The sequence below is a fragment of the Carya illinoinensis genome, chromosome 15 (assembly GCF_018687715.1).
Source record: "Carya illinoinensis cultivar Pawnee chromosome 15, C.illinoinensisPawnee_v1, whole genome shotgun sequence".
NCBI classification, from domain to species: Eukaryota; Viridiplantae; Streptophyta; class Magnoliopsida; order Fagales; family Juglandaceae; genus Carya; species Carya illinoinensis.
Genome location: NC_056766.1, coordinates 12,192,800 through 12,264,888, shown reverse-complemented (window position 1 = coordinate 12,264,888; position 72,089 = coordinate 12,192,800). Strand labels below are relative to the sequence as shown.

At 38.3% G+C, this 72,089-nt stretch overlaps 4 protein-coding genes across 4 annotated transcripts in view; 3 read left to right on the top strand and 1 right to left on the bottom strand.

Annotated features, from left to right (window-relative positions):
* The window catches only part of LOC122296201 (glutamate receptor 2.8-like), a 7,111-nt gene extending 2,603 nt beyond the window's left edge, over positions 1 to 4,508 (bottom strand). Inside the window, exons 1-3 of the mRNA XM_043105691.1 lie at positions 4,198 to 4,508; positions 458 to 1,794; positions 1 to 75 (exon numbers count right to left, since the gene is read on the bottom strand). The exon at positions 1 to 75 is cut by the window's left edge and continues 235 nt beyond it. Coding sequence (XP_042961625.1) covers positions 1 to 75; positions 458 to 1,794; positions 4,198 to 4,465 — 1,680 coding nt within the window. The 5' untranslated portion in view covers positions 4,466 to 4,508. The remainder of the gene's footprint in view (positions 76 to 457; positions 1,795 to 4,197) is intronic.
* A 26,743-nt stretch (positions 4,509 to 31,251) lies between these two features.
* LOC122296673 lies at positions 31,252 to 31,860 on the top strand. The gene has a single exon (XM_043106477.1). The coding sequence runs from the start codon at positions 31,252 to 31,254 to the stop codon at positions 31,858 to 31,860; it is 609 nt and encodes a 202-aa protein (XP_042962411.1).
* A 2,724-nt stretch (positions 31,861 to 34,584) lies between these two features.
* LOC122296672 lies at positions 34,585 to 36,586 on the top strand. The gene is made up of 2 exons (XM_043106476.1): positions 34,585 to 34,935; positions 35,486 to 36,586. The coding sequence occupies exons 1-2, from the start codon at positions 34,585 to 34,587 to the stop codon at positions 36,584 to 36,586; spliced, it is 1,452 nt and encodes a 483-aa protein (XP_042962410.1).
* A 465-nt stretch (positions 36,587 to 37,051) lies between these two features.
* On the top strand, positions 37,052 to 37,588 carry LOC122296671. The gene is made up of 2 exons (XM_043106475.1): positions 37,052 to 37,279; positions 37,394 to 37,588. The coding sequence occupies exons 1-2, from the start codon at positions 37,052 to 37,054 to the stop codon at positions 37,586 to 37,588; spliced, it is 423 nt and encodes a 140-aa protein (XP_042962409.1).
* Positions 37,589 to 72,089: the final 34,501 nt, after the last annotated feature.

The following is a 72,089-nucleotide window of genomic DNA, read 5'->3' as shown; positions in this document are numbered from 1 at the left end:
GTATGGTAGTGTAAAGTCCACATATCTGGACCTGTTTTCTATAATTGTCGTATCTCCTACCACAGCATCGAACTTCTGCCAAAATCAGTCATTTCCATTAAAAATGCCAATTTCTATGTCTAGATTGTAAGTGGAATTAAATAATGCATATATATATATACCATAGGGTTTGAATGCATGTAGAGTCAGTCTCAATTTGAATGAATGCTTGCAAGGTTGAATGTTTTGTAAGTTATGAAAAATAATAGAGAAATGATATTTGCAGTTTTAAGGTGTGCAACTCTTACTCACTCTATTCGAAAAAAGTAAGTAAATATGAGACCGACCACCCATATGAAAAAAGTTATTTTTTAATGGTGAGCCCACTTCTTTTTCAAAAGAGTGTATATGACTTGCACACCCTAACTATATCTAGTATTACACTAAATAAGAAAAATGCATGAATATTTTTACCGACCCCTTGATATACTTGATAGACCAAATCATTATAAGTACCGGCGCTTTCACCATCCTGCTTTGCAAAGGGAATGAACTCATATCTAACAGCATACGGTAATGATTTCATCACAGCATCGAAGACATCTATAGAATATCCTTTGACCTGTGTTGTGTTAGTGCCATGATGTGGGACTTGAACAAATTCACCAAAACCACCCTTCACTGGAACTCCTATTCGCAGCTTCTTCCCATTTGTTGGAATCTCCCAACCTTTAGGTACAATTTCTACATCACCTGGCCATGTAATAAGTCTTAGGTTGTTCTTGGAAGTAGAATATACATTTTTGTTCACTGAATTCATGAGTTCCCTTCTAAGTCCATTTTCTGGGGTCCAAAATGCAACCACTCTTTCAATATCATCAATCACATTAGTTATCTGAAAAGTTGATGATTTTATTTGTCCGTTAAGAAGACTGAATGCACCAGAAAGGCCTCTAAATCTAACACCCAATAATGCTTTGAGGAGTTTTGGACCATTTTTTGAGACCCCAATAGTTTCAAGATCAATTAAGTTGCTAGAAGCATTCGGTTGTTCAGAAACAAAATTTTCACCCCCAACCTTCTCAACTGCTGTGGCTAGTGCTGAAGCAGCATCATAAGCCCATAGGCCGAAGACATTCAAGTCAACATTGGTAATTTTGGGATTTTCTTGTTGGAATGTCCTTTTCCATCTAATTGTAAAATTTTTACGCTCTTTTGTCTTTGGGATGTAAGTCTTTACACCCAATACTCCTTGCATTGAGTCAACTACTGAAGGTTCTATCGAGCTAAAGGAATTGGCTATCCCACTGGTAACGATCCAAACATAACCTTCCCTCATCATTCCAATCTCTTTTGCCTTAGTAAAAAGCCGAGAACTGAGATCTGTTGTCATATGCACAATGAAGACTCTAGTTTGCATTGTCATTAACTTGTAAAGTTCTTTACTAATTGCATCATCCGTGGCCAATGGAGCAATGATACTCCGATAGGGAACACGAGCATCAACATCTTGCAAGGCATCAATCAAGAAGGGTATGATACCTTCCCCATACTCATTGTCTATGTAGATGGGCACGACTTGTTTCCATCCAAAGGCTTTAACAACTGCACTTAATGCTTTCACTTGAGCTGAGTCATTTTGAGCGACTCGAAAAAAGTATTCACTCCTAAGTGAAGTAAGAGAAGGGCTTGTTGCTGAAAATGAGATAGTTGGCACCTGAGCTTTCTCCCCGAGATTGATGACAAAGTTTGCCTGCATTGAGTTTTGTGGCCCTATGATGGCTTGCACCTCTGTATTTTTTATCAAGTATAGAGCTGTGATTCAAAAACAAAAGGAAAAATTATTTTTTAATGGAATTCAAGGTAAATTTCGAAACCCTCAAATACATATTTCTATTGCAATATATATATATAATTTTGGAAGAATATTTAAATCTTTACTCTCCTGAAGTCATTTCATGACTAATTTTCACAAGTGACATGTTTATATGCCATCCTTTCCAACTAACAAAAAAGTCTAAACTCAAGAACTCTAGCTCTATGGTGTAATTGGTTCGGTTCGATTTAATTTAAGCAAATTTTATAACCGAATCGGTGTATACCGATTTTGAAAATGTAAGAACTGATATGAATTAATTTATTACTGAAATTAAAACTTTCAATTTTTCTAATTTTGATCCAGTCCAGCTAGTCCATTTTCTGGTTTACTGTTTACACATGTGGCACTATATAAGTTTAATATTATAATTTTTTCAATACTAAACTTAATTGGTAGAATTTAGTATTTATTATTAACAATAATATACAAATTCAGTAATATTCAATTATGCTAGTATAGTATAAGTAGTGTCTAATTTATTAGTAAGATTAATAAACTTGAATAATAAGATTATACTAATATAATTAAAGTCTAATTATAGATCTACTACCGTCGATCTCTTCTCATGCTGCCAAGTGTTTGGTTTTGTTTCTTTGATTTGTTGGTTGGCTTGATTTGTGGATGCTTTGTTTGATCTGGGTTGTCTGGTTTGTTTGACTTGGAGGATGGGCATTCTAGTCAACTCTTATTTGTAGTATGAATATTTTAGCTCAGTTTAATCTGTAGCAAGGGTATGAAGGGGCATTTTAGTCAACCGATGTTTGTTGTAGAGGTATTTTAATCCAACTCTAGATATGTAGCAAGGTAGGTAATCTTTTTAGATTCAAAAATAATATCGTCTCATCTTATCATTACAATTTTTTCAAACTCACATACAAAATATAATAAACATTTTCAACTTTTTTAATTTCCAAAACAATAATAATATTAAAAAATAATAATCTAACAATATTTTATTCAATAGCTTTCAACTTTTATCTAAAACTATATTATCTCATTTCACTATCCAAGCAAGCCCTACTGACTTCGTTTGGTTTAGTTTGGGAGATGACTCATTTATCTTATATAATCATTATAACATTTTCAAACTTCAACATAATATATAATTCAAACTTTTCAAATCTTAAAAAAAAATATTAAAATATTATATTCTAATAATATTTTATTCAACTTTCAAATTTTATTCCATCTTATATGTGTAACCAAATGAGACTAGCCAATGCCATACAGAGCAGGGGTATTTTAGTACAGAGAACTTATTTTTGTATGTTTTTTAATTAATTTTTAACTTTGCTTTTTACACACAATGATCATGATATTGTTTGACAAAGGCAAGTCATGTGGTAAGGGTGCTAATACTTATAATTATGTGTTAAAAGTGCATCTAAATAACATACGATGTTTCTTTATTTATCTAATTTTAAAGCGTGACATGGATGATATGCGAAATCTGTTAATTAATTTATCCGTGCATGAAATTAGAACATTCACTAAAGTGGTAGCCAGAGCATAGATATGTAGAGATTCTCTAACACCTTGAGCTATATGTTTTCAAATTAAGATAGAGAGTGAGGTGATCCTAATTTCTCATCAATTTAAAACTTAGGCATGGTTTGTTTTTATAAACTATACCATCTCATTGTACCTTATCTCATCCTTACAATTTTTCCAAACTCTCAAATAAAATACAAAAAATAATTCAACTTTTTCAAATCCTAAAATAAAAATAATATTTTAATAATATTTTATTCAACTTTCGACTTTCATCTCATCTGTGTAACCAAATGAGATCTTAATTAATGAACCACATGAGTGTGCAGTACTTGATCTTCCAAGTTCCAATTAATTTCCTTAAATTGCTGGGAATTCTTAAATATCATAATATCAATTAAAACCATCTACTGCTATGATATTATTGATTTTGATGATATATACATATAAATATATATATATATATATATATATATATATGTATATATAATATTTAAATCGCCAACGTTCTGAATTCCCATTATAGAATACACTCAAATAGAATAATTAAAGCAATCATTTGATGTTTCTCTATATATTGTGTGTCTTTCTTTATTGCAATCACATTCACACTCATATTGTCATTAGTCCATTGTTAAACCCGCAAAGGACCAGGGGTTACACATCACCTGGCAGCTTGGAAGGAAAACACTGGAGATAATGAAAGAATATAAGAACACGCATATATATATATATATATATATAAGAAGCTGCTGATTTATATCATCATCTAGTACTAATGCAATCCTTAAATCAGACAAGATAAGTGTGTGTATGTGTGCGTGTTAGAGAGAGAGAGAGAGAGGAACCTGCGACAGCCGCTTCAACAACATCATGTTTGGAGTCCCTGGTGTGAAGAACCAGCCTGGTTTTGTAGTGACTGTTGGAGGCATAGAAATCCGCAAGAGCCATGTTGATGCAACTCCGTCCCATCCTCCCCTTCCATGTATCCAAGTCCAGAATGACACCCACATTAACTGGGATGAATGTCTTGTTTTGTGCCTTTCCCATGAAAATCCTTCCAGAAGTCACAATGAAAAAGAAAAGAGACAAAGCAACTCTGGTAGCCACCCTCATGGTTGATTAGGTTTGGAATCAAGCTTTTAAGATTCATTTGTCAAGCAGAAGAATCTTATTTATAGGGATATCTTATTCAATTGACTAGAAAGTTGAACACGTAAGATCACAAGAAGATGAAAGCGACCAACTAATTAATTAATTGTGGCCGTTCAAATTGGCGTAACAAGAAAGTCATCTTGGGGCTGGATTAATGAAAGAAAATTGATACTTAATTAAATATTATTTCCATAATATATGTGTTTTGCTGCATATGCATATTTCAATATATGGCAAGTATAGGACTCGTTTGGACAGTAGGGTCCATTAAGAAATGGGTCTAACACATTAAATATTTAATTGAACGAGTGAAGTATAGAGTTCGAGTTCAAACTCAGAATAGAAATTCTTATATGTATTTTGTGAAATTATCATTTATTTTAAAATTTTAAATTTAAAAAAAAAATGATAATTTCACAATTAGTATTCAAAATAAGTCAAAAAACAAAAGGTATTCTATACAACATATAATTGAAACAAATTTAAAAACAACAAATTATCCAAACGGAAGAGCTAAAGAACAAAATATTTGGAGGGTGTCCTTGGATCATCCTATTTATCTGATTAATATTATATTATTAGTCTGATATTAATATTATATTATTAATCCATGGTCCTCATCATCATTTAAGTATATGTAATATTCCACGAAGATGGGAGGACCTGGTCATACACAAAAGATTCTATTTGTATGATATACAGTCGTTTACTTGACTCGACTAAAGATGCTATTTGTCTGATATATAGGCGCTGTTGTGTGGTTTTCAGAACGAACACGTTACACATGGCGATTAGGTCTACGATTCCTAGGTCTACGATTTCTAGAAAATGCCTTTCAATTCAACTACAATTTATTTGTGTGGTTTTTCCTTCCCTGCAGAACCAACACGTTACGCCTGGCGATTAGGTCTACGATTCCTAGGTCCACGATTTCTAGAAAATGCCTTTCAATTCAACTACAATTTATTTACAATTTATTAATAAAGTAATATTTTTACAAAATTTTATCATTTTAAAAAATTATTACTTTTTAGAAGGTTATAGAAAAATTGTAAATAAGAGTTATTTTATTATTTTCCTTCTAAAAATCCTAGACCTAAAAAGGGAGATCATCCTTCGTGCGGTTAGAGTACGTTTGGATAGTAAGATAATTTTAAATGATTTGTAAAAAGTAGTAAAAATATAATAAAATATAATGATAAAATATTAAATAATAATGAATATTAGTAATAAAAAGTAATAAAAATAGATATAAAAAAATGATGATGAAATATTAAATAATAATGAAGTGATCTCAAACAAAACTCTTACTTGGGAGCAGATTAAGAGAAATTCTATTTGCAGTCATTAAGTGGGGACTGTATGTGTAGGCCGGCCCTTTATTAAAGGAAAAAAATCATTTTAAGAGAAATATTTTAATAATTTTAAAAAATTTTAAAGATAAAATTACCTATACCTGTTTTGCAGAGCCCATTTGAGGATTGTATGTAGCATTGCTCGTAGATTAAAGCCTAAACCAAAAAGTTCAAATATGTAGCATTGTGTGGTAAGAAAGTTATGAGAAGATCTGAAACTACCTTATTATCCAAACAAAACATACACTAGAGATAATTTTATGGCACACATAAGTTGATGAGAAGAGAGATATTATTTATATTTAGGTCTTAATTCTCACTTTCACATATGATCTAAACTCTCATTTAAAAAATAAATCTAACACATAAAATATTTAATTAAATAAGTAAAATATAGAATTAGGATTCGAACTAATTCGAGAAACAAACCTTGCAGCAATCACAATTACATCATGGAAATAATTAGCTAACAATAATTATAGTATTAGTCTGATATTAATATTATATTATTAATCCATGGTCCTCATAATCATTTGAGCATATCTAAATTCCACGAAGATGGGAGGACCTGGTCATACACAAAAGATTCTATTTGTCTGATATACAGTCGTTTAGTTTGACTAGACTAAAGATGTTATTTGTCTGGTATGTAGCTCATGTTGTGTGTTTTTTCATTCTCTGCAGAACGAACACGTTACGCTTGGCGATTAGGTCTATGATTACTAGGTCTACGATTTCTTGAAGTGCCTTACAATTCAACTACAATTTATTTACAATTTATTAATAAAATAATATTTTTTAAAAATTTTATCATTTTAAAAAATTATTACTTTTAGAAGGTTATAGAAAAATTGTAAATAAGAGTTATGTTATCATTTTCCTTCTAAAAATCCTAGACCTAAAGAGCGAGATCATCCTTCGTGTGGTTAGACTACGTTTAGATAATAAGATAATTTTAGATATTAATTTATAAAAAGTAATAAAAATGTGATAAAAAAATGATAAAATATTAAATAGTAGTAAATATTAGTAATAAAAAGTAGTGAAAAATAGATATAAAAAATAATGATGAAATATTAAATAATAGTGGAGTGATCTCAAACAAAACTCTTACTTGGGAGTAGATTAAGAGAAATTCTATTTACAGTTTCTAAGTAGATACTGCATGTGTAGGTCCTTTATTAAAGAAAAAATATAATTCTAAGAGAGATATTTTAGTAATTTTAAAAGATTTTAAAGATAAAATTATCTATGCCTGTTTTGTAGAGCCCATTTGAGAACTGTATATAGCATTGCTCGTAGATTAAAGCCTAAACCGAAAAGTTCAAATATTTACCAATAATATTTTTTTTTATTTTTGGTTTAAGGCCTACTAATAATTATATGATATAATAGGGCTTAATTTTCCTTTGATGTTTCTTAATTATCAAATAAACCATCTTAAAATCGCAGCAAATAGCATGAAAATTGTGGTTAAAAGCCTTTTGTCACCGTTTCGTATTGCAGGTGAACAGCGGGAAACAACACATCTCAAATGTGGGAAATTCCGCGGCAAAAAGTTTCGCAGTAAAAGATCTTATATTCAATACATAATGCATTAATTTGGAGAAAAAAAAGTTGTTTTGACAAAAGATCTAGACTATCACAATCAAAATAACACATTTTCTATTTTAATTTTAGTTACCGGAAAGATCTCTGAGGAAAGTCTTGGTCATTTCTCGTAAATACTTGGCCCTTGGGTCTTATTCAGTCACGACAATCTCTCAGCATACTCAATCGGAGAAGCATCCCTTTTAAGGACTGTACCTCCAAGCTTTATTGATAAATCTTTGCTTTTAACAGAAGGATATTGTGGTTACATGACTTTGTGAAGAAAACTTATTAAAGCTTTATTATCAATAAATTACAAACCAATAAACTTTAAGACTAAAAACCTTCAAGAACTATATACATTAAAAAATATGTACCAACCAATCCTCTAAAATAAGTAGGAACCTTTAAGATTGAACGCCAAACTTTATTAGCACCATACATCCTCAACTTCACCAAGTAATCTGCCGAGAATTACCTTCACGGTAAATATGCTTCACAATAAAATCACCATAATGTATAATATCTATGAGTTCATCCCAAAAATCTTTTAAGTACCACATACCACATCGTTGCCGCTGTATCTAATTAACACAAACTAAAGAATCGAATTTCACATCAACATGTCTTATACCCAACTCACAACAATAATCCAAACCGATTAGCATGGCTTGTAATTCCACTCTATTATTTGAACCAATACCTAGATGACTTGAAAAAGCTAGACACATATCACCATTAGAATCCCGAACCACTCCCAAACCACTCCGCTTGTGCCCAAATTTCCAGGATTCCCAATACTTTGCTACGATCAATGTTTAACTTGAACCTGCTAGTCGAAGGTTTTTTCCATCTAATTATCTGCACATTCTGCTTTTTAATTGGAATAATGGATACATTTAACTCTTTCAACCAAGTTTCATCAGCAAAAGAAAATCTCTTACAAATAGCCGTCATAGTCTATAATTTCTCCAAGTATAGTCGAATCAACTAGCAAATTTCATCTATTGAAAGCATTTTACCTTCCATCGTTGCTTCACAACTACGATACCACAATCTCTAAGAAATTATACACGAAAGTATTCCCAAAATACTACCCATTTGAGTGAATCTAGAAGCTCTCCTAAACCACAATGAAACCGTGTCCCTCCAATTTTGATTAGGATCATAAGGAAGACCCAAAATAACTGAAATTTTTTTCGAAACAATCAACACAATATCACCTTCCACTAAAACATGATTCAAATCTTCCACACTCCCTCTAGCACAGCAATCACATTTAGAAAGAATAGGAATACCCACCCTTCTCAACCTCTCATCTACATTTAACCATTTATTCACTGCTTTCCACATAAAAATAGAGATCTTCTCAGGCAAAGAAGCATGCCAAACCCAAGAAGACCAACCCACTTCTGCAGCATGAGCACAAATACTATTCCATGCACTCTTAGTAGAAAACTAACCATCATTATTTTTTGTCCATATTAATATATCCAATCCAGTTTTCTGAGAAGCTAGAAAATTACAAATTTCATCTGCCCTCTCAACACCAACCAACCTCTCTAATACTTCCATATCCTAGCCATTTTTTAGTTTTAATTCACACAACCTCAATTTCGAATCTTCTGCCACCTGATTCTCATTCGTAGCATGTCCACCCTCCATCCAATTATCAAACCAAAAAAACAAATTCCCATCCCTAACTTTCCATTTAGAATTTTGTAACACAATAGGAATAGAATTAATAACCATTCGCCAAAACCGTGTAGCCTTTCTCGGATCAATAAGAGATACGTGTTTATCCCCAATATATTTTTGTAACACACGTCCTTGTGATGGGACCTTTAGAAAATGAACTTAAGAATGATGCTGGGAATTACCGTTTGTCTAAAACTTTTTCCTTTCATGCCTAGATACAAAAGACTCAATATTTATAAAATAAAATATGTTTATTAATTTAAAGAGAGTTGCAGCGAAAAACATTAAATTTTATAATTGAAAGCCTTTCGTACAAAACATTGTACCTAGGCTTCCATTCTTTTCCCTTGGGCCATGTCTATCCTAACTTGTACTGCTCATCTTGTCCTTGAGAGGGTACACATAAAAACTAAAATGAGTAGAAGACTTGTAAGCACTACTTCATACAGTTAAAATGTAATAACATAAGTTTTCAGTCATGCATTCATCATTCCATACATACTATACATAAGACATTCGTTCATTTAAAACATTTTGATGCAAGGTCTTTCTTGAAAAGGATTCTCTTTTGTAAAATATTTCTTTTCTTTCATAAAACATTTTCCCATGTCTCGTACCTTCATGTCTCAAAGAGTCTGAGCATACATGCATTCTTTCTTAACATATATACATTCTTTCTTATCACTTTTCTTTGGTCGTTACACACTGTTGTGCTACATGTGCTAGGGTTAGTGGTCTTCTTTTGGACTTGGACTCCACTCGTGGCCAGGGTTGGGAACACCTTTTTAGTTAGGGGGTAGCACTGAGTGCACTACCAATACTACTTACTGGGCATTGCAATCTACTTAGTCCTTTGATACCCATTCAGTCCTTTCATTCATTCATTAAGTTCATTAAGTTCTTTCAGTACTTTTCGTTTATTCTTTTCAATTCATTCAGTTCATAAACGTCATTTAAAAGCATAGGCTTAAATCTCGACATTTAAAAGCAATCTTTCAAATCATGTCATAAGCATCATTTAAAGCATCAATCCATTAAATCATTAAACATCATCTTTCAAGGCATCATTTAAAACATTAGTTCATGGCATCATTTAAAACATCAATTCATATGGCCATTTTAAAACACTTTCTTCGAGTCATTTAAAGTATCACTTAAAGCATAAGGCATGAGCCTCACATTTCCTTTCATGAAATATATACAATACTTACTGCGTATACCATCCATTCACATGTATACACTTGATACTTTGGGGTGCATAAAAAGAGGCTGCCAAGAAGGGCCATTACATACATATAGCTGAAGACTTATACTTTGTATACTTTCTTAAAACATCATTCATGTCATTTCGTAAAGGAAAAGTATTTTATTTTTATTTTCATATCTTCTAAAAAACTCTAGAAGACTATGAACATAATACTTACCTGCACTCCATGCCATACTCAATTCATGCAGTCCATTCATGTACGTGTCAGATGGTAAGCTACATGCATACACAACCTCAACGTCATTCCCCATCTAGTGCATCAACAACTAAACTAGAAGCGTAGACTATATTTCAATTAGACATACTCTCCTTCTATCCCATCTTTTATATCTTCCTTATCACGTTTCCTCTTTGTAAGACCCACTTGGGTCATATTTTTTAAATTCAGTGTTCTACTTCGAGGTTTTATCCTTTAAAGTGAACCTCCATGATTCACTTTAGGGTTAAGACACTAAGACCTTTGTCTTACTCCCCTATTAACTACATTTTGATGCATGACTCAAACCGACTAAGTCATGCATCCCAATCATAGATGGTTCACCCACTACTTCCTTCATGCATCCTACCCCATACTAAATCCTCATTCCCATCCATACATGCCACATGACTTTAACCCAACTCTAAGACTTAAACATCATGTAACCATACTTAAGACATATTACCTATCATATATGATAAATCAATCCACCACATGTGTCTCACTAGATGCACCTGTGCCTTACCCCTTATCACCTAAGATCAACTTATAATCTGTTGAACACCCACTTTTTTAAACAAACTCTATACTCCGATACCAACTTCTACTCAAACCCGGTTAGTAGGACTTTCCTATTTCCTGGCTCTTTACAAGTTCATCCTAACACTTACATGGCAAAACCCCATTCAAACTACACCTCAGTTTCGTCATGTAGCTTGAGGCTAATCCCAAGCACAACCGTGACACCAGTCACTACGGTAGGGTCACATCACAATTACTTCGGGACACTATTCCACAGTTCCTGACGCTACCCAACATGCTCTACATTCCTCAACTACGCCATCCAAACCTTCATGACATGCCATTCGGTGCATCACGACACCACATGGAGTACACTCCATGTGATGTCCCTTCCATCCACACCACATCATACACGACGAACGCCACACAGTACATCGCTACACAACATGGAGTATGCACCACATGTACTCCATTCACGACACTACGCCACATCACTACTACAGTACACACTTCACACCCACACTTCATAGCATACTACACAATTACGCCTAACACTTCACTGCACAGTGAACTCCACAATCAACCAGCTAACAATTAACATAAACAATAAGGGAGAGAGGGTTATACCATCATCGGGGATTAAGCTATGTATTACTCACTACGCGTCACGGTAGATGACATCGAAAAAGTCGTATGTGGCAACTAAACTGCGTACGATTGTGGTTAGCCACGTATAGTGGTTGTCTACTATGTAAAGTGATGGTTTAGGCTTAAGGATGGGCTAGGGGTGGTCTTAGGAGGTTCATGGTGGCCTCATGGTGGCTGGGGTGGCAGAGCACGGTGGCATCTAGCCGTGGGTCATGGAAGACCTGTGAGAGAGTGGGGGAGAGTGTGAGGGGTAGGGACCTTGGTTAGGCATGGGGATGGCTAGGGAAGGTTGCTAGTGAGAGGAGGTGGCTGTTAGTGGTGGTGCAGTGGCGTGGGTGGCCGTGTACAGCTACGCACGGTGGAAAACTAGTACATTGCTTGTGTGCATGCGTGGGGTGATCCGAGGAAGAGGAAGAGGGTTGGGGGAAGGGAAGTTATGGAGGTGATCGTCGGTGAGAAGAGAGGGCGATGGTGGTGCTCAGTGGGGCTATGGGCTGACAACGGTGGTGCATAGTGGAGAGAATGTTCACCCATTTAGAGAAATAAAAAGGGGGAGAGAGAGAGGGAGAGAGAGAGCTGCCGTGTGGAGGCTCATCGGTGGTGGGAAGGTGCTTGCCGACATGAGGGAGAGACACCGGTGGTGGCAGTGAAGCTGGTGGCCGACGGTGGTTGGGCTAGAAAGAAGAAAAGATTTGGTGGAGGGGGATGCCTTCCGTGCGTGTGCTGAAGGAGAGGGAGGAGAGAGAGGGAAAGGAAAAAGTGAAGGAAAAATGTGAAGGGCTTGGATATTTAATCCAAACTCTTCATCCTAGGGATCTCCAAAACGATCTAATGGTGGGTTTTAAATACCGATTTGAAAATACGTAAACATTAATTTAACTGAAAACATAAAGAGGAGTTAAGATAAAATATTACTTTAGCTAAACTTTAATTTATAAAATATAATCTTGATCCTTAATTAAATGATGAAGTTTTGCTACTTATTTTTAAGAGAATAAAACCATTTAAATAAATTTAGAGTTTTTAACATAATTTAAATTTCATAATATCTTTAAATGACTAAAATCATTTAAATAAAATGATTTTCCACAATTATAACATTTTTAGAACTCTTAAAAAATATTATAATTGTCTTACTTAAAATCAAGTTTAGTCCATTACCATTAGAAATATCCCCTATAAATATTTTCAGGACATTTAAAATATTCAAAGACTTAAAAACATTGGGCTCACTTTAGAAATCCATTAATATTTTTTAAAAAATACGCCATTGACGTTTGACATGCAAAATGAGTGTGATGACCCGCTTTCACGTGTTTTTTTCACTGAATGGTTGTTTTTAATTTAACTAATATATTGCTTTAATTATTTTAAATTATTGCGTTTTAAATTTGTTTTTTTTTTATTTGTTGGATGTTGTGTTTCATTTATTTATTTGTTTTATGGTTTTTAATCTCATTCTCGGCGGATTTGTTTTGTTGTCCAGAGTGAGGATTAGACCTCATTTCTTCCTACATCTCTTTTTTTTCCTTTTTCCTTTTTCCCTTTTTCTCTTTTCTTTTTCTTCTTTCTTTTTCTTTTTCTTTTTTTTTCTTTCTTTTCTTTTTCTTCTTTCTTCCTCTCTCCCGTGCGTCGACTCTCTCTCTCTCTCTCTCTCTCCCACGCCGGAAGCCATCCCAGCCCCAACCCACCGCCGTCCGGCCATCGTGGGCGACACCACCCCCACTGGTCGAACCCCCTCCCTCTGGCGCACCACCCCACCGAATCCCAGCCCCATCCGGCCAGCCGTTTGGCCGAAAAACGCCCAACAAAGTCCCACGGATTTTGCCCCGATCCGCCGCATCGCTCCACCTCCGGCCACCACCTCTTCACCACTTCATCATCGGTTCCTCGCCGTCCTAACCCACCCAGTTCCGGCCTCTAATAGCCACTGGAACAGCTCCCATGAGCTAGCTTTCCATTTTGGAGAATCCGGCCATCAACCACCGTTTTCGCCACCACCCACGGCCAAACTTCACTTCCACTAGCTTCATAATCATCCTTAGACCATTCCCTATCAATCCCAAGCCTTGGTTTGTCCCCGTTCAAAAGTGGGTATTTTACAACCCACGGCCACAGTGAATTTTCATTGTTACGTTGCTTTCCTTCCGCCGTTTGCAACGCCTCGTGTTTTCTAAAAATACCGTATAGCGCTATAAGTATTTTCCAAACCCTACTTTTAGATTTAAATATATTTTGCTCTTACAATAAATTATTGCTGCTGGTTGGTTGATTCCGGACTGAGTCCGAGGAGTTCGGGGGTCGGATGGATGGAGGACGGAGTTGCTTAATTTATTGATTTGTGGTTGGTTGATTGTTTTGTGCATTGAAATTGCATTTACATGGTGCATGCACGTGCATTTTATTTTATTTGAGAAATCCTGTTTTGCTGGCGTGAATGGATTTTGGGTGCGTGTGTCTCACGAGCCCAAGCCGGGATGAGTTATTATCTCGGTGGAGCTCCTCTGGTCACTCGGGAGTGGATAATACTGAGTGACGTCCCCTGAGTTGTCGCTGGGTGACGACGGGAGTAGGGCTAGAGGATGGCCTGGCCAGGTACGCGCTGGGTGCGAGTCTGGGCATCGCTCTACTCACCGACTCCGTGGAGCTTCGCTGGCGAGGGCTAGAGGATGGCCTGGCCAGGTACGCGCTGGACGCTAGTCTGGGCATCGCTCGTTTAGGTGTCACATGCGTAGTCGTTACCTACGGTGTGGCACAGAGCCAGGGTGTGCGGGTGATCCCTAGGGGAGATCATGGTGCATGCATAACCGGATTGCTTTTATGGTTTTCGGATGTGGGCCATTTTTTGGGAAAATAGCGATGTTGGTTTTCGAGGCATTGATCCATTTTCTGGGAAAATGGTGGTTTGGGCCATTATCTGTGATAATGGCGAGGCTTGGTTTTAAGGATATGTATTTATGGGCCAAATGGGTTTTTGGCGTGCGTGGTAAAAATGTGGTTTTGCGGGACATGTGCATTGGCTTTTCTTGCATCCATGTTGTTTGAGTTTTATATGTTTTTATCTAGTGGTGTTTGGAGTTTACTTACCTGCGGCACCATTTTTGGTACCGTAGATTTTGGTGCAGAGATCGAGGATGAGGAGGAGGCTGAGCCAGAGGATGCGGCTCCGCCGGGATGCTAACGTTATGTTTTGTAGTTGAAATAAAATTATATTCGTGTCTTGTAATATTTATTTATATATGTTTTGAATAGTTTTGTATTAAACAAGAAAAATTCTGGTACTTAGTTATTGACTTGCTTTTCGCTGCGTATTTCTCGTGCACATTCGTCGCTTATACACACACTTGGCACACGTCGATAGGGTGATGACCCGTGATGTCATCATCCAGACGTCTCGATTTTCCCGTGTCTGTGCATGGGGATTTGGGGGCACCACAGGTGGTATCAGAGTGGTTTGGCTCTGGGTAAAACCACATGTCCCGTAGGTAGTACCAGAATGCTTTTAAAGTTGTGTTTTAAAATTATGTTAAGTAAAGTTATTTAAATTGTTTTATTTGTTTGAACTTGTTTGTTTGTTTTTATTTATTTAGTTATGTTTTTGCAAGTGGGTTTCTTTTGTTTTGTGTGATGTGGTGTTGGTCTTTGGTTCTGTTTTTGTTGGTTGTTGGTTTTATTTGTTTTTGTTTTCTGAAAGGGGGTCAAAGGTTGTGGTGGCAGGAAAATGGGAAGGCCAAAGAAATCTACTCAGGAGCCACGGGACAATACATCAAGAGATGACTCCATAGCCCAAGCCATACGGCAGATGACGGAGTTTATGCAGCAAAATTTTAGGCCACAACAGACAAGGCCTTGGCCACAACCAGGGGGCCTTGGCCACAACCAGGGGGTCCCTGGCCGCCACAAGGAGGGCCTTGTCCTCAACAAGAAGGATTTTGGCCGCAACTAGTAGGTCTTTGGCCATATCAGGGAGGGCCTTGGCTTTACCCGGGAGGATCTAGTAGCATGGTGCAAGCCGGATGCACCTATGAGCGCTTTCTAGCGCATAGGACCCCACACTTCACTAGAGAAGAGGATCCGCTTCAAGCTGGAAAGTGGATCAAAGACTTGGAAAGAACTTTTGAGGTGTGTGGTTGCACCGAGGCGCAACAGGTACTCTAAGCCAGCTATTTGTTGCAAGGCACCGCTTGTGATTGGTGGGATACTAAGAGGGTGATGCTAGAAGCAGAGTTGGGTTCATTCGCCACTGTAACCTGGCAACGCTTCAAGAAAGAATTTAATGACCGCTTCTTTCCCGCATCGGTAGGGAAGCAAAAGGCAAGAGAGTTCTCAAATTTGGTTCAAGGAGGCATGACAGTGGAACAGTACGCCGAAGGTTTATAGAACTTGGGCGATTTGCTCCCCACCTTATCGCCATAGAGGAGATGCGAGCTGATCGTTTTCAGGAGGGACTACACCCTGATATACGCCGTATGGTGGTCAGCCATCGGATATCCACTTTTCAGGAATTAGTGGATGTGGCCACCCTTGTGGAACGAGAAAATAATCTGAGTATGGGCTCCCCTCCGGGTCATAAGAGGCGGAGTTTTTCTGGTGAAGGAAGCAGCTCGGGTTCACCTCAGAAATTTGTTCAGCGGACTGGAACTTGACCGCAAGCATCCTCAGGTGTTCGCATGGGAGGACGTGTGCCTGTTTACGGAGTTTGTAAGAGAGCCCATGTAGGTGAGTGCCCTTCTGGTGGGGCTCGATGTTATAATTGTGGCCAGCAGGGTCACTTTGCCCGAGAATGTCCAAGAACAGCTCAAGGAAGCCGTGGAGGTAGACGCGGTGGAAGAACAAATCCAAGGCAAGCAGTGCAAGCCCGGGTTTATGCTGTCACACCCAGAGATGTGGATGATGAGGCACCAGCGACCCATGATGCTGGGGTAATTACAAGTATGGATTAATTTGATTCTATGTTGGATTTAATTTTGGTGTATTTGGTTTCTTCTTTGTTTTTTTTTTGGATTTCATGGGTTGTGTGTTTGGTTCAGGGAGAGTCCATTTGTATGAGTTTTATGCTTGCACTTTGTTTGATTCCGGTGCTTCACAGTCATTTGTATCTTCCACGTTTGCGCGGATGTGTAATTTGGTCACGGAACCTTTGCCAAAGTCATTGGTGGTGGCTTTACCCGATAGTGAAATGGTATGGTGCTCCAAGGTTGTATTGGGATGCCCGTTAAATTTTGATGGAAGGTTTTTGGATGCTGATTTGGTTGTGTTTAAACTGTTGGGTTTTGATATCATCCTCGGGGATGGATTGGCTATACCGATATTCTACGAGTATTAATTGCAGAAGTTGGGTAATTACCTTTCAGCTTTCAGATGGTGATTGTCTGGAATTTGCGGGGAGTAAGTTGAAAGAAAAGCCGATAATTATATCGGCAATTCAAGCAAGAAGAGAGATTGCATGGGGAGCGGATGCATTCTTAGTTCAGATGGTGTCCACGCCATCCGAGGAGAAGTCTTTGGTAGACATTCCAGTTGTAGAAGAATTTCCCGATGTGTTTGTGGATGACTTGCCTGGACTACCTCCTGTTCGGGAAATGGAGTTTGTTATCGACTTGGAACCTGGAGCGGCTCCTGTACATAAAGCTCCTTATCGCATGGCACCTGCTGAATTAAAGGAGTTGAAGACTCAGTTGCAAGAACTGGTAGATAAGGGATTTATTTAGCCTAGTACTTCGTCGTGGGGTGCGCCAGTGTTGTTTGTTAAAAAGAAAGATGGAACCCTCCGTATGTGCATAGATTATCGGGAATTAAACAAGGTGACCATCAAAAATAAATATCCTCTCCCGCGGATAGATGATGTATTTGATCAGCTTCAAGGAGCAGCTGTGTTCTCGAATATTGATCTGAGGTCAGGATACTACCAGCTGAGGATCAGAGATAAGGATGTGCCTAAAACTGCTTTCAGGTCGAGGTACAGGCATTATGAATTTAAGGTGATGCCGTTTGGGTTAGCTAATGCCCCTGCCGCTTTCATGGATTTGATGAATCGAGTATTTCAACCTTATCTGGATTCTTTTGTGGTAGTGTTTATTGATGATATTCTTATTTATTCCCGAGATGTTGAAGAACATGTGTATCATCTTCGTCTGGTACTTGGGAAATTGAGAGAACACCAGCTTTATGCCAAGCTTAGCAAGTGTGAATTCTGGCTGGAGGAAGTCAAATTTCTTGGGCATGTGATTTCCCGAGACGGAGTGGCTGTTGATCCTAGTAAGGTGGAAGCCATTTTGTCATGGCCGCGCCCGACTACAGTGCGCGAGATCTGGAGTTTCTTGGGGCTTGCTGGTTATTGCCGAAGATTTGTGGAGGGATTTGCTCGCCTATCCGGACCTCTCACAGCTCTGACTCGGAAGAATACAGAATTTGTGTGGTCAGATAAATGTGAGAGAAGCTTCCAAGAATTAAAGAATAGGTTGACGACGGCACCAGTGTTAGCGCTTCCAGAACCACATAAGCCATTCGTAGTCTTCAGTGATGCGTCTAAGTTTGGTTTGGGTTGTGTCCTTATGCAGGAAGGACGGGTTGTTGCCTATGCATCTCGTCAGCTAAAGGACCACGAGAAAAATTATCCGACGCACGATTTGGAATTGGCTGCGATTGTTTTTGCACTCAAGATCTGGCGGCACTTTTTGTATGGAGAAGCATGCGAGGTATACACTGATCACAAGAGCTTGAAGCATTTGTTTTCCCAGAAAAATCTTAACATGAGGCAGAGGCGATGGCTAGAGCTAATCAGTGACTACCAGTGTGAGATCAAATATCATCCGGGGAAGGCTAATATAGTTGCTGATGCTTTGAGCCGAAAATCGCACTTGGAAGATGAAGCCGAGCCATCGGAATTGAATTCGTTGCTTTGTGGGATGAGAAGGCTCCTTATTGAGAGTTCGCAGCAAGAAGAGATTTTATCTTCGGTTCTTGATATTCGGGTAACTGATTTTGAGGAGTTGAAGACTCTTCAAAGGAAGGATCCAAAGCTGTTGAATATCAGAAAAAGGGTCAGAAAATCTCGAGGGCCGTTGCATTATAGCATGGATAAAGATGGGATACTTTGGTTCCGAGATCGCAGAGTGGTCCCCAAAGATTCAGAATTCAAGGAGCGGATCATGGCAGAAGCTCATGCGGCCCCTTATTCAGTTCACCCCGGCAGTACAAAGATGTACCGAGACTTGAAGAAAAATTACTGGTGGGATGGAATGAAGAGGGATATTGCCTTATATGTTGAGAAATGTCACACATGCCGTCAAGTGAAGGCCGAGCATCAAAGACCTGCTGGTATGCTCCAACCCCTCCCTATTCCTGAGTGGAAATGGAATGACATCACGATGAACTTTGTAGTGGGTTTGCCGAGAACGCCTAGTGGGAAAAATTCTGTTTGGGTGATTGTTGACCGGTTAACGAAGAGTGCTCATTTCCTGCCTGTTAATAACACCGACTCCTTGGGTAAGTTGACACGCTTGTACGTGAAAGAAATAGTGCGGCTGCACGGCATACCAAAGAGTATAGTGTCGGATCAAGACCCAAGGTTCACATCGCAGTTCTAGAAAAGTTTGCAGGCAGCTTTGGGTACTAAGTTGAAGTTCAGTACTGCTTACCACCCACAGACAGACGGCCAATCGGAGCGCACCATTCAAACCCTTGAAGACATGTTGCGAGCGTGTGTCATGGAATTTCAGGGGAGTTGGGAAAACCATTTGCCGCTCATAGTGTTCGCATATAATAACAGCTTCCATGCGACCATTCAGATGGCTCCCTATGAAGCTCTTTACGGGAGGAAGTGTAGATCGCCCTTGTGTTGGGATGAAGTCGGGGAGAGTAAGAATATTGGACCCGAAATAATTCAAGAGATGCAAAGCCAAGTCCGGATCATCAGAGATAAAATGGCGGCAGCTCAGAGTCGCCAGAAAAGCTACGCTGATACCAGGAGGAGAGAGTTGTCTTTTGAAGTTGGTGATTAGGTTTATCTCAAAGTCTCTCCCATGAGAGGTGTTAAGCATTTTGGTAAAAAGAGGAAACTGCATCCGAGGTATGTCGGTCCTTTTCAGATTCTGGAGAAGGTAGGGTCCGTCGCCTATAGAGTTGCTTTGCCAGGGTATTTTGGGGATATTCATGATGTCTTCCACGTATCATCCCTGAAGAAGAGCTTTGGACAGCAAGAGCCACGCTTCGTCGACCCAGAGGGTATTCAGTTGCAACCGGATCTCACTTATGAGGTTGTTCCGTCGCAGATCATAGATTGGAAAGAGCAACAGTTGAGGTCCAAAACGATACCTTTGGTTAAGGTGGCATGGGGAGATCCGTTAGCTCAAGACTTCTCTTGGGAGCGAGTAGTGGACATGAGGGAGCAGTACCCATACTTGTTTGAGTAATGAAGGTACGTATCTTAATCTTGGTCACAGTTGGTTTATGTGATTTTATGTGGCTTGCTTTAAGTTGGTAGTTGATCTTACAAATTTCGAGGATGAAATTTGTTTTAAGGGGGGGAGGATGTGATGACCCGCTTTCACGTGTTTTTTTCACTGAAAGGTTGTTTTTAATTTAACTAATATATTGCTTTAATTATTTTAAATTATTGTATTTTAAATTTGTTTTTTTTATTTGTTGGATGTCGTGTTTCATTTATTTATTTGTTTTACGGTTTTTAATCTCATTCTCGGCGGATTTGTTTTGTTGTCCGGACTGAGAATTGGACCTCATTTCTTCCTACATCTCTTTTTTTTCCTTTTTCCTTTTTCCCTTTTTCTCTTTTCTTTTTCTTCTTTCTTTCTTTTTTTTTTTCTTTCTTTTCTTTTTCTTCTTTCTTCCTCTCTCCTGTGCGTCGACTCTCTCTCTCTCTCCTCTCCCACGCCGGAAGCCATCCCAACCCCGACCCACTGTCGTCCGGCCACCGTGGGCGACACCACCCCCACCGGTCGAACCCCCTCCCTCCGACGCACCACCCCACCGAATCCCAGCCCCATCCGGCCAGCCGTTTGGCCGGAAAACGCCCAACAAAGCCCTACGGATTTTGCCCCGATCCGCCGTCGTCACTCCACCTCCAGCCACCACCTCTTCACCACTTCATTACCGGTTCCTTGCCATCCTAACCCACCCATTTCCGGCCTCTAATAGCCACCGGAACAGCTCCCACGAGCTAGCTTTCCATTTTGGGAAATCCGGCCATCAACCACCGTTTTCGCCGCCACCCACGGCCAAACTTCAGTTCCACTAGCTTCATAATCATCCTTAGACCATTCCCTATCAATCCCAAGCCTTGGTTTGTCCCCATTCAAAAGTGGGTATTTTACAACCCATGGCCACAGTGAATTTTCACTGTTACGTTGCTTTCCTTCTGCCGTTTGCAACGCCACGTGTTTTTTAAAAATACCGTATAGCGCTGTAAGTATTTTCCAAACCATACTTTTAGATTTAAATATATTTTGCTCTTACAATAAATTATTTCTTCTGGTTGGTTGATTCCGGACTGAGTCCGAGGAGTTCGGGGGTCGGATGGATGGAGGACGGAGTTGCTTGATTTATTGATTTGTGGTTGGTTGATTGTTTTGTGCATTGAAATTGCATTTACATGGTGCATGCACGTGCATTTTATTTTATTTGAGAAATCCTGTTTTACTGGCGTGAATGGATTTTCGGGTGAGTGTGTCTCACGAGCCCAAGCCGGGATGGGTTATTATCTCGGTGGAGCTCCTCTGGTCACTCGAGAGTGGATAATACTGAGTGACGTCCCCTGAGTTGTCGCTGGGCGACGACGGGAGCGGGGCTAGAGGATGGCCTGGCCAGGTACGCGCTGGGCGCGAGTCTGGGCATTGCTCGTTTAGGTGTCACATGCGTAGTCGTTACCTGCGATGTGGCACAGAGCCAGGGTGTGCGGGTGATCCCTAGGGGAGATCATGGTGCATGCATAACCGGATTGTTTTTATGGTTTTCGGATGTGGGCCATTTTCTGGGAAAATGGCGATGTTGGTTTTCGAGGCATTGATCCATTTTCTGGGAAAATGGTGGTTTGGGCCATTATCTGGGATAATGGCGAGGCTTGGTTTTAAGGATATGTTTTTATGGGCCAAATGGGTTTTTGGCGTGCGTGGTAAAAATGTGGTTTTGCGGGACATGTGCATTGGCTTTTCTTGCATCCATGTTGTTTGAGTTTTATATGTTTTTATCTAGTGGTGTTTGGAGTTTACTTACCTGCGGCACCATTTTTGGTACCGTAGATTTTGGTGCAGAGATCGAGGATGAGAAGGAGGAGGCTGAGCCCGAGGATGCGGCTCCGCCGGGATGCTGATGTTATGTTTTGTAGTTGATATTAAATTATATTCGTATCTTGTAATATTTATTTATGTATGTTTTGAATAGCTTTGTATTAAACAAGAAAAATTCTGGTACTTAGTTATTGACTTGCTTTTCGCTGTGTATTTCTCGTGCACATTCGTCGCTTATACACACACTTGGCACACGTCGATAGGGTGATGATCCGTGATGTCATCATCCGGACGTCTCGATTTTCCCGTGTCCGTGCATGGGGATTTGGGGGCGCCACAATGAGACTCGTGACTATAAGAAAGAGAAGGAGCGGAATATTATAATTTTGCACAAAACAAATTACTACATAAATCATCACTAGTCAAAACTTTCCAAGCAAAATTTACGTGGAGCGAGTCTTGAACATCTTCAAATTTCTGACGACCAATGCCATTTCCTTCAATTAGTCTACACATTTTTCCCCAAGAAAGCCATTTCTTTTTTCCTTTCCCATTTTTCTCTCCCAAAAAAAAAAAAAAAAAATGAAGCAATTGACTCATAATTTTCAAAACTAATTAAGGAAGTTGAAAAATAGAAAGTAAATGAATTGGTATACTTTCCAAAACATGTTTAAGAAGAATCAATTTTCCCCCAGATAAGCATTTCATTTTCCATCCTCTAATTTGATCCCTTACATGAGAAACAAGAGGATCCAAATGTCTCATCAACAACCTACTAGACACAATTGGAGCTCCAAGATATGTAAAAGGAAATAAACCTTCTACAAAACCAATCAGCCTAAGTACTTCTCTCTTCCTTCCAGGAGAAAATTGTTTTGCAAAATACACTGCAGTTTTAAGTTGTATCCTTGTTAACATGCTGACCAATCCATTCCTCATACATTTCAAGCATTTTCATCAAACCCTTAATAGACTTCCTATTCCCATTAGAAAAAATGACAATATCATCCGTATAAAGAAATGAGAAATAAGAGGTGTACCTTGTGGATGGGAGAAGTTTCCAATCTTTCCATCCAGAAAATGCTTCCTTAATACCTGAGTTAAAACTTCTTCTATAACAATAAAGAGGTAACGTGAGAGAGGATCACCCTGTCTTAGCCCCGTACCACCTTGGAAAAGCCCAAGGGAAGTCTCATGCATCATAATAGAAAATCACATAGAGGAAATACAATTTCTGATCAACCCACATATAGAATTCAAGAAACCTTCCTTCAAAACATGCAATTATTTCATATTCTTGATAATCGAGTCTCTTATTTATTCATTAATCTCTGTCAAGCATTAACAAAATATCTCAACAAGCAAATTTTCTACATCTCTGTGAAAACTCTAAACTTGTCAAAATTTATTAAGAACAAGAACCCTCATAAAGATTATACAAGTCCATAGATGTTTTTATCATATGGATTCCTTGTAGTATCTCAAACATAGGCTGAAACAATTGTCACTTCTTAATCTCAAATTGAATCCCAAATCATGTAAATGTTGATCAATCATTCACAAGCATTAATTCCATAATTAAATACTCAACAATATGAAACAACTACTAATTAGTTCAATTAACATAACTATAGTTAGTCTACATTGTAGCCCTAGAAAATGGAGATTAGTTCATAATAAAACTGAATAAAAACATAATCAAAGAGTTTAACATCCAGAAATTGAAAGAAATTCAGAATAAATAAATAAATAAATAAAAACTCAAAAACCGGTCTCCTTCTTGATGTCCTGCTTACTTTGATTGCTCCCAAAAAAGGAATCCCCAAAAACCAAAACAAAAAAAAAAAAAGAAAAAAAAAACGAGCATCTCACTCCCTACAAAGTGATAGAATCTGGATGCTTTCCTTCATTGGAGCCATCCTCACAAGGAAAGAAAATAATTCCCAAATCCGAATTTCTAAATTATGTAGATTTTCAGCCTCAAATTGCAGGACATTTTTAGCTTGGAAAACATTGGAATTACAAAACTTTTATTTCAGAAATAATTGTAGCCTGTTGAACTAGCTTTCCAACACTTCTTGAAGCAGCTCAATATGATGTCGGATGAAAAAGATGTGGTGAGACTACTTGAAACTATGTAGAGACATTTTCAATTAGGGATTACATTAAACCCACAATGCCTTCCATTTGTTTGATCCATTCAGCTTTCATTTCTTCTAATTGGGTTGGACCAAACCCACTTGAATGGAGCTTTATTTTTTGGGCTTTTGGGTTATTTTTAGCTTCATCTACGATAAAAGCATTGAAACATCAATTAGGATTTGACTCTTTATAAACTAGCACTCAAATTAGAAAATATCATTAAGAGTCCCAATTATACTTATGTATTCGCAAATAGATGTGAAAAAGTAGCATTATAAATGCACTCTATTCCACCCGCGAACTAGTTTATTACTAGTCCCTAGCAATTCAAGCAAAGAAAGAATAACCTGCACCCAGTCCCAAGTGAAAATCATTTACACGAACTAATCTAAAATCTTCAAGAATATCAAAGAAAGCATTCACAAGAGATCAATATTGCTATCAAAGTTTGGCTATCAAAGTACACTCCTAGAACTTGTGTGTGTGTGTGTGTTTTAAGCCGTCATCCATCTTTCCATCAAACCCAAACTCATACAATGTCAAGAACATCCCAAACAAAGTTCTAACTATAGATATTGAGTGTAATACTCAATAATAAAAGTTATTGCCAAAAGAATATTTAGAGGCTAAGAAAGATTGCCACTCAAATATATGGAAAGAGTAATTGCCTATGAGCAGAAGCATGAAACAAAAGAATTGATCTCATGAGAGGATGCCAACCAATGGGAATTCAACCATTCTAACCACTAACCCACTTAAGATCAAAAGGTCTACAAGAATGTTATAATGGGGTTGAGGTCAAATTGAAAGGAAGGATAAGAGGATTGAAAATAGGATCTGAACTCTCAAGTATATACTAAGGGTCTTCACCATTGCACACTTAACATGGCTTCCAACAACTTCATGTTATTCCTTTCATACTTCTTCTCAGTTTGAAACACTTCTTTTCTTCTTCTTCTTTTTTCTTTTTTTTCTTTTGTTTTTTAAAAAAAAACTTGCAATAACACACCTTGCTTCAAAAGATTTCTCATATATATATATATATATTTTTTGAATCAGAGGTTTTTCATTCCTTTTCATTATCAACAATGTATTCCCCATACTGCATACTTGACATTTGAAGGTAAATGAGATGTTTGACTTAGGCTCAACTTCCAATGTGGTTTGGGTGAGGAAATAAATGGATTAACAAAGAAATGGCTGGGATCTTGGCTCAAAGATGCTTCTATTGGATAAAACATGGGTCAACTTGAAAGACTCAAACTGCGTCCTAAATTGACCTTCATCATTTTCTAAATATAATCAAACCAATATACCACAAACCATGTAATGGCACTCCTAGTAGTCAACCAAATTAGAAAGGTAATGAGATCATGCAACAAGATAACTTTGAAAGTAAGATAAAGAATATGATAAATTCTCTCTAGAAAATGAGAATGGCCTAAATGCTCACAAGTGTAGTAGGTTGCAACTTTTATTTGAGTGTTCTCTAATTGTATGTGTTCACCAACCATTAAACCATAGAGGCTTGGCTTACGTGGATGAAAAAGAGAAATTCTGAGGTCTTTCAGTACCTTACTAAGATAGCAAACTTGACTCAAGCAAAAATACTTGTCAAGTAGAATCTGAATTCATGCAAACAAACATGCATATGTTCATGTTCAACACCTCAAACTAAAACATGAAATTGCCCCCAATGTGCAGCAAAGAAAGCAAATACATGGTAGAAAGAAACTTCCCTGACCACTAGCGGAAACAAATCAAGCTCCCTCTCTCTCAGTATCTTCATCAACGCATTTAGGTTCTAGAGCAAGGAAGTGGAGAATCGCATCATTATCATACCCATGAAAAGAAAGAAAAAGAAAGAAAAAAATAAACTGAAATCAGAACACATAAAAAGCATGTGAGGAAAATAATAATTAGAAAACTAAACAAGTTGTAGGGAATAATGAAAATAACAAAGCAAAAGTTTAGAATGCTTGGGTTGCCTTCCAAGAAGTGCTTAGTTATAGTCAGTAGCTTGATTGTTGCTCTTCTTCTGGGTCAAATCAAGGAGATTTGCGGTCTTGTTGCTATCAACTCCACCATTCAAATAAGGCTTCAGAAATTGTCCATTTACTTTAAATGTCCTCTTCTCATCATGAGTGACTTCTACTGCTCTATGGGGAAAAACTTTAAAGATCGAGAATGAGCCTAAACATCACGATTTGAGCTTTCCTAGAAAAGGCAAAGGCTTAAATTGTAAAGTAAAACTTGTTGTCCTAGTAGAAACTCCTTCTTTGAGATGTGCTTACATGCCAACCCTTGGTTCACTCTTTATAGATTTTTGCATTCTCATATGCTTCATTATGAAACTCGTCCATCTCATTAATTTGCAAAAAACATTTTTCATTTGCCACTTGGAGATCCATGTTTAGGCACTTCATCACCCAATAGGCTTTATGCTCGAGCTCTACAGGAAGATGGCATGCTTTCCCATAGACCAACTGATAAGGAGACATTCCCAAAGGTGTTTCAAATGCTATTCAGAAATTTATAATCTATGGGCAATTGTTGGGACTTAAGGTGCTCTTGTAACTCTAGCCGTGAGAGATGATCACAACCAAAATTTCCAGTTCCCTTCTTGTCTTTAATCTCAATATCAAACTCTTGCAATAAAAGAACCCAACAGATGAGTCTTGACTTGGCTTCCTTCTTGACAATAAGGTATTTAATTGCGGAATGATAGGTATAGACAATTACCTTATTCCCAATGAGAATGACCGAAACTTTTCAAAAGCAAATACTATAGCAAGTAGCTTCTTTTTCGGTTGTGGCATAGTTGAGTTGGCCATCATTAAGGGTCTGGCTAGCATAATAAATTGTGTGAAACTGCTTATTCTTTCGCTGCCCCAATACTACTCCAATCGCATAGTTACTTGCATCACACATCAATTCAAATTGTAGATCCCAATCGAGGGCTATAACAATTGGAGACGACACAAGCTTCTCTTTAAGTAACAAGAACACCTTCTCACACTCTTCATCAAAGACAAATGGAGTTTCCTTCATGCGCAAGCTACAAAGGGGTTTGAAAATCTTGGAGAAGTCCTTGACGAATCTTCTATAAAATCATGTGTGTCCAAGAAAACTCCTAACTCCCTTTATTGTTGGTGGAGGTGGAAGCTTCTCTATTATTTCAATCTTGGCTCTATCTACGTCAATTCCCTTAGAAGTGATGTGATGACCCAAGACAATTTCCTCATTTACCATGAAGTAGCACTTCTCCCAATTAAGCACAAGGTTAGTTTCTTCACATCTCTTCAAAACTAATGCCAAATTCCCAAGGCAATCATCAAAAGAAGATCCAAATACAAAAAAATCATCCATGCAAAATTTCAATAATCCGCTTACAAAGCCCAAAGGGCATTCGCTGAAATCAAAAGTACCGTAAGGGCATGTGAAGGTGGTCTTCTCTTAATCCTCCGATGCTATGGCTATTTGATTATACCTAGAATTGTCATCTAGGAAGCAATAGTAATCATGCCCAGCTAACCTATCCAACATTTGATCAATGAATGGCAAGGGAAAGTGGTCCTTCCGAGTGGCCTTGTTCAGTTTTCATAATCCATGCAAACTCTCCACCCAGTGACGGTTCTTGTAGGGATTAACTCATTGTTAGCATTCTTCAACACTCTCATTCTTCCTTTCTTTGGTACTACTTGAACATGACTAACCCATGAGCAATCAGAAATATGGTAAGTCACTCCGGCATCTAAACACTTTAAGATTTCTTTACACACTACTTCCTTCATTGTAGGATTGAGTCTTCTCTGGTGCTCTATCATCAGCTTGAACTCTTCTTCCAACAAAATCCGATGCATACAAATAGAAGGGCTAATTCCCTTAATATCCCAAACATTATTTTTGTTTTAAAATTTAAAAATGTTGTATTATTTTTTATGTTTTGTTTATGAGTTTGGGAAAGTTGAAATAGGTTTTGTGTTTGGATAATAATTAGATGGAAAAGTTGATGATATAAAATTAAAAAGTGTTGTGTGTTAGAGTGATGTTTGAGAAGAAAATTTTGGAAGTTTTGAGAATATTTGAGACTACCTTGTTACCCAAACAAAGCATAATCTGGAGATAATTTTATGGCACACATAAGCTGAAAGGAAGAGGCATATATTATTATTTATATTTATGTTTTAACACTCACTCTTATGTGTGGGTTAGACTGTCCCTTAATTATAAGTGGTCTAACACATGAAATTTTTAATTAAATAAGTGAAGTATAGAGTCAGGATTTAAACTCTGATATGTACATTGTGAAATCACCTCTCATTCCAAAACCTTAAACTTTTAGGAAAATGATAATTTCACAAACACATGAATCATTAGAAACGATATAATAGATCACCACCTATTCAAAGTATATGGGAGACAATAAAAAGGTTATTTACTAGTTTTCTTTCTTTCCTTCTTTATTTATTTTTTTAAAAAAATAAAGAAAATAAAGAAAGAAGGGCAAGTTGTCCATGAAGCTAATAAAAAGCATTAGAAACATATATAATAGATCGACCACCTAAATACAATCGCCATGAACATTTTATATAAGTTTGTAGTAATACAATTGACATGTACCTATAGGCCACCAGCTAGTGTTCAAACAAACACAGAACAAACGTATGTCTAATAATTAATTATCTCATTCGCACTCAAGATCGATGCACCCACAGCCTTAAGGCACTGCATGCCTCAGAGCCCCTCAAGTGTTAGTACTACTTAATTATATGTTTCTCATGGTTCTTGATCCCTCTTTTGTAACTTTAATTTGTTCCCTTAAAAGAAAATGATACTGCATTTATGACGAGTTATTTGTGACGAGAATAATTATTTATGATGAAAACAAACTCATTTTGAGATAAAATAATCAATTTCGTAAGAAATAATACAAGACTACAAATGAATAGTTTTCTTATAGTGCTAGTACTCTTGAATTTTCGATTAGTAGTACTCCTTTTGCAATATAATCAATCACTCGGCCTTTTATATATAGTTAATTATCCTTTTATAATATGTGATTATAACTAAAAATATGCGACATGAAATTATAATCATAACATTTTGCTTTTAAAACATGTGGTAAATGTTTGCAAAATAAAAGCAAAATGTGGTGACCAATTGACAAATTAAGTGACAACTTAGATATATAGTTTTATGAATAAATATATAATTACATAATGATATTTTAGGAAGAGGGACGATACTCCTAAATTTTATTGATTGCCTTCACTTTTCACTACAACAAAAAAGAGATTTTGGGATGATTTTGGTTTGGGATGAAATGAAAATTGTCCCAAAAAGTTAGATTTTGGAAGGAAATTCAAAAAATGAAGGAAGAGATTTTGGAACAAAATTCATATTTCGTTCCCAAAAAGACATGGTAAATCTATTTTATATCGTTCGAACTTTATCAAAATGTGTGATTGTTTAAACGTGTTTTCATAACCGTTCAACCAATTTAATTTCGTTCGAACATCCAATAGTAACCATTCGAATGTCATTCTGGGACGAAATTAAACTGTGACAAAAAACTAACCCCTTCGAACCGTATCAAACGGTCAATTTTAAAATCATCCCTAAAGATATATATTTGGGACGAAATGGTGATTTTCGTCCCAAAATATCTTCTGGGACAGTGATGTAGGGACGCAGGACGACCTTGGGATGATTGTTTTTCGTCCCAAAAAATATTCTGGGATGAAATCCTACAATTTGGGATGCAATTTTTTGTCCTAAAAAACCATTTCTGTTGTAGTGAATTTGGAAGAGGAACCCCTTATTAAAAAAAAAAAAAAAAAGACAAAGAGAGATAATTGTGAGTTACACAAATCTCTAAATCGAACCACTTTAATTAAGAAAATTCTTTACTAACTATATATACTTGTACAATTAGTATTCAAACTAAGTAAAAGACAAAAGTTATTCTATACAACATGTACTTGAAACAAATCTAAAAACAGCAAATTATCTAAACGAGAGAGTCGTTGTCCAACCAGATTTACCAAACAAGAAAATATTGTTTTGAAAGTTGTAGAGCTAAAGAACAAGATGAATTAAATCCATGCAACAATCCTGAGATTATAATTATTTCAGAGCAGCACTACAGCTACCGAGAGAATCGCCTGATTCGTATAATCTCCTTTTTTTATTTTCTTTTTTTCATAGATGTTTGTAATCACCGTTACTAGTTTTAAACAAAATAAAAAATTCACAACATCATTTAAAAACACTTTCATAATCACTAAGTAAAAAAAATAAAAAATTTTATCGGGACACACAATCAGGATACTTTATAAAAAACAAAGCATTTTCCATTACATCATGATGATAATGAGCTAACAATAGTTTGGGGACTAGATTATCTTTTTTCTTTATTTTAATTATATTATGTAGGGATAGCATGACTTAATATCATTTTTAATTTGTTTGTTAAGGTGGGGTGTCCTTTTTTCACAACTTAACATTATATTATTAAGGAGAATGCTTGGGTGATCCCCAAAATTGCTCCCCAGTGTATTTTTTTCAAATGTTTTTAAAAATTATCACTAGTAAATTTGTGTGTATTCTTTTAACATTAAAAAAATCAAAATACACTTAGGCTCGGTTTGGTTAGCCAGTACATATGTTTTCATCTCATCTGGAATTGTACGGTATAGTGGTTTTGGCTATCCAAACACAATATTTCATCTTTTAAGTTTTAAAAATATCCATTTAAATGAACAGTAAATTAACAGTGCATAACAATATCAAACTGACAGTAAACAATGCAAAACAGTATATGAACAGTGAAAAACTGACGTGAACAGTACATTAACAATGCAAAATCTCAAGGATTCGGGTATTCTATAAATACAGTGAGCTCCACACATTTTTCAAATCCTAAAAAGTAATAACTATCTCATCTCATCTCACAATCTAAACACACATTTTTTTTTACAAACTATTTCATCTCATTTTTACTAAAATATATCATTCCATTTAATTTTGGCTGGATGTTTTTACCCTTATTGCTCTGCTAGGGTTTGTTTCACAGTCTTTGCATGGCTGCCGTGAGGAGCATTGATGGCCCCATGCTGGCGGCCAACCGATCGTTTGCAGAGCTGGTTTCTGCAGCCCCTCATCCGATTCCTGATGTGCAGCTGCCACCAAGGGCCCATAAAACCATGGATGGAGAAGTTTATTTTTTGTTTTCAGAGGAGGAGATGTTGAAGTCGGCTGAACCATTTCGGTTCTCTCTGGTGCTAAAGTTCCTTAGGCAGAGACCATCGTTGGATGCGATTAGGATGTTCATTAAAAATAGATGGGGCTTATCTGGTATGGCGGTGGTTTCAGCCATGAGAAGGCCACAGAATATGTTTGTTCGGTTAACATCGGAGGAGGATTTTAACAAGGCATTCTCGAGGGAAGCTTGTGACATAAATGGGGTGGTTTACCGTCCGTTTCATTGGATGCATGATTTTTCTGAGAAGGAGGAGCCATCGGTGGTTCCCGTTTGGATATTTCTCCCTGGGTTAGCTCTGAAATTTTATCACCCATCTATCTTGAAAAGCCTCACGTCGGCTATTGGAAAGCTTATTCGGATTGACAATTCTACAAGGTGTGCTACTAGAACAGATGGTGCAAGGGTATGTGTGATACCCCGTTTTTAAGTGTATTTTCACTGAAAGAATATTTTAATTTAATTAAAATAATAGTTCTTTTATTTTAGATTATCAGATTTTAATTGGATTTTATTTGTTATTTGAGTTTAAATTGCTGTTTAATTTATTTTAGCTTGTTTTTGGATTTAAGATTAAATAGTTAGTTTTTATTAGTTATTTATTATATTTTAGTTTTACGTTATGTTTAAGATATTTTCTTGGTTTTATTGCTTTTAAAGTTATTTTCGTTGGATCAGTTGTTGAACCCCAGAGGTGAGGATTGGACCTCATTTTTTTTCCCCGCTTTTCTTTTCTCTTTTTCCTTTCTCTTTCTTCTCTTTTTCTTTCTTTTTCTTTCTTTTTTTTTCCTTCCTTCTTCCCCGTGGATCGACCCCCCCGTGCGATTTCTCTCTCTCTCTCCTCTCCTTCACGCCGAAGCTCCTAGCTGCCCAGTACCACCGCTCACCGGTGCCATGAGCCACACCACTACCACCAATCTCTTCCCCTCCCTTCAGTGAACCACCCCATAAATTTTCACTGCCAACGAAGCCGTCGTTTAGCCGGAATACCTTCTCCAAGCCGAACGACTTTTGCTCTGATTTACCGCCGTCGCTCCACCTCCGGCCACCACCTCCTCACCACTTCATCACCGACTCCTTGCCGTCCTAAACCACCCATTTCTAGCCTCAATCCATCGCCAGAACAGTCGAGCTAACTCTCTGATTTGGATATTTTGGCCTCCTACCGCCTTTTTCGCCGCCACCCACGGCCGACCTTCACTTCCACTAGCTTCATAAACACTTCTAAGCCATTCTTTATCAATCCCAAGCCTTGGTTTGTCTCCGTTCAAAATTGGATATTTTACAACCCATGGCCACAGTGTTTTTATACTGTTACATTGCTTTCTCTTGGCCGTTTGTTGCTCGCCGATCATTCAAAAATTATCTTATAGCACTGTAAGTATTTTTCAAACTCTACTTTTAGATTTAAATGTATTTTTCTCTTACAATAAATATTTATCTGCTGGTTGGTTGATTCCAGACTGAGTCTGAGGAGTTCGGGGGTCGGATAGATTGAGGACAAAGTGCTTGGTTTTGGTTGTTTGTGATTGCTTGGTTATTTGTGCCATGAGGTGTGCGTTACATATTACATATATGTGCATTTTATTTTAATTGAGAAAATCGTGTTTTGTTGGCGTAAATGGATTTCGGGTGCGTGTGTCTCACGAGCCCAAGCCGGGATGGGTTATTATCTCGGTAGAGCTCCTCTGTCACTCGGAAGTGGATAATACTGAGTGACGTCCCCTGAGTGGTCGCAAGGCGACGACCGGATCGCAAGATACAGTAACGCTGTCGTGTCGACTCCGTGGTCCCTAAAGTGGCTGGGACTAGAGGATGGCCTGGCCACTCTGGGTGCGAGTCTGGGCATCGCTTGTTTAGGTGTTACACGCGTAGTAATTACCTGTGGTGTGGCACAGAGCCAGGGTGTGCGGATGATCCCTAGGGGAGATCATGGTGCATGCATAATTGGATTGTTTTTATGGTTTTCAGATGCGGTCCATTTTCTGGAAAAATGGTGAGGTTTGGTTTTGAGGCTTTTGATCCATTTTCTGGGAAAATGGTAGTTTGGGCCATTATCTAGGATAATGATGAGGCTTGGTTTTAAGCGATATGTTTTTGGGCCGAATGAGTTTTTGGCGTGCGTGGAAAAATATGGTTTTATGGGACATGTGCTTTGGTTTTTCTTTCATGCATATTGCTTGAGTTTTATATGTTTTTATGTAGTGGTGTTTGGATTTTACTTACCTGCGGAACCATTTTTGGTTCCGTAGATTCTGGTGCAGAGTTCGAGGAGGAGGAGGAGGCTGAGCCTGAGGATGCGGCTCCGTCGGAGTTCTGAGTTGGGTTATGCTTTGTAGTTGGGCTTTGAAATAGTATTTATGTTTTGTAATATTTTATTATGTATGTTTTGAACAGTTTTGTATTAAATTAAGAAAAATTCTGGTACTTAGTTATTAACTTTGCTATTCGCTGCGTATTTCTCGTGCACATTTGTTACTTATACACACACTTGGCACATGTCAATAGGGTGGTGACCCGTGATGTCATCATCCAGACGTCTCGATTTCTCTGTGTCCGTGCGTGGGGATTTGGGGGCATCACAGTATGCTTGGAGGTTGATGTTGCTAAATCCCCCCTGGTTTCATTCTGGATTGGTGCGCCATCTTGTCCTACAAGTCGGTTGGAGGAGATTGTATATGAGACAATGCCGACGTTTTGCTCTATATGCAGAGTACAAGGCCATAACTTGAAGACATGTAAGAAGGGTGTTTTACGGAAGGATAAAGGGAAAAAATAGGTTCAGATGGAATATCAGATTGTGCCAAAACAGTTGAAAGAGGTGGAGTCATCGGGTTTGAACGTTGCAGTGCAAGAAGTGACTGAGCAGTGTATGTTGGATGTGGTGGTGGTGGGCAGGGTTGAGCCTATACTTAATATGGAAGAACAAAAAGTGGAAGACGTACAGTGGAAGGAGGTGCAGGTTCACAGGTCTGAGGATAAGGTAACAGATGGTAATGCAGAGGCACTATGCTCTGTTTTGGAGGTGATGGTGCCAATGAATTCAGAGTTGCTGCAAATGCCATGTTCTGATTCTGTGGAGGTGGTCCCGAGAGCAGTGGTGTGCAGTGAGATGGCTCAAGATTTTCCTATGGTGTGTGCAGAGGTGGAATGAATGGGAGCAGGTATAGAAGATGCTACGGGGTATGCAGAGAATGATGCTGTTGTGCATGTACATAGTATGACAGAAGAACTGGGGCTGCTTCTAGTTGATGTGTCTCAGGAGGATCTTGTTTCCATTGTGGTAGCCCATGCAGAACAGGTACGTGATCTTCCGTTGGTTGAGCCGAGTACAGAGAAGGAGATTATAGGGGACAGTAATGTTCTTATGGCCTGTCTTTCGGATCCGGAGATGGGGGAAGGAAAAATTGTTTTGCATAATGATGTGTCCTCTGATGTGGATATAAGGGAGGCAGTAAAAAAACAGAATGAGGATGGTCATAAGAAACTACGCAGTAGTAACCGGGTAATTACCCGTGCCTCTAAATTGAATCTATGATTAGTCCAATATTGTATTGGAATGTTAGAGGGGTGAAATCTTCTAAAAGTAGGTTGAAAAAAATTATGAAAATTTATAAGCCAAAGATGTTTGTGATTGCGGAACCTTTTTTATGTGATGAACAAATGGATGAAGTTAAAAAAATGCTTGGTTTTGATTATGGGTTTTCAAATGGTGCGTGGAATGGGAAATTGTGGATGTTGTGGATGAATGATGTTAATGTAAGTATGGTTAGTTGTGGAAGTCAACAAATTTCTATTCTTGTGGCTAATGGTGGGATGAAGTGTAAAATTTCTTTTGTTTATGCTAAATGTTTATGTGAGCAATGAAGGGTGTTGTGGGATGAGCTTGCAAGGAAGAGTAATTCTAATGATCCTTGGTTGGTAACAGGGGATTTTAATATTATAGCGAACGATGGGAGAGACGTGGTGGTAGGCCTCGACCTGTGGTGGCCATGGAGGAGTTTAATTCTTGGATACATAATTGTGGTTGAATGGAATTGAAATTTTTGGGTAAGAGTTATTCATGGTGCAATGGGCATGCTGGTAATTCAAGGAGTTGGGCTCGTTTGGATCGTTCCTTGGTTGATCAACATTTTCTTGGTGCTTTTTCGGATTCAATTATGAGATATTTACCTCGTACATCATCGGATCATACTCCTATGGTCATTTCGTTAGTGAAGAGTTTTGAAGGTTATGGGCCGGCACCTTTCCATTTTCAACAAATGTGGGTGGATCATGTTGATTTTGCTCGATGTGTTCCTGAGGCTTGGGACCAAAATGATGTTGGTGGTGCTCTCATGAAAATGGTGGCAAAATTAAAAAGGGTGAGAGTTGCTCTAAAAGCATGGAATCAGGTAGTTTTTGGGTGGACGAGTGGGCACATTCAGGAGTTGGAGGCTCGTATAGAGAGGCTGGATGAACAGTTGCAAGTGAGATATGAAGAAGATGTGGAGCTAGACCTGTTGACTTCAAAGATGGAATTGGACACCTGGACTAATAGTGAAGAGATCCAGTTGGCTCAGTGTGCCAAAGTTAGCTGGTGGAAACATGGCGATAAAAATTCCAGGTATTTTCATGCTCTTCTTAATAAAAAGAAGCAAACTAGGATTATGGAGATGAGTCTGTCTAATGGTACTACGTTAAAAACACCGCAAGATATTCTTGATGGTGCTGTGAAATATTTCATGGATTTTTTGGGTCAATCTAATCGTGTAGTACTTCCAGATTTGGGGGATTTAGTGTCTAATCTGATCTCGGATGAGGATAATTTGAGGCTTTGTACTTTGCCTACAGAAGAAGAGGTGAAACAAGCTATTTTCAGTATTCCTATAGAGAGTAGTCCTGGCCCGGATGGGTTTGGTTCAGGTTTCTATCGTGCTTGTTGGAATATTGTGCGTGTGGATGTGGTGGAGGTTGTAAGGGATTTTTTTAAGGGAGTTCTTCTCCCTAGATTTTATACGGCTTCTTTTATTGTGCTTATTCCAAAAATGGCTCAGCCGACAGGATTTGATAAGTTCCGTCCTATCAGTTTATGTTCTATTTTCTACAAAATCTGCACTAAGGTTTTGGTGGCAAGGCTTGCCCCTTTATTGCCTGCTATGATCTCCTCTGAATAGTGTGCTTTTATTCAAGGTAGAAGCATTTTTGATAATATCAGTCTCACACAAGAGATGGTGCATTCTCTTAACAAAAAGGTTTTGGGTGGTAATGTTATTTTGAAGCTTGATATGGCCAAGGCTTATGATAGAGTGGAGTGGGAGTTTTTGTTACATGTGTTGGCAGGATTTGGTTTTTCTCCTTCTGTTAAGGCTCTGATTAAAAATTGTATTGCATCGCCTTGGTATTCAGTCATGATGAATGGGACGTCTCGTGGTTTTTTTAAGGAGGGCGCGGGTTGAGGCAGGGGGATCCTTTATCTCCACATCTTTTTATCATTATGGAGGAAGTTTTTTCCCATTTACTTAAGAAGAATTTTTTATGTGGTAATATTAAGAGTTTTTTATCCGAGAGGTGTGCCTCTTGTTTCTCACCTTCTTTATGCAGATGATGTAGTTATATTCACAAATGGAAGGAAAAAGTCGATGCGAGAATTGATGAAGGTTATTGAGACTTATGAGTCTTGTTCCGGGCAGCAAGTGAGTAAGGAGAAGACGGCAATATATTTTGCGAAGCAATTCTCTGTAAGGCGGAAGAGGGATTTGATGAATATCACTGGTTTTATAGAAGGTAATTTTCCTTTTACCTACCTTGGTGCACCAATTGTTACTGGAAGGCTTACAAATTTACATTTGGATGTTATTCTTAATCGGGTGAGGAATAAACTTGGGGGGTGGAAATTGAAGTGTCTGTCGGTTGGGGGCAAATTGATTTTGTTGAAGCATATTTTGTTGAGTATGCCAATTCATATTATGTCTTTCCTTCAGTTGCCAAAAGCAGTTTTGAAAATTCTAAACAGGCTGCTTAGTTCATTTTTTGGGGGTGAAAAAGATGGTAAGGGGAAAAAGAAATGGGTGGGATGGAAGTCGATGTGTAAGCCGACTGAAGAGGGGGGAATTGGGCTGCGTGATTTTGATGAGGTACAGTATTCTTTACACATGAATTTGCATGGAAAATTATGACTGGGAGTGATCTTTGGTCACAATTTTTTCGTGCTAAATATGTTGGGGATAACCATATCTCCTTAATGGATCCTAAGAAGGGTCCAAGATTTTGGGAAATGGTGGTTAAATGTATTCTAGCGGTGTTAGATAATTCAAAATGGAAAGTTTGTGATGGGAATATTTCTTTTTGGTGGGATAACTGGTTAAATGAAGGTCCTCTTGCTAATTCTTATCCAATGATTGATGAGTCCAATATGAGGTTGGCTGATGTTAGAGTTGAAAATGGTTGGGATATTGATGTGTTGGAAAGCTTAGTGGGAGCACAAAAAACAGAGGAGATTTGTAGTTTTTTGGGTGCTCACAAAGATGGTCAGGATTTACTTGTTTGGATTCATAATAAGGATGGTTGTTTTACTACTAAAAGTGCATGGCAATGTGTTTGGGTTAGTGCACCAAGAGTGACTTGGGCAAAGTGGGTTTGGCATGAAGCTCTACCAAAAAAAATCTCTGTTTTAATGTGGAAGGCTTTCCATGACAGCTTAAGTGTTGATGATAGATTGAGGAGGGTGGGTATACCCATTGCTTCCAAGTGTAACTGCTGTGACCGAGGAGGCTATGAAGATTTAAATCATGTTCTTGCTGCAGGTGATGTGGCTTTTGAGATTTGGAAGAGATTTTCTCTTATCTTGGGAATTCCTTATGATCCAAATAAACGATGGTTTGAATTGGTGTCAATGTGGTTTAGATGGGCGACTACCAAGTCCCAGGTGGGTAATCTTATGGGCCTTATTCCTTCTATTATTATTTGGAAATTGTGGCAATGCAGGTGCAAGGCATGGATGGAAGGTAAAACCATATCGACAGAAGAGATTTGGAGGTCTATTTGTGTGTGGCTAAGAAAAGTGCAAAATTCCTTAAAAAATATTACAAAGATTGGTGTTGCTGATGAGGAGAGGTTGAGGGACTTGAACATACCGGTTATACCTATTAAAAAGGTGCAGGCTAAATTGGTTTGTTGGGAAAAGCCAAAAAATGGTAGATTTAAATTGAATATAGATGGGTGCAGTCTTGGTAATCCAGGAAGTTCAGGTGCGGGGGGTATTATTCGGGATGTACATGGCAATATGGTGCTGTCCTTTTCATGCTCTCTTGGGGTGGGGTCTAATAACCATGCTGAATTGAAAGCATTGTTAATAGGGTTGAAATATTGTCGAGCTTTGGGGCTACATCAGGTCGACATTGAGTCTGATTCTTTGATTTGTGTATCTTGGATTTAGAAGAAGCATTGTGGAGTTTGGTATTTGGAAGATTTCTAGGAGGGGGCTATGAGGCTGTATGCAGGTGGGGATTTTACTATTCACCATGTTTATAGAGAAGGAAATGCACCAGCTGATTTTTTAGCTAAAATGGGAGCTCAAGGCTCTACCTTGGTTTGACGGTCTTTGTTACATGTTCCAGAATTTCTTAAAGGTTTGATTCGTTTGGATAAATTGTCTTTACCTTATGTTAGAGGGAGTTATGTTGTTTAGAAGTCTTGAGGTTGGTTTTTTGTTTATAGGTGTGTCTTTGTGGGTAGGGAGTTTTATTTTAGGCATGTACTGTTTTGGCTTTCTTGTTTGGTTTTTATGTTTTTTTGGTATTCCTCCACCGGAAGTGAGGGCTTTTGTTAATAAATTTGGGAAGGGGTCACTCTTGGACATGTGGCCCTAACTCTTCTTAAAGGAAAAAAAAAAATATATCATTCCATTTGAACTGTATAACCAAACAAGACTTAAGAGATATTTTTACAAACATATTTAAAGGGTATGCTCGCATCATCCTATATATTTATCTGATCATATTATATTATTAATCCATCCTCATCATGAACATTTGAGTATATATGTTCCTCGAAGATCGAAGGACCTGATCATACACCAAAGATGCTATTTGTCTGATATGTAGTTGTTTAATTTGACTAGACCAAAGATGCTAATTTATTTATAATTGTAGTATATTTCGATCGGCAGTCAAAGATATTGCTCATGAAGTTATTGGTTGCTCAATTGAATTCATGCATGAGATAATTAATTACATATCAAGTCGCAACAAAGAATTTCTGAGTGACCTACTCGTTCTCTTCAAATTGTTTTCAAGTCGTCATTTTCTTTGCTAGCTCTTATGTGTTTTTTCCTTCTCTACAGAACGTACAGGCTACGCTTGGCGATTAGATCTACTATCTCTCTCTCTCTTTTCTTTGTGTGTTAGATTGTAATGCCCCGCTCCTCACGGTTAATGATAGAGTCACTTCTAAAAATTCTCAAGAATCGAAATGCTACTACCGAATCTTAACTTGAAAATATTTTTTATTTTATTTTAAAAGAAGCGCAAGGTACAAAAATTCTATAAATAAAATAAATCTCTATTAAAATTTTGAGATCATAAAAGAGTAGTGCATGAGAGCATTTATTAAATTTTTTCAAAACTTGTGCCTTAAAAACATAAATTAAAATCTATATACATGATCTAGGCCACTGTCACATCTCCCTGGACTAACTCTCCTCCTGCAGCTTTATCGTCATAATTACCTTGACCTAGGGTGCTATAAAACATAAAAACAACCAAAATGAGTCGATGATTTTGTAAGAAACTTATCATAACGTAAACATACTTAACATAAGATTTTTCATAAAATATTTTATGCTGAAAACTTAAAATATGATCATTCATACGTATGCTTATGCTATGCATATGACTGATTTGTCTGAAGTAACTGGCTGATCTAATTTATCTCACTAATCTGACTTGTTTGGCTAGCCAACACACTTAACCGTGTGTGCAAGGTTGCGCACTAACTTCCCCCGTTGTAGCAAAGGGAGTCGGCTATGCAGTACTCTAACATACTACGGTGGACCACGCTTGAGTCCATGGCTTGCACACCCATCCCGAAACTACATTGGTACCTAGCATCTTAATGACCATTTGATTAACTATTATAAGCTTATCTTACACTTGATCTTATGACAGCTTATGTGTCTAATGCAACCTGATATGCATGAGATGCATATTATGTACATAACTATAATATTTATAATTAAACATGATGAATGAAGTGTTTGAAAATATCTTAATATGTGTGGCACGTAAACACTGGCTTCAAAAGAATTGGCTTTAATAATAATATATATAACTAGCTAACGTATGTTAATCCTAATTTATGATCAAGCTACTTACTTTGCAGTGTTGCTTACTAAAATTTTTGACAAAAAATAAATCATGATGTTGAACTAGGAGGTTTATGGTTTTTTCCAAATAACATGTGGTAGGGAGATCTTTATGGAGGGATTTGGGGGAGGGTGACAACCAGTTTGAGTTGGACTAGGTTAAAGAGTTTTAAAATGAAGATGACTAGTAGAGTTGCATCCCTATTGGAATAGGATGCCGATGAGTTTGAGTTGAACTTGGTCATGATCATTAAATAGGAGAGTCTGGATTTAAAAACATGATCTAGCAGTTCATTCAATATAGGGTTGGTAGTGATTGAGACTGTATAGGGAACTTCAATCAACGATGAGTTTAATTTGAAATAAATATCTAATAGCTAATATTTAAATTCTAAAAGGAGTCTAAGTCATTTAATAAAAAATAAATAATATTTAACCTAGTTGTTGAACCTAATTTAAATTTGTAATCAACCTCAATAATTTATCTCTCATGGGCTTATTCAATATGGCCTCTTAAATATAATTTAGGCCCAATAAAAATTATCAATATTCCAACCTTAGAATTGTTAGACCGGGTCCTTACATAGACGTAGGACCTAACCTTCCTCTTTGTTTCTAAGGCATACTTGTAGATGCCGTATTTTGTACACCTTTGGGATGAGCCCTCAACAATTTGGGTTTTCGATCTCATACCTGCAGATACAAAGAAAACTTTGAATTCTAGCGACCAAGGTGGCATCTGAGTGGAGCCTCTAATGCCTAAGTCAATAATGCTTCAGGTGAAGGGACTAAGGGGTAGTAGTAAGCAGAATTCAGAAAATCTGCCCCTTTCAGTGAGTGTGTACCTTTTTTACACCTGCATTAGGGGTCAGAGACCCATACCCTGACGTTGGGGTTGCGTGTTCCCAACCGTTCCTCAATCATGCTTATTTAATGCAATGTGGCACTCTGGAGAAGCATTTAATGTGGCATGGCCTCTATCCCATCCAAGGGTTGTGGGTCTAATGCATTGGGTTACCCTTGCCATTCTTGCTTGTTGCAAATGGATCATAGTCCTCCACTTCCATACAAGCCACTTGCCAAACTTCCTCTTTAAGGGGTCTGAAGGGCCTTCCCAGGCTGGGACCTGTCTGGGTTGCCTTGACATCCCTGGTTTAGGCCACCATTTGCCACTACCACATGGAGATCTCTGTCTGCAACTTTCGTGTGCACATCCTAATTAGCATGGAAGTGGTTTTGACTGAGGCTAGCTTCCCCAATGGATGTCCATGAGTCAAGGATCCGATGTGCTCTGTACAAGCGTGCCCTCCTATCTTTACCTCCTGTATACTTCTGGGATGGTGCCTCCTAGTGACCCTGCCAATGTTGTCTTCACCAGTAGATTGTTTTCTTTCCCGAACACATATCTATTTCTTTCTTCTTGTATGATTTCTTGTGAGCAAGATGCAATCTTCCTCTCTGTAAAGATTCCAATAGTTGATGAATAAAATGTTCTTAGCTTATGTTCTTACATTCTATCGTCTTTATTATTTTTATCACCTATTCACATTCTATGCAAGCCCCTTGGGGGTGATTAAGTGTTTGATCACTCGTTGGCATTGCCAACATCAGGGGCTTGGCTTTCTTTCTTCCTAATGGCTCGATGACTCCCAGCTTCATATAGGTGGGCTGGTGTGTTTTGCGATGCCCTGCTGAGTCGAGTGGCCTGCGAAGCTAGGCCTACTGAGATAATATGATGAAGGATCGAGTAGTGCGTAGGCTGAAGCTCGCCTCATTGACCCTCATGCTTTGGCAATAAGAACCAAGCGGCATTTGAAGTTGGGCTTATCTAGAAATCCCTCCAGAGGTCGAGCAACACTTAGGTTAAACTCACCTTGTTGAGTGTCACACTTTGCGAGGAGGGCCGAGCGGCACGTGAAACCAGGCTTGCCTAGATACTTTGAAGGAGGTTGAGTAGTGCATAAGCTGAAACTTGTCTCATTAGCCCTCACACTTGGCGAGAGGGGCCGAGCAGCATGTGAACCCAAGCTCGCTCAAAAATACCCACAGAGGTCAAGCAACACGTAGGCTGAACTCACCTCGTTGACCCCTTCTCTTGGTGAGAGTGGCCAAGCGACACGTGAAGTTAGCCCGCCCAAATACTTTAAAGAAGGATGAGCAGCGTGTAAGCTGAAACTCGTCTCATTGACCCTCGAGCTTGGCAAAATGGGCCGAGCACTATATGAAGCCAAGCTCGCCCAGAAATCCCAGTGGAGGTTGGGCAGCACTTAGGCAAAACTCTCCTCGTTGACCCTCGTGCTTGGCCAGAAGGGCTGAGCGACACATGAAGTTGGGCTGATCCAGATACTTTGAAGGAGGTCGAGAAGCACATAAGCTAAAACTCACCACATTGACTCTAGTGCTTGGAAAAAGCGGCCTAGCGGCATGTGGAGTCGGGCTTGCCTAGATACTTTGAAAGAGGTTAGGTAGTGCAAAGGCTAAAACTTGCCTCGTCAACCCTCGCACTTGGCAAGTGAAGCCGGGCTTGCCTAGATACTTTGAAGGAGGTCAAGTACTGTGTAGACTTAAACTCGCCTCGTTGACCCTTGTGTTTGGTGAGAGGGCCAATTACTTGGCTACACTGCAGGAGTTCAAGCCGTGGTATGGACAATTATTAACGTTCACTAACTTGGGTTGTTTAGCCAACATGTGGTGAAGCTCTGAGTAATTATCCACTGGAGGAGACAATCTCCTCAAAGTTTTGTTGGGTAGTCTTGGGACTATCCTGAACTTCGTTGAGGGAGGAGTAGAGGTGCCTAAACCACGCTCTCACCATTGATCCCCCCTGGGGAAGGTAATTAGTCTACAGCCTTTGAGCCGGATTACTTTTTGCCTTGATGGGACGGCGTAATTTGATCGGGCAACTTCAGGGCCAGTCACGCTCTCCTTAAAGGGGGAAGTAAGGCTAGGCCAGGGCCAGTCTGTTTGGGGGGTGTGCAAATAGGCATGATTAAGCAGCTATAAGCATTACACCCATCCCTTTGGTATCCCGTAAGGGAGGTAATTAGTCGACGACCTTTGAGCAGGATTACTCTTCGCCATAGTGTGATGGGGCAATTTGTTCAGGCAACCTCAGGACTAGTCTCGCTCTTCTCCATGGCAGAGGTCAGGCTAGCTCTGGGCTAATCATGCCTATTGACCCTTAAGTGGAGGTAGTCCATTCGGACAATGTGCAACTAGACCCGCTCTTGTCTGTTGGTATCACAGGGAAGGTAGGTGAGGGTTGGGCTTGTTTCCTACCCACTTTTCATCGTGGAGGGATGGGATAATGTTCTGGTCGTCTCATTTTCTAACCCGCTTTCCTCCGTGGGGGAAGTCAGGTGACCTTGACGTGGAGGTAGTCTGTTTGGACAATCCTTGACTGGACCCACTCCCATTGGTTGATGCCTATGAGGAAGGTAAATTGACAGGCAATCAGAGCTAACACGCACTTCACCACAGGAGGGAAGCTATAGGCATTACACACATCCCTTTGGCACCCTATAGGGAGGTAAGTATCAGAGGCCCAAGGGGCAGTCTGCCTTTTCACCATTATAGGGGTGGGATAATGTTCGAGCAGTCTTAGGACTGGTCCCGTTCTCCTCCATGGGGGAGGTCAGGCTAGCCAGGAGCTAATCCCGCCTATTGAACTTCACTTAAAGGTAGTTTGTTTGGAGAGTCCTTGACTAGACCCGCTCCCACCCATTTGTGCCATGAGGAAGGGTAGCTATCATCATGGGTCCTATTGGAGAAGGCGTGTCTTGGCAGGGCTTCGTGTCAGCCTTTACTTGTCACTCGACCTCTGCCAAAATTTCTAGGCAAGCCTGGCCTTTACTTGCAGCTCGGCTCCCTCTAGCCAAGCATGAGGGTCAATGATGAGAGTTTAGCCTTTACTTGCTACTCAAGCTCCGTCAAAGTATTCGAACGAGCTTGGCCTTTACTTGCCGCTCAACCCCCTCTCACCAAGTGCGAGAATTAACAAGACTGTGCTCACAATTTTCTTTCTTAAACCAGGTATCCTTATTGTCCTTGGACATACCCATATGCATTTTTTGTAAAATCTTCAAGTAAGCTGTGTATGTTGTTAACTTTATCACTAAAGTATCCTAACTCTTTTCAATGTTTCAGCCTCCAACCATGTTCAAAGTTTTGAATAGATCCCCACCCATTCCAGAAACATTATCCTCAGTAAGAAAGAATTTCCTCCGTCATTGTTTTCCTAAGAATTCTACAAAATGGCCAACAGCTCTTATGCTACTAGAGCATCCTTTCATTCAAAGTTTGAATGATCAAAATGTTTTAGCCTATCTATAGGCATTTTCTGCAATTGATCTTATAGTAAGTATGAACTACCAGTCCTTGGTTATTAGTCATATTGGCATCCAAATGTAAGCAAAACACCTCAGCATGTAAAATAAATAAACAAATTGAAAAGGAGAAAAATACATGAATAGCTTAATTAGATTTTTATATCCGTTTAGGATAAACAGCATACTATAAGAGATGGCACTAAGCTTAAAGATCTGATATCAATCCCTCAATACACAGAGCAAGAATGGGAATCTACCTTGTAGTTGGTAAAAATACTCCCAGAACTTCTTAGATTATGACTTTTGTATTAATAATTTGCTTCTGCTTGGCTACTCAATTTAGTTTCATGCAATGTAATTTGTCATTGTTGTTTTTTCTTACTGTGGAACTTGTCAGCATTTTACTTATAAAATTTCTAACTGCACTGAGGTGTTTCATCTTCTGCACTTCGTGCTTCAAATCCTACCATGTCTATCAACCATTGTAATGCCCGTCCTTATGGTAGGTCCTTTTCAAAATGATTTTGATAAAAATCAACAGGAATTACGATTCATTTTAAATTTCTTTTCCATTCATGCCAAGATACAAAAGACTTCATGTTATAAATAAAATTCGTTTTCTTAATTAAAAGATTTGAGCGAAAAACATTAAACTTTATAATTAAAGTTTCTCGTACAAGATATCTTGCCTAGGCCTTCGTGCTCTTCCCCTTGGGTTGTGCCCATCTTGACCTGTCATGCTCATCTTGTCCTTGGGAGGGCACATATAAAAACTAAAATGAGTCGATGACTCGTAAGCATTACGTCATACCGTTAAAATATGATAACATAGATTTTCAGTCATGCAGTTATCATTCCATACATAAATATCTTAGATAGCATGCATACGTCTTTCAGTTCATTTGAAAATGTTGTAAGGTGGGGTTTTTCTTTAAAAACATGCTTCATTCTTTAAAACAATTCCCCACGCATCACTACCTTCTTTTCTTAAAGAGTCTTTTCATGCATTCGTTCTTTTTATATACGTTCATGCATACATACATTCATGCATTCATCTTTTCTTACTTACGTACATTCATCCATACAGTCCATTCATACATACATGCATCTTTTCTTAATATGCATCCATTCATTCTTATCAATTTCATTGGCCATAGCAAACTGTTACACCCCGTGTGCTGGGGTTAGTGGTCTTTTGGACCTGATTCCACCCATGGCCACAGGTTGGGAATCCATTCCGTCAGGGTGCAGCACTGGGTGTACTGCCAGTACTACTTACCTGGCATTGCAATCTGCCCTGTCTAGTCCATTCATTGGTACCATTTCCATTCCAGTCCATGTGGTCATTACGTATTTTCATATATCATGCATTCAGTTCGTTCATTCCTTTTCAATCATTTCCTTTCTTTTATAGTCCATTCTTTCATTTCAATCCTTATAGTTATTATTGTTCTTCAATTCATTTCTTTCATAAAAGTCATATTAAAAGGAAATAATTTTCACAAAAGTCATTTTAGAAAAAGTCATCTTTCATGGCATCATTTAAAACATCATCTTTCATAGGGATATTTTAAAACATAGGGCCAAGGCCTCACTTTCATAGGAACATTTTAAAACACTTTATTCACGTCATTTAAAGCATAGTTTCTTTCTTTTGTACAAGTTGTTTTAAAAGAAGTTTCTTTAAGAGAAAATGGTTTTCTTTCTTTTTCATAAAAGTTGTTTTAAATATTTATTTTATTTTAAAAAAATAGTTTTCTTTCTTTTCTTAAGAGTTGTTTTAGAAATAGTCCATTATAGTTTCAGTCCTTACAGTCTTAACAGTTCTTACGTGTCTTTTAAAGCTTCATTTCATTTCTTTTCCTGAACATACATATAATACGTACTACTTATAGCATCAATTCACATGCATACACGTACATACTTTGGGCGCATCAAAAGGGGCTGCCAAGGAGGGCTGCTACGTACTTATACTTGAAAACTTATGTTTTGTTTCTTCTTCTTTCGTAAAACGTCTTCATGGAGTAAAGTTTCATTTTCCTTTAAAAAAAAAAAGCTTTCGTCTTCTTCTTCATTTATATGAAGAAAACTCTAGAAGAGTATGAACATAATACTTACCTAGATGGCAACCTACATGCATACACATAACCTTACGTCATCATCTATTTAATGCATAAGTAGCTATTCTAAAAATAGAAATATGCCTCACTTGGAACACTCTCCGTCCATCCCTGGACTCTTACATGCCATTTACTATACTAAAACCTTTGGGGTCTTATTCCTTAAAGTGATTCACCTTAGGGTTAAGACACTAAGACCTCCATCTCATTCTTCTATTTCCACAATCTAACACATGATTCCGAATGACAGAGTCATGCATCCCAACCTTAAACTACTTACCCCTTTACTACCTTTACGTATCCTAGCCCATACTACATCATCATTCCCATCCAGACAGGCTACATGAATTCAAGCCATCTCTGAGGCTAAAACGCCATGTAACCATGCTTAGGACAGATTAACCATTATATATGGTAAACTTGTCTGGTACACGTGTCTCGCTAGAGATACTTGTATCTTACCCCCCTTTTATCACCTAAGAGCAACTTATAATTCCAATGAATGCCCGCTTGTATAAACAAGTTCCATACTCCAATACCAACTTGCTCATACCCGGTCGATAGGATTCTTCCTACTTCTAGGCCCCATACAAGTTCATCCCAACACTTGATAGGAGAGGACTACATCCACAAATGCACCTCTGTTACGTCATGTAGCTCAAGACTAATCCCGAGTCACGTCACGACACCCATCACGCTTCCATTGCATGCTCCGATACTTTTCCACCATTTCCTTATACTCTTAGCCATAAGTCAACCACAAGGTAACACTTGTCACCCCGAACTACAGGCCATATCACCATTGCTTCGAGACACTGTTACACAATTCCCGTCACTTAACAAGAGGACTGCATCCACAAATGTGCCTTTGCCACATTATGAGGCTCGAGACCATTTCCCGAGTTATAGCATGATGCCGGTCATGCTTCCGCTACACTCTTTGATACCTTTTCACCACTTCACACTTACCTTCAGCCACAAGTCAGCCTCAAGGCAACACTCATCACCTTGGACTACAGCCACATCACCACTGCTTAGGGACATTGTTACATAGTTCCGGACACTACACCATACACTCCACGCTTCTCCTCTACTCCATCCAACTCTTAGTGACATGCCATCCAGTGTATCACGACATAGTACAGAGTACACTCACGTGTCCTCTCTTCCATTGACACTACAACATACATCGTTGTGATACACACCTCACGATGCATCGCTAAGCGACATGGAGTAGGCGCCACGTGTACTCCCTTCGCTATAACACTTATTATCATGATGCACACCATACGACGCATCACTATACAACACAGAGTACGCTCCACACACACTCCCTTCACTCTACATCATATATCACTACAGTGCACGTCACAAGGTGCGTCACTGTACTACACAGAGTACACTCCACGCATACTCTCTTTACACTTCACTCTATATTACAACTACGACATCCATCTCACTCCCACTTCACAGCACAGTCTACAATACTACACAATCAAGCCCAACACTTCACAACTACACTTCACTTCACCGTTACACAGTGAACTCCAAAAATACTAACTACACAATCTAAAGTCCAACCCGTCAACTACTTTAAATGTAAATAACTAGAGATAGAGGGTTATACCATCGATGGAATAACCCACGCGTCGCTCGCTGCTCGTCACGATCAAGCATCGGAGGAATCATACGTGGCAGTAACACCGCTTGCGGTGGTTGTCCACCACATAAAGTGGCGGTTTTGGCTTAAGAATAGCTAGGCGTGGTCTTGGTAAGGCTCAAGGTAGCCTCGTGGTGGTCAAAGGTGATGGAGCACGGTAGCATCACGCCATGAATAGTACATTCGAAATGGTGGGAGTTTGCTTGAGGTGGTGCAAGGCCATAGAACTCCATAGGAAGCTAGGAAGAGGTAGAGGAAGATGTGGTAGAGCTGTGGTGGCGAGGTGGTGGCTAGGCCATGGCTCACGGCAGTGGATCGGCCACAAGAAGTGAAATATAGCCTTGGAGAGTGAGGGAAAGTGAGAGCTATACACAGCTCCTTTGGACATAAAATTTGTTAGAGAAGGTTATGATGATGAGAGAAACAAGGTGGTGGTAGTGAAACACCATGAGTAGCCATGTACGGTAGTGTAACCAAAACTAAGGTTTTGGAGACTCATTGAAGAAAGGAAGAGAGGTAGAGAAAAATGAGGACATAGGGAGGAAGCCCATAATGTGGTGAAGCTGTTGGTGGTGCTTGGTGGCCGTTTTAGCCATGTGTGGTGGCTCTAGGTGGAGGAAATGGGTGTAAAACCCATTTTGAGGGTGGTGCCATGAAGGGAGGAGGAGGGCACGTGGGGGCTCGCCAGTGGGAGGGAATGATGGCTGGAGGGTGGTGGTCATTTGGTGACTAGAGATGAGACCATAGCTGCCGTGTACGGTGACGTGGAGGAAGAAGATGTGGTCTTACCCATTTCAGCTAGTGAAGCCGTGGGAGGAGAGAGAGGAGAGAGAGAGAGAGAGAGAGAGAGAGAGAGTGTGGCTTGTCGGCTGGATGGAAGTGTTGGCTGGTATGTGGGGAATGATCAACGATAGGCGGTGAGACCAAAGGTGGCCGGCAGTGGCTGGCTTGAGGTGCAACCCGTACAGTGAAGGAGAAGAACATGTGTACATCGGACATGGGAAGAGAGAGAGCAGAGAGAAGAGAGAAAAGGAAGAAAGGAAAAAGTGAAGGAAAAAGGTTAGGGGCTTGGGTATTTAATCTCAGTCTTACATTTCAGGATCCTCAAAAAGATTTGACGATGAGTTTAAACACTAATTTGAAAATGTGTAAGTATTTTATTTAAAATAAAATACTTAAATAAACCACTGAGAGGAATTTAGATAGAATATTATTTTACAAACTAAAGTTTATAAAATAATATTTCTTTATCATTATTTAAAATGATAAAGTATTGTTAATTACTCAAAGAGAAGAAAATCATTTAAATTAATTTTAAAGTTTTCAACGTAAAGTTAAACCTCTTAATATTTTAAAACAACTAAAATATTTAATTTAATTAATTATCCACAATTATAATATTTTTAGAGCTTATTAAAATATTATAATTGTGTTACTTTAAAAACAAGCTTATCTAATAATACTGGAAATATCTCCTATAGATATTTCCATAATATTTAAAATATCTGTAAGTTTTAAAATATCTATCTTACTTTGAAATCCGCTAGATAGCTTTCAGAACACGCAATCGAGGTACATCATGCAGGATAAGGCTCAGCACATAGATCAAAGCTCGGCACATAGACTGAAGTTTGACGCGTAGATCGAGACTTATAAATAAAGAAGAAGAAAGAAGGAGCGGATATTACAACCATAGACTTCACTCGTAATTCAACTAGTTACACACCTTCTTTAGATCTTTCCAGCAATGCGCCCCTTTGTTAGAAACTGTCAAGAACAAAAAATGAAATTGAGAAGAAACAAATGAAACAGAGATTTGAAGAAGTCTAATTCTCATTAATTCTTTCGACTATACAAAGGTCATATATATATGTACATTACAGAAAGCAGAAAAGTAAAAAGCTACTAAAAAATTAACTTTTTGATTATCTACACAACTACAATCATCAACTCAAAACTTTATGGACACTATGGTAGAGTCAACTTTATGTATCGTGTCTCTCATACTTCTTTGTATGCAGCCATGCATTTCCTCAGCTAATATTCTTCTTTTCTATGCCATCTCCATTCTTTTCTCTGCTGCTGCCATCTACTTCTTTTTGTGTACTGTAGCATGCTTATGAACTTTAGCAACTGCATGCATCTCTTGAGTGTTGCAGTGTATTTTAGGTATGCTTTAGTTGCTGTCCTTGTGTCCTTCTTACTTGTATTTCATTTTGTTGCATTGTATTATATAAGACTCACCCTCAAGATGGGCATAGATATTAAAAATTCACATCTTGGATAATAAAAACTGAAATGCAGAAGTTGGTAAGGCCCTAGTGAAAACATCTACCAACTGAAATTTTGAGGACACATGCTTTTTTGTGATAATACCAGCCAAGACTTCTCTCTAACAAAATGGCAATCTAGTTCTATAAGCTTGGTTCTCTCATGAAAATTTTGATTCTTTGATAATGTGGATGGCTGCCTAGTTATCACATAAGAGGAAAGCATATTGTGCATGATCAACATTAAATTCCTAACCGAGAAGCCACAAGATCTCACAACTTGTAGAAGCTAGTGCCCTATATTCTGCCTGAGCTGAAGATCTAGAAACTTTTGCATGTTGCTTAGATTTCCAGCTTATTAGTGAGTCTCCAATAAATATAAAAAAGCCTGTGACAGATATTTTTATCTCAGAATAGGTAGCCCAATCAGAATCACTATAGGCCTTTAGATGTAAAGCTGATTTGGATGACAAGAAAATTTCTTGACCTATAGATCCTTTTAGGCACTTGAGAATCCTATAATCTTAATGCAAATGAGATTGTGAGGCTCTGTCCATGAACTGGCTTAGAACACTTACAGCATAGGTGATGTCAGGTCTGGTGATGTTTAAGTAAATTAAGCTTCCAATGAGTCTTCTATAAACTATAGGATCTTAGAGGATTTCTTCTATGGTGTGGCTAATTTTTTATTCAGTTCAATAGGTGTCGAAATTGTCTTTGTTCCAACTAGACCTAAATCTTATAATATATCGAGGGGGTGTACTTCCTTTGACAAAGGTTGATTCCAAATGAGGACCTAGCAACTTCCAATCCTAGGAAATACATGAGGGGTCCAAAATCCTTAATTTTGAACTTGCTGTGAAGGTAAGATTTGAGTGAGTCAACTTCTTCTTGAGAGTTACTTCCAACTAGGATGTCATCTAGATAGACTAAGAGTGTTATAAAACCATTGGGATTGACCTTAGTGAACAAGGAGTAGTCAGATTTGGATTGATGAAATCCAATGGCAGTGAGTGAGTTTGAAAACTTTGAGAACCATTGCCTAGATGCTTGCTTAAGTCCATAGAGGGACTTATTTAATTTGCATACTAGTTTCTCCCCCTCAATGTGCTCACTCTTGATGGTAGGTTGGAGGTAATTGCATATAAATGTCTTCATCAAGGTCTTTATGTAGAAAGGCATTGCAAACATCCATTTGAGTGAGGGACCAGTTCTTAATGGCTACAATGGCAAGGAAAACTTGAACTGTGATGAGCTTTGCAACTGGATTGAAGGTCTCTTGGAAGTTAAAGTCTTCTTTTTTAGTGTAGCTTTTTGCCACAAGTTTGGCTTTGTGCCTTTCAAAGGATCCATCTAGTTTCGGCCTGGTCTTATAAACATATTTGCAACCAATTGCAGTTTTGTTGGAGGGGTAAGGTGGTGACAATCCATGTGTTGTTTTCCTCAAAAGCATGGAGTTCAGCTTTCATGGCATTTTGCCAATGCTTAAACCTGACAGCTTCATTATAGGACTAGGGTTCATGAAGTAATGAAAGTAAAACAAAAAAGGATTGGTGAGAGGGAGAGAGATGTTTGTAAGTTATGTAATCATGAAGGGGATGGATTGTGGAGGAGGGAAGGAAGAGTTGAGATGCTGCAACTTGGCAATGATATTGATGAAGATAAGCAGGTTGGTTCTTATTTATGATGGACCTTCAAAGGGGGAAAGGGTCAAGATCAAGTAAGGGGGTAGGCGAGGGAAAGGTGGAAGGGTCGGCTAGTGAGGAAGGTTCTTTAGATTGTGAGGGAGTGAGAGTTTGAGAATTTTAAGGAAAGGAAAAGATGTCATCTGGCAGTGCAGGAGGTAGGAAATAATTATTTGGAAAGGATGACAGATCATTGTTTGAAGGAGAACCAAATTTGAAGGGGAAAATAGATTCATGAAAAATGACATTTCGAGAGATGAAGGTAGAGTGAGATTCAATGTCATACAATTTATAAGCTTTGACATAAACAAGGTATCCCAAGCAAATGCAAGGTTTAGCTCTATGTTGAAATTTGGTTCTGTTGTGTTTGAGAGTGCCAGCATAAGAGAAGACCCTAAGGTTTGAGTATAAAGGTGATAATGAGAAAAGCATCTCATATGGGGATTAATTGGAGTGGAGAGGCATGGGGATTTTATTAATGATATAGGCTGCAGTTAAGATAGCATCTCCCCAAAATTTGATTGGTAATGATGCTTGAAAAAGAAGGGCTTGGGCAAAATTCAAGAGATGTTGATGTTTCCTCTCAACACATGCATAATGTTTGGTGAATGATGCCATGTGTTTTGTAAACATTAGTCATAGCAAACTCAAGTCCATTGTCAGTTCTGATTTGCTTGATGTTTTTGTTGAATTTGGTTTGTATAAGATGGAAGAAAGATTGAAAGAGGGATCTTGTATCTGATTTTAATCTCATTAAGAAAATCCAAGTAACTCGAGAATAATCATCAACAATGGTTAAAAAGTAATGAGATCCTTGAAGGGGAGCTTGGGAATATGAACCCCATATATCACAATGGATCAAATCAAAAGGAAATGAATTACTTGAAACACTTGAAGGGAATGAAATTTGTTTCTGTTTAACCAAGTGACAAATTGTACAATGAGATTTATCCTTGGACTTTATATTAGGTACATTGGAATGAATTGAATTCATTCTTTGAGGAGATAAATGTCATAACCTAAAGTGCCATAGGTCAAAATCTTGATGTACAACAGCTTGGTTGACTCGAGTTAGACTAGATGGGCTTGAAGATGGGATGTTGGTGCTAGCAGCTGGTGAAGATAGTAGGTGATAGAGACCAGCATGGATTTTAGCAAGTCCAATGGTCATCCATGAAGAGAGGACCTGAATGAAACAAAGATCATTTAAGAAAAATAGACAAGTGTTTGGTCTTTGCCTGAGTTTACTAACTGAGATGAGATTGAAAGCAAATGAGGGAATACATAGGACATCAGTAAAATTGAGAGAATCTGATAGTTTAACAATGCCTATGTGTGTGACTTGAGCTTTTGTGTCATTTGAAAGTTGTATAAAAGCTTGAATGCAGTAGGAAGAATTAGTAAAAAATGAGGTAGAGCACACCATGTGATCAGCGGCTCTTGTGTCCATGATCCATGGTGTGTTATGAAGGATATGCTGATCTTATGAAAAAGCAATGAGTTTGTCATGACTTGTGACATTGAAAAGTAGTGATGAATACCTTCTAGTTTGGATTGAGATATTGTTGAAGGAGCAGGTCCTAAGATAATTGGTGAGGGATGCATAGGCGGTGGCAGGAGTAGTTTATTGTGTCCCGAGGTCAGTTGAGGGAATTGAGCATTGACAAGTGCCACAAGGTGTTGTGCTTGTGCTTGAGAAAGGGTTAACTAAGAAGTACTTGGAGCAGGTGGTGCATAGCTTGAAGCAACAGTTTGATCCTCAATGGAACCACCTAAAGCAACCTGATTTGCAGAGTAAGCAGTAGCAGCAGGTTTTCCAGAACCACTTCCAAATTTAGATTTGGTGAATTTGAAAGTGGGTGGAAAGCCTATTAGTTTGTAGCACTTCTCCTTTATGTGTCCTATCTTTTCTCAATGACCACAAACCAAATCTATTTTCTCCTTTTTCTTCGAAAATCTTTGATAGGCAAGTAAGGTAGATGATTTTGTTGTAGGTACAACCATGTTTCTTGCTTGCCTTTGCCTCTCTTCTTGTAAAATAAGTGAGAAGGTTTTATCTAGAAAAGGCAAGGGACTCAACAAGATAATTTGCCCCCTAAGAGCATCATAGCTATCGTTTAAACCCATTAAAAATTTGAAAACATAGTCTTTTTGCTGAACTTCACCAATATTCTTTAAAGTATCACATGTACATAAACCACAAGAGCAACAAGGGAGGGGTCTATAGCTACGCAGTTCTTCCCAAATGGCATTAAGTTGGGTGAAGTAGTCATTTACAGAAAGATGCCCTTAAACTATGCCACTAAGTTTGTGTTGAAGGTGATATATCCTAGCTTCATCAAGCTGTACAAAACGCTCCTTAAGTTTATCCCATACTTGTTTAGTTTAGGTCATGAAAAACACATTAGAGATTATGTCCTTGGAAACAAAATTTAAAATCCAAGCAAGTAGGATGTTGTTGCACTATAACCAAGATACATAAGAGGGATCTACAACTTCAAGAGTGGAGATGGTGCCATCTAAGAAACCTAACTTGTTTTTTATTGAAATAGAGAGAAGGAAAGATTTGCTCCAAGAAATGTAGTTGGAGCCAATTAAGGGTGGTGAAACAATGACAGTGTTTGCATTATCATTGTGATGCAAGCAAAATGGGCTTTAAGGATCTTCTATAGGAGAAGAAGAGGAGGTCATAGCTTAATGAAAAATTATCAGAAACCGAGAAGGTATTGCAGGAAATTAATCCTGCTTTGATACCATATTAGAAACTGTTAGGAACAAAAAATGAAATTGAGACAAAACAAAGATTGACAGAGATTTGAAGAAGTCTAATTCTCATTGATTCTTTCGACTATACAAAGGTCAAATATATATACATTACATAAAGCAAAAAAATAAAAAGCTACTAAAAACTAACTTTTTGATTATCTAGACAACTAGAATCATCAATTCATAACTTTATGCACAGTATAGTAGAGTCAACCTTATGCATCGTGTCCCTCATACTTCTTGTGTGCAGCCATGCATTTCCTCGCTAATGTTCTTCTTTTTTGTGCCATCTCCTTTTCATGTGTCCCTTATACATCTTGTACTGCACAGTATAGTAGAGTCAGCTTTATGCATCTTGTCCCTCATACTTCTTGTGTGCAGCCATGCACTTCCTCGCTAATGTTCTTCTTTCTTTTCTCTGTTGCTGCCATCTTCTTCTTTTCATGTACTGTAGCATGCTTTATCAGCTTTAGTAATTGCATGCATCTCTTGAGTGTTGCAGTGTATTTCAAGTATACTTTGGATGTTGTCCTTGTGTCCTTCTTGCTTGCATTTCATTTTGTTGCATTGTATTTATTAAGACCTTTGGTGCTATCAACCACCATCCATTTTCACCTTTAAGGACTCATGGAAGGGAAGTCTCACACCTCTTATATATGTAGTTGACTTCGATTCATATGGAAACTATGGTTCTCTTAGTGTACAGCTTGGAAGATCATAGCAATTGTCTAGAAACGCTACAGGGACCTCTAACATAGAGTTCTTTTGTACCTTGGTCTCAAAGCGTTTCGAATTTATCATATATGAATCTTTGTTGCCTCTTTCAAAGTTATAAGTGGACCAGCAAATAAGTTGGCCGGCATAGTTGAAGGCTTTTCATCTTGGATTCTTTACTAAAGCTTGGGGCTTGAACTAACAGACGAGCTCGTACTTCCAGATAATGGAAAAGATCTCAAACAGATGGAAAACATAGGAAGGAAAAGTCAGGATCATATTGTCACATTTTTGCATGATAAATGGATTCAGATGATTTTGTAAATGCTATTCAAGAAATTGACTCGAATAAAAATAAGATGGATGAAATTACGGTCTTCCAATCATAATAATCCAAATGGCAATATGGATGAAATTATGGTCTTCCAAGCAATCCAAAGCAAATGGACAATCAAATTAATGACAATCAAATATGCTCATAAAAGAATGAAAAGAAAAAACAAACAAACAAACAAGAATTTTCAAAATGATTTGAAATTGAAAATACTTTTTTTTAAGAAGAAGATGTTACCCCAATTTTATTAATTACCCTCACTTGTGGTAGAGGAAAATTGTGGTTACAACAAGATACCTGGTGGATACAAATAAACGATTAAACCAAAACCTAGTCATAAAAAAAAATAAATAAACCAACCAAAATCAAAGCACAATAACAATCTAGTACATGGTAAAACAATAACCAAACCTAGACAAGAAGAAAGAACCTTACAAAAGAGACAAAAGCAAGTCGAGATAATAATGAAAATAAAACAAAGGAAACATACTAGAGAAACCACTAAGAGGTCCGCAGATAAGGAATGCCAATTCTGTCCGTGTGGAGAAGACCTCTTAATCTACTAGATAGATCACCAGACCAATTAGAATTTAAACCACCAGCTCCCCTCTTTGCAAGGTAATCTGCCACAGCATTACCTTCACAGAAAACACGATTCACTCTATAATCCATACAATTAAGATAATCATGTAACTCCTCCCAAAAGTCCTCTAAATATTAGATATTACAATTACCCTTTGTAATCCAGTTAACTAAAAGCTAAGAATCAGTCTCAATTTCAACACAAAAAAAAAAAAATTCAAGTGATAGCACCTACAAACACCTTCCAACAAACTTCTACGTTTAGCAGAATTATTAGACCCGTGGTCAAAGAAAACAGAATAAGCATCAAGTAACCTACCACTATCATCTTGAATGACACCCCAAGTGCCTAAAGGACCAGTCGCCAAATGTGTCTGGCAAAGTCACCAGTACAAAGCACATGATTCAAGTCCTCAGTATGACTAATAGAACAACAATTACACTTAGAAGCCATAAAAATGCCAACCCTTTTGATCCTATCATCCACACTCAAATAGTTATTAAAAGCCTTCCACATCATAATAGAAATTTTCTTAGGCAAGTGTTAATGCCAAATCCAATGAGCCCAAGGTAAAGGAGACACCCAGATTCTAACACAATCCCAAGCACTTTTGGTAGAAAATAACCGACGAGTATCCTTTAACCAAATTAAAACATCTAGCCCCTCCTTTCACCCAACCAAGAAATGATACAGATCAAAAGCTTTCTAATTATCCACTAGATGTTCCAAGAGATAAATATCCCACCCATTATCAATACGGCAATCTTTAATTTTCAAATGAGGTTGCTCAATCAGAGGAAATTGACTACTAAGGGGGCCATCCTCCTCCGAGTTATCATACCAGAAAGAAATATTACCCTTTTTCACCTTCTACTTAGACTCATTTAAAACTTTCAAGATACAACAAACAATTGACCTCCAATACCTTGTACCCTTATAAGGTGCTAGAAGAGATAAATGACTATTTTTAACATATCTACCTCTAAAAAAATCCACCCAAAGAGACTGTCCCTGCATGAGAAGCCAAGCAAGTTTTCTATGAAAAGCTTTCTGACTATCCCCAAAATCCCTAATACCCAAACCACCTTCATCAATAGGTTTACAAATACGATTCCAAGAAATCCATTTCCTCTTAGCCTTGCCATCAAAAGCACCCCAAAAGAAAGAACTCAGAAGCTTATTCAACACCAAAAGGACAATCTTAGGGACATGTAACATGGCAAGAAGATGAATGGCCATACTAGATAATACATGATGTAGAAGAATAGTTCTACCACCTGCCGAGAGCATTTTCATCTGCCAACTTGCAATCTTCTTTTGGAATTTATCAAGTAGTTCCCCAAAATGACTAATCTTAAGTCTTGCCACCACAATAGGCACACCCAAGTACTTAAAAGAGAAATAGCCTTCAAAAAACCAATAATATGAAGAAAGGAAAGCTTCCTAGAAATAGGAATTTTCTTGGAGAAATAAATAGCAGTTTTATCCTTATTAAGAACCTGGCCCGTCCAATCTTCATAAAGAGTCAAGACCTTCATAAGATTCCCCACAAATTTTTTACCTCCATTAGCAAAAATAACATCATCTGCATACATAAGGTGGGAAGATAAGAGGGGTACCTCTAGCTTGAGAAAACGGACCAATTTTGTCTTTGAAGAAATATTGCTTGAGAAGACGAGAGAGCACCTCTTGCATGATAGGGTCTATATAGAACCCCATTCACATTGCAAGACTCCCTGGATAATGCCTTTTGGAAGTCGGATTCAGAGGACATCTGAACAAATACGTTTCTCGGTCGCATCATGGATGAAATCACCGGCATACTGGACAGGCCCCATCTACTATGGATGAAGGCTCTTATGGCAGATACCGATGGTCTTTGCCAGAGAAATTTGAGGACTATAGAGAACCAAAAAGGCTAAGCAGTTGTTTCTAACTCTTCTACAAATAGAACGAAGCAGAGCTCTCCATCTATAAGTTTAGAAGGACGAAATGGCACTTTTGTCTCAGGTAGTAGTAGCGGCGCAATGGAAACAAGATCAGCGAATGACTGATGACCTACCGGCAGCCACCATGCAAAACTTGTAAAAGAGAAAATGTAAATCGCAACCCTAGCAGAGCAATATTCTCAATAAGGAAACAAAAAAGTCGTCCATTTTAACATTGAAAATACTTGTTTTTCTTTCCTCTATATTTTTATTATTACAATCAGTAATTGAAGAAGGTTTAGTTTTTATGTTTATTGTCCCTCTTTATTTGGGTACCTTATGCATTAGCTCAATCTTGAGATTGGAGATTTCATTCACCCTAAAATAGTGTAGGAATTAAAGAAAGAAATGCAACCTTAGAAGACTTTGATTATAATAGGACCTTCTAGCTTTCAACATTCACCACTTACTTATTTACAATATAAGATCATTCATAACTCCAATATGCATGATGTATAAGCCTCATCATGTCATTCTCACATGCGTAAAAACTCAATTAAAATGTCACATAAGACTACAAAATGCATGTTCGATTTAGTTTTTTTATTTATTCTTACAATCAATTTCTAAGGTTCTTGCTCACTAGGTGGTGATGTTGGTTGAGATGTTTGATTATTTGCACTAGAAGATGTGCCTGAAAATACGTGCATTTTTGTCTGTGTTGATCAATAGCTTGATGGACTTGGGGAAAACTTCATGCTTGTTCATGAGGCTTCATGTGCACATATTATAAGTACCTTGAACACTTTCAATGTCTCTTTTGTCTTGGAAAGACAAGAGGGATTTCTTCCTAAGCATATGTGATTAGGTAAGGTCCTTTCTATCAAAACCTCTAAAAGAATATGACTAATTCTTCTCCATTTTGATTCCTTTTTTTTTTTAAAGTCCATATTGGGCCTTCTGAATCAAAAGGTTATGAAGATCGATGGATGTGCCTAATTTCCATGCAAGCTTGTAAAGGAACATAGATTATATGGAGATCAAAGATAAGAGCTGATAAGGTGGAAGCAACCCCATGCATGACATCATCAAGTTTATGTCAAGCTAGCAAAGTATATAATTGTAATCATCAAATTTGATCCATTAAAATTGTATTGATAGTTGCCATATATTGACAGTTACCATATTTCTCAGATTCTCCTTTTTCATAAAATCAGTCACCTTAATTCTAGGAATTTGTCTAATTTGTATAATTAGTCTACTTACCTTTTATACATGTTTCCATACTTAGTCTTCTGTACATCTATATATTTGTAAAGTGATACACAAATGAATATACAGTTCTGAATGAAAATCACTCCCTCTCAGTTTTTCACATGGTATCAGCCTAATCGATCCCTACCCCTTGCCAATATGGCCAACTCCTTGCTTGCCTTGCTCGTGCCGTCATCCTCCACCACCTCCTCGAACCCTTCAACCCACTTCATCGGTAGCACACTTCCTCCTTCCTCATCTAGTTTTTCTTTCGATTGACACCATCACTGGGTGGTGGATAGTAGTGGAAGCCACCATATGTGCCACCGGCGTGATGCCTTCACCGACCTGAGGAGTATTGACTCCGAGCACAACGTGCAACTCCTTAATGTCCAAGTTGTTCTTGTCAAAGGGATAGAACCTGTGTTCTCTCTCTCTCTCATATAACATATTGTCTATTTTGTCCCTAATTTCTCTTTTAACCCTTTGTCAGTTTCCCAAATTACCCTTCATGACTCTTATGTCATTTTATTCTCATCTAACACTTGTTTATTTCAGGACCCACAATTGAAGAGGCTGATTGAAATAGGTGATCTTTGCAATGGGCTCTACGTGTACCAGCCTGAATCTTCTCTCAATTTAGCTACTCAATCTATAGTCAATAAGACCTTATGGCATCAACATCTAGGTCATCCTTCTAGTTTTCTTATTCCCAGTCTTTTTAATTCTCCTTGTATTCTCTCTGATTGTGACATTTGTGCTCGATCTAAATGCACAAGATTACCTTTTTCTATTCATGCAAATACCAGTGTTTTTCCTTTTAATCGCATTTTATGTGATATTTGGGGTGGCTATCATACTTCTTCTCTGTGTAGGGCTTATTATTTCCTCACAATCATTAATGATTTTTCTCGCACTACTTGGGCATATCTTATGCATTTTAAATCTGAAGCCTTTACTCATTTAACGCATTTTTTTGCTCGTCCAAAATCAGTTTAATACTACTATTAAAATTATTCGTACTAACAATGGACAAGAATTTCTCTCATCAATTTCAAACGTATCTTCAAACTCATGGCATCATTCATGAACGTACCTGTGTTGAAACTTCATAACAAAATGGCATTGCGGAATGTAAACATAGGCACCTTCTAAATGTTGCTCGCAATCTCCATTTCCAAGCACATCTACCTTTAAAATTTTGGGTAGATTGTGTCCTCACCGCTGCATATCTCATTAATCGTACCCCCGCATTCTCTAGTATAAGTCCCCTTTTGAAGTTCTTTTCAATAAAACACCTAGCTATGATCATCTTCGAGCATTCTTGACTATCCTAGCACTGATAAAGCATACGAGCTCTATAATCTCGACACTCATTCCATCTTTTATTCTCGTGATGTCACCTTCCATGAACACCAGTTCCCTTTCCAACATATTCCTACTTACTCTCCTTCTCATCATGTCCTTCTACTGCCTGTTCCTGAACCTCATATACCATCTCCTCCATCTCCAGAGACTCCTTCTATAGACTCACTCGAGCCTCATCTCTCCTCACCTCTGTCTCCTCTTACCTTTCTTCCCCATCGTACCATCACTCGACCCACCTATCGTCATGACTACATATGTCCTACACTCCACACGGAGCCCATGACATCTTCACCTGCTACACAGGCCTTGGGTACTGATCACCCTTTGTTTGCTTTTCTTTCATATTCTAATTTTTCTCCATTTCATCTCATTTTTTTAACTGCTCTAACCACTTGTGTTGATCTCTCCTGTTATTATGATGTTATTCGCCACTTTCATTGACATGAAGCAATGTCAGCTGAAAATCGTGCTTTGGAGGATAACTCCACTTGGACTCTTGAGACACTTCCCCCTGGTAAAAAACCCATTGGTTGTAAATGGATTTTCAAAACTAAGCTCAAGGCCAATAGCTCCATTGAAAGGTACTAAGCTCGACTGGTTGCCAAGGGTTATACTCAAGTTGAAAGCCTTGACTATCATGAGACATTAGCACTGGTTGCCAAAATGACCACTATTCTTGCTTATTGGTGGTGGCCGCCACCAAACATTGGGTCATTCATCAACCCGACGATGACAATGCCTTCTTACATGGTGACCTTGATGAAAAAGTCTACATGACACCACCTCCTCGATATTTCATAAAGGGGGAGACCCATGTCTGTCGGCTCCAAAAATCTCTTTATGACCTCAAATAAGCCTCCCGCAACTAGTTTTTAAAACTAACCTCTGTGCTTCTTGATGCATGTTTTCATCAGTCTCAAGCCAATCATTCTTTATTTACTCTTGTCACCTCCACCAGCATTACTCTTGCTCTTATTTATGTTGATGATATCTTGGTTGCTAGTAATGATATCTCTCAAATTGAGGTTTTCAAAAGACTCCTCTCCACCCATTTCAAAATCAAATATCTTGGTTCTTTGAAATATTTTATTAGACTTGAAGTTGCTTGCTCCCACAAAGGTATCTTTCTCAATCAGTGCAAATATGCTCTTGATATTCTTTTCAAACTACCCTTTTTCCTATAGAGTAGCACTTGAAACTCAGCACTAAAGACAACAATCTCCTCCCTGATCCTTGCACTTACAGACGCCTAGTTGGACAACTCATCTATTTGACCATCACTTGACCTGACATTTTCTAAGTAGTCAATATTATTAGTCAGTTCATGCATGCTCCTCGGGTTCCTCACATGATTGCCGCTACTCGTATTCTACGTTATGTCAAAGGCAATCCAGGCCAAAGCTTTTTCTTCTCTTCCTCTAGCAGTATGCATGTCACAGCATATACTGATTCTGATTAGGCCAGCTGTCCCACCACTTGCCATTTCACTACTAGATATTTCATTTAGTTAGGGACCAATTCAATCTCATGGCGTACAAAAAAATAGACTATAGTAGCAAGCTCTTCTGCTAAAGCTGAATGTCAAGCTATGGCCATCACCACCTATGAACTCACCTGGTTGAAGCAACTTCTCACTAATCTTGGAATTTCTCATCCCGAGTCCTTCAGCTCACATTGTGACAACCAATCCACTCTCTACATTGTGCACAACCCCGTGTTAATGAGTGTACCAAACACGTTAAGATTGATTGTCATATTGTTCGTGATAAAATTTGCTCGGGCCTCCTTACAGCCGTTCACACTTCTTCCATTGAACAAGTTGCCAATATCTTTACTAAAACCTTGGGACGAGAAATTTTCCAACATTTTGCATTCAAGTTGGGCATTATGGATCTCCACGCGCTAACTTGAGGAGGAGTATTGACAGTTGCCATATTTTCTAGATTCTTCATCTCCAAAAAATCAGTCACCTTAATTCTAGGAATCTATCTAATTTGTATAACTAGTCTACTTACCTTTTATACATGTTCCCATACTTAGTCCCCTATACATCTATATATTTTTAAAGTGATACACAAATGAATATACAGTTTTGACCGATAATCACTCTCCCTCTCGGTTTTTAACACAATGTGTGTTCAATTCCCTTATATAGAAGTTGAAATCAGGAGAGAAAATAATAGAGAAAATTAAAAGATATATACTCTTTGAAGTTATATATAGTAATATTGAAATCATATGTGCCGGCAGGTGAACCATCACATCACATTGACTTGAAAAACTATGAGTTGTGCATTGTCTTGATCATCAGTATGGGCTTCATCTAAATGAACATCTAACTTCTGCATTTCTATTTTATTTTTCCCTACTTTTTGAGAGTTCATTAGGCCACTAGTTTTCTAGTGCTTTTTAAAAGAGAGTAATACAAGGAATAGGTCTTAAATAGATAAGGTTTATAGATTGAAGCACGTGTATTGTAGTCAAAAACAGGTCCCTCTCTTCTCTCTCGAGTCTGAGTAGGGTTTAGTGCCATCGTCTTACGACATTTGGCGTGGTCTCAGTGGCTGTGAGATAGTTGATTCATTACTGAGATAGTTGATTCATTACTCCCTCTCCTCGCAACAATGGTCGAGGAAGAACTAACTAACTGATGGGAACGACTCCATTTGTCACACAAAGAAATGACCATTATTCAAATTCAATCTAAAGAGCCAAGAACCTCAACTATTTGAGGAAAGTTCTGTATCATTGGCTATGTCCTCTCTGAGAAAGGCGTAAACGATGAAGCATTTCGAACAATGATGGCCCAGATCTGGCAGCTTGAAGGGTGGGTGCATTTTAAGGACTTAAGTGACCAATGCTTCTTGATAAAGTTTCAAAGAATACAAGATAAAGAAAAAATATTGAGTGGAAGACCATGGTGCTTTGATAGACGCTTACTTGCCCTCCAAGAAGTAGATGAGAAAATGTCCATCAATGCAGATCAGTTTCAGTATGAACCCTTTTGGGTTCAGTGTCACAACCTCCCTCTAGCAACTATGAATGAAGATATAGGGGAGAAACTAGGCTCTTGCATTGGCCATGTGATACGGGTAGATGCAAAATCAGATGGTTCGGCATGGGGATGATGCCTTCGTGTTAGAGCAGCTATTGACCTACACAAACCCCTCTTCAAAGGTAAATGGGTGGAATTTGACGAACAAAGGTACTAGATATCCTTTAAATACAAACGTTTACAAAGTTTTTGTTTTCATTGTGGTGTCTTATTCCATAAAGGGAAAACCTGCTCTAGGCCACGATATGAGTCTCAGTCAGATGAAAAACAACACCAATTTGGTACCTGCTCAGGGCCCAACCTATGAACTCATCTATCTTTGATAGTAGGAAGTACAGAGGTAGTCAGTCAAGTGAGGAATAGAAAAAATAGAAACTTGCAGTGGAAGAAGCTATGGTCAAACCTACTGCATTGAATTATGTGGATGAGGAAAACAAAGCCCCATAAACTCTTAAAACCCTTGCACATGGGTAGGATATACCAAGGGACAAAAACATAATGGCGCTGAGAAGGTGGGGCATCATGAAAAGGAAAATTTCTCTCAGGAACCTTTTATGACTGGTCATAAAGGCACAATCAGTATGATGGAGTTAGATCTGGGAAAGGATCTAAATGTGGGCAAAGCTGAAACAGAAATGTCCTTACCTACCAGTAGCCTCCAAACAACTAGTAAGGGGGAAGATTCCTATCGTCACTGAGTACCCACAAAATGCACGAGAATCTCTGTAAAGTGTCAACCCCTTTATGACTGAAAGGGCCCCTTCTATGACTAGTAATGACCAAGAAGAAAAACTTAGAGGGGGCAAATGGAAAAGAAAGGCAAGGGGATCAATAAATCCATCTACTACTCTAAAAGATGTCACAAATCTCCAAGACCAAACTAGATCCAAAAGGAGAGTGTTGAGAGGCAAAAAAGAGGTGGCCCCTTTACAAAAAAGAACAAAAAATAGTGCTACTGTTACTGAGTCCCAAGAACAAAAGGCAGTTGCTGCTTCCCAACACTACCCACCCAAATGAGTCTCTTAATATGGAATTGTCAAGGGCTTGGGAACCCCCGCTCAATTCGTATCCTTAGAAAGCTAACTAAGGAAAAGTGCCCCAAACTAGTTTTCCTTGTGGAAACTAAATGCAATAAATATAGAATGGAGGAAGTGAGGAGGGCCCTACAATTTGATGCATGTTTTGATGTGGAAAGTGTGGGACTTAGTGGGGGCATAGCCCTACTGTGGAAGGTCAAATTTATAAACTACACCCGGTGGCACATAAGTGCTATGATCACTGAAAATGGTTCAAATAGTCCCTGGTTATTCACAGGCTTCTATGGACACCCTGACAAGATGAAAAGAGATGGCAGTTGGGAGCTCCTCATGAAGATCAAACCTGAACCAAAGATTCCCTGGCTGTGTGCAGGGGACTTTAATGAAATATTACACCAAAAAGAAAAGGTTGGTGGCCCTAATAGACCTTATAGAAAGATTGAAAAGTTCATAATGGCACTAGAACAATGTGAAATCAGAGACATACCGAACTTAGGACAAAATTACTCCTGGTCTAATAACAAAAGAGGTGAAGGATTTACAAAGGAGAAAATAGATAGGGCTATGGCAAACAAAGAATGGGTGGACCAATTCAACTCAGCAACCTGTAATGTACTTGCAGCAGTGAAGTCTGACTACTCCCCACTCCATGTCAGCATACCAGATCAGATAAAAAAGGAAAGAGGGAGGCATAGGGTATTCAGGTATGAGGCAGCATGGGAAGTCAGAGAAGAGTGGTGCAGTGATAAAGGCATAATGGAATAAGAGAGTAGTGGGAAACAACCTTGCTGAAACCATGAGGAAAAGGCTAGAATCCTGTCAAAGGGGACTCACGGCATGGAAAAAAAAAGACTTAAATCAGAAGGATAATCAGGGCCCCTAATCAAATCTGGGCCAAAATCAGTCACCTACAAGACACAGGAACTCACATAGCTCAAATGCAGGAGCTGCAAAGGAAAGCTGAGACCTACCTTGAAGAAAATGATTTGAAATGGAAACAACGTGCAAAGCAGCACTGGCTGAAAAATGGAGACAAAAACACCAGCTATTTCCATATTCAAGAAACTCAAAGAAGGAAGGTTAACACCATCAATTCCATAACTGGCCCATCTAGAAACATAGTCACTGAGCAAGAGGGGATTGGTTCAATCTTCACAGGTTTTTTCTCATCCTTATTCAACTCTTCCTTGCCTACTAATATTGAGTCCTGTTTGTCTGCATTACAACCAAAAATCACAGCTGAGATGAAGAAATGCCTGAATAAACCTTTTACCAAGGAAGAAGTATGAGTGGCCTTGTTCCAAATGAACCCACTTGGGTCCCCTAGCCCTAATGGGTTTCCTGCACAATTCTATCACAAGAACTAGGAAGTGGTAGGAAGAGATGTGTGCTGTTTTGTTCTCCAAGCCCTGAACCAAAAGGGATCTCTGAATGAAGTGAATGACACCTTCATTACCTTTATACCGAAGGTCAAAAATCCAAGGAAGGTAGCTAAATACAGGCCTATAAGCCTGTGCAATGTACTTTATAAAGTGGTCTTGAAAACACTAGCTAATAGGATGGAACTGATTCTCCCTCAGCTCATTTTAGTGAATCAAAGTGCCTTTGTCCCTGGAAGGCTCATCTCAAACAACACTCTTGTAGCTTATGAGGTTCTCCACTCAATGAATTCAAGGATCAAAGGGAAGAAAGGCTTTCTGGCCCTAAAATTGGACATAAGTAAGGCTTATAACAGGGTGGAGTGGGCTTTTGCGAAAGCTATTATGACCAAAATAGGCTTCCCTCCTCTATGGATCCAATTGGTTCAAAACTGCCTTGATTCTGTCTCTTATTCAATCTTGATTAATGGAGAGCCTCAACAGAGCTTTAAGCTTTCTAGAGGAATTCATCAAGGGGACCCAATTTCCCCATACACCTTTATCCTATGTGCTGAAGCCTTATTAGCATTGCTACACAAAGTTGAAGAGAGGGGGGACATCACTAATGTACCAATTGGCAGAGGCTCCACTAAAGTAAGTCATCTATTCTTTACAAATGATAGCTTACTTTTCTGCCAAGCATCTCCCAATGAGCTCTCAAAAGTCATTGCCATATTGGACACCTATGAGCATGCCTCGGGCCAAGTACTTAATAGGGACAAGTCATCAGTTTTTTTCAGCAAGAACACAAAGAAAGAGTTACAGACCTATGTTCTACAACTTATTGGAACGAAATCCACAGGGACCTTTGAGAAATACCTCGGCCTACCTGCAATCTTGGGAAGAACTAAAGTAACAGCATTTCACTCCCTCATAGACAGAACTTGGTCCTGTATTGTAAATTGGAAAACAAACCAGCTTTCCTCGGCTGGCAAAGAAACCCTCCTTAAAGCAATGCTCCAAGTCATTCCACTTTACTCAATGGGAATGTTTCTCCTCCCTAAGTCCATAACCAAAAAGCTAAACCAACTACTAAGAAAGTTTTGGTGGGGATTTAATGAGGACTCCTCTAAGATTCAATGGATCCCTTGGGATAAACTTAGCTCAGCAAAGGAGTAGGGAGGCCTCTGTTTCAGAGACTTCAAAATCTTCAACCTGGCAATGCTTGCCAAGCAAAACTGGAGAATGATCCAAGATCCTTCCTCTCTTGTACCCAAAGTCTTTAAATAGAAATATTTCAGTGGAGGGTAACTTTTGGATGCCAAACTAGGATCTGGTCCCTCATTTGCTTGGAGAAGCATCATAGCTGGAATGCCTATCCTCAAGTCAAGCCTAATGTGGAGGATTGGTGATGGGCGCAGCATCAACATCTGGACTGAAAAGTGGATACCATCCCTACCTTACTTTTAGGTGAGTACCCCTAGAGAACCTGATTGCTGGTGTGAAAAAGTGTGTGACTTGATTGATCCAGGACAGAGGAGATGGAAGGAAGATCTCCTAATGGAGATGCTTTTAGAAGAGGAAATCAAGGCCATAACTTCCATCCCTATCAGTGCCGGAGGCAGGGAAGACAGATTAACCTGGCATCTAACTACCAATGGACAATATTCTGTAAAAAGTGGATACCACCACCAGAAGCAACTAGAAGCAGAAGAAGTTGGGGAGAATTCACACAGACAAATGGAAATAGGAGTGTGGAAGAGGATATGGAAAATGAATGTGGCCCCTGCAGTCAAACATTTCAGTTGGAGGGCATGCAAAGAATAAATACCAACCCTAGCTAATCTGAAAAGAAGAAGAATAGTAGAAGACAGTGAATGCCCTATTTGCAAACTTGAACTCGAGACTTCTGGTCATGCACTATGGGGCTGTATAGTAGCTAGGGATGTGTGGAGCTGGGGATGAATCAAGGCCCAAAAAATCTCCTTCCAAAATGATCTTGTTTCCAAAGTTTAGGTAATGCTGAATCAAAAGCTTGATACAAATGAACTCTTGGAGAGTGCTGTCATGATGAGGGGCATATGGTCCAGGAGAAATGATCTCATTCATGGTAAACATTTTAAGCATCTAGATCATCTCATGCTAGGAGCCAAAATAGAAGATGTAACGGCCCACTAGAAATTCAATGATAGAATTTTTATAGACTTTAGAAATCTTGTAAAAACCCCGTAAGTTTTCACGAATCGACTAATCGCAGAGGTTTTAGTCTATCATCATAATCAGTGTTATCACTCACTATGGTGCCAGAAATGCGATTTTAATTGTTTGAGGTAGTTAGAAGTGTCATAATACATTATAGTCTATGCCACTAGACTTAGTTGAATATTTAGGATTTTACAATGCAATAACCCATTTTCATAATTTCAGACGAAACAGTTGTTTGAAACTGTGATTTTATTTATAGGGGCACTTCGGGGTTGAGTATTGGTAAATGGTTTTTACTGTAGATTAATATGAATGTTTAGGATTTTTTAGTAATAAGTTTATTACGCCTTTTTTTTTGAGTGAATAGTAACCTCGATAAGCGTACTAAGTGCAGTGTTTTTAAAATCACAGTGTGAAATGTCCAAATTAGGTTAAAGAAGTTTTATTTGGACACTTGGCAAGATCTTAGCCACACGTAGTGAATAGTATTAGACACTTGGCACAAAGAAGAACCCTTAGATGGATTTGTGAAGGAAATCAAGGTGTGAGATCATGCTACCTAAACAAAACTTTTTTTCATTTGATCAACCAAATTGAGCCCGATCAAAGAGGGCTTCAATCCTAGTGAAACCCTAAATGGTTGGAATCCAATTAAAATACCAAAATCTTGGTTAAAACTGAAACCCTAAATGATTTCCCCAAACCCTAAATTGGACTTCAAACCCTTTTTTATCCAATTTCTAGCATTGTGTTTAATCACTTGATTAAATCACTTCCACATACTATTAATTTCTCAAATCCTTATTATGACATCATTATCCAACCTTTTAAACCTTGAAAATTTGATTGGGCCAAGAAAAATTGGATTTGGGCCTAATAGCATCTCAAACCCTAACCAAACCCCTTTTAAACCCCAAATTGAAGCCCACTTGGTTGAAGCCCGCAAGGTCCATGAATTTGGCCACCTTAGTAAAGCTTCTTGAAGAAGTTTCCTCCTCCATATGGTTGACCATTCACTGCCCTTGGCTCCACCCAACATTGCCTTGATGAGATGGAGAAACCCACCTCATCAACCTCCTTACCTCATAGCTTCTGCACTTCTCCTCACTATTCTCCACTTTATGTCACGTAAACACCTTCAATCAAGGGTCATTCAGGTTCATATCTACCACCTACAGAATTATTGAGTTGTGCAAGACACACTTCCTTCCCTTTACTCACTTGCTCACCCTATTCTTAGAGAGAACCCCAAAAGGGCTCTCTCGGGCAAATTTCTGGGTCTCTTTTTGTGGATCTTATCGACCCTTTGTAGGTATTTTCACACGATGAATACTTGATAAAATTTGTTCTTCTTTGAGTATAGTTTCTATATATATATATTATTCATATCATTCCATGGTCATTTGGTCGGTCAAAAGTATTTTTAACCATGGAAAGGTCATTATGGGCGTGAAATTGGAGAGTATGTTCTGTTTTGAAATTTTTAACCAAGCTAATGGACATATCTTGGTCAAAAAATTTTATGGAGTGTTTTTAACATATTTTTATGAGTTTCCATTGAGGTTTTTTTGCATGAATAAAGTTTTTGATGATAGATTTTCTTACATCTAGAAACTTGAAAACTAGAAGTGGAAAAACAATTTTTATTTGGAGAAAGTTTGAATATTTCATGATTTGATCTTACTCTAAAGGCTTTGATATTTTTATATGATGATCCTAAGTCTCTTAGTTTCATGTTAGGATGTTATTTTGAAGATATTTAGTACTAGTTTCAAAGATATGATTTTTCTATGCAAGAGGATTTCAGTTAGGCCTAATATTTGATGTTTTTGGATTAGATCCATGTTTTATTGATTTTTAGCCATGTGATTTAAATTTTTATGGTTGTATATTCTTTAGGGCAAGTTTTAAACTATGTAATGCTTTATTTCGAAGATCTCGCCTTCTTAAGCCATTGATCAAAATATTTATCAAAGCTAGTTGAGGGAAAATTTTCTGTTTTTGGACTAAGTGTAAAACCAAAAACTTTAAGTATTATTTTGTGATTTTGGTGACTTTAGTTTGATGATTTAAAACATGATTGATCTTAAGATGATGTTATGAATATGTTAGAAGTAAGATTTGATTTTTTTGGAATTCTTGGAGATGTTTTGATTTAGGGTCAAATCTTGTGATTCAAGTGTTTGGATCATTTTACAAAAAATTTGGTGTTGATTATTAGCTTTTTATAAAAGGATTTTTTAAGTATGATTTTAAACTTAGGATAGAAAGATCTTTGTTGCAAAATGTTGGTTTAAGCATGAGTTTTGAAGTTGGAAGGAATTGCAACAAAAACCAAGATAAATGGCTTATGGATGTTTTGGCCATAGTGTGTTTTTCATAGTTGTGATTTGTTTTAAATTTTTTCTGAGTTGATATTTGAGTTTAGGACAAAATTTCCATGAGGAATGTAAATTTTGGAAACTTTTGGAGTTAGGATGTGAAATCCTTAAGTTAGGGGTAAAATGATTATTTTACTCCAAGTTAGCTTGTTTTCATGCTTCTAATTGTTAGTAATTAAATTTATAACGTTTAGAAATACCCTCTTACAATTCCTCATGTCTCGCACTTTATTCTTGTAGAACCCGACGATCGAAGTAAGTTAGCTTCTA

Bases quoted from the DNA above. Each gene is read 5' to 3' on its own strand.
- LOC122296673 (XM_043106477.1), top strand. From the start codon at position 31,252: ATGGCTGCCGTGAGGAGCATTGATGGCCCCATGCTGGCGGCCAACCGA.
- LOC122296672 (XM_043106476.1), top strand. From the start codon at position 34,585: ATGGGAGCAGGTATAGAAGATGCTACGGGGTATGCAGAGAATGATGCT. The intron at 34,936-35,485 runs GTAATTACCCGT...TTTTTGGGTAAG, and splicing joins AACTACGCAGTAGTAACCGG to AGTTATTCATGGTGCAATGG.
- LOC122296671 (XM_043106475.1), top strand. From the start codon at position 37,052: ATGCGAGAATTGATGAAGGTTATTGAGACTTATGAGTCTTGTTCCGGG. The intron at 37,280-37,393 runs GTGAGGAATAAA...TCTTTCCTTCAG, and splicing joins TGGATGTTATTCTTAATCGG to TTGCCAAAAGCAGTTTTGAA.